Raw genomic sequence first — 72089 nt, 5'->3', positions numbered from 1 at the left:
CATGATTACACATGAATAGTCACATAATTAAAAAAGCAGAGACCTAGAGCTAAAGAAGCCCCCTACAGTCAAATAATTGACTCCCTCGTTTTATAGAAAATGATAGTCAGAGTGATTTTCCTAAAGTCACATGGGTATTAAGCATCACAGGCAGAATTTGAACTCATGTCCTCTAAATCCAAAGCCAGTGGTTTGTTTTTGTTTTGTTTTGTTCTTTTCCCTTTTGGGAAACTCCCTCCCCAGGCCTTGTCCGTTTCCCCATCTGCAAGGCTAAAGAAAATTATGGGAGGTTTGGTTCATGTAACTAGATGATTAACTGTGAGAATGATGACAGACAAGTTAAATTTAGATAAAGAAACAGATTCAGTGGCAACTTGACAGAATTCTTCACCAATTTCCTTATAATAGAGCCTGAAAGGATGTCAGAAAAAAGGGGAGGTTTCTAGATCCCCCCTTTCTAAGATCTACTTGACCTATGTATGAGTCTCTAGTGCCTATCCCTCAGGGTCCCTTGTCATTCCCTTTTGGGAATACACTGTCCCCAGTGAAACAGTAAGAATAGGAACTAATAGCTATCTCTGGAATCAGCACTAGGGATATATTATTTATAAGCACTATTTTGTACTGAAGTTTTGAGACATATAGTTGAATCTTTGTATTGTTGATAATGCTACATTAAAGACAGCATTAGATTGGGGGTCAGACACTGGATTCAAATCCTGTACTCTACCACTCACTTAACCTCCATTGATTGACCCCAAAATGAGAAATGCTTGGATCAAAAGACCTCTGAAGTCTTTTTGAGTTGTAAATCTATGATCTTAAAAAGAAATGCTTCTTTTTATAAGGCCTAATCAAAATTTAATATCCAACTCTCTGAAAAAAGCATAACACACTTTTACTTTTAATTTACATCATTAACATTTTCTCCCTCCCTTTCTTTTTTTTAATGTTATTTTTTATTATAGCTTTTTATATACAAAACATATGCATGGTTAATTTTTCAACATTGACCCTTGTAAATCTTCTGTTCCAACTTTTCCTCTCCTTTCCCCCACCCTTTCCCCTAGATGGCAGGTAGTCCCATACATGTTAAATAAGTTAAAGTATATGTTAAATACAATATATGCATACATATTTATACAGTTATCTTGTTGCACAGGAAAGATTGGCTTTAGAAAGAAGGTAAAAGTAACCTGAGAAGAAAAAAGACAAAAATGCAAACAGTAACAGTTACAAATGGAAATGTTATGTTGTGGTCCATACTCATTTCCCAGTGTTCTTTCTCTGGGTGTAGCTGGTTCTGTTCATTACAAATCAATTGGAACTGATTTGGATTCTCTCATTGTTGATGAGAGCCACACCCATCAGAATTGATCCTCATATAGTATTGTTGTTGAAGTGTAAAATGATCTCCTGATTCTGCTCATTTCACTTAGCATCAGTTCATATGTGTCTCTCCAAACCTCTCTGTATTCATCCTGCTGGTCATTTCTTATGGAACAATTATATTACACAACATTCATGTACCACAATTTATTCAGCCATTCTCCAATTGGTGGGCATTCAATTTCCAGTTTCTAGTCACTACGAAAATCTCCCTCCCTTTCTTAAGTCTAGATAATTGTACATATATAAACTATATTAGATTGTTTGCTGTCTTGGGAAGGGGGGAGATAATGGAGTGAAAGAGAAAAAAAATTTACAAGGGTCAATGTTGAAAAATTAACCATGCATATGTTTTATATATAAAAAGCTAGATCTGGATCTAGGAATCCAGTAGTAGAAAAATCAATTATAGGATCATAGATTTTGAGCTAGAAGGAGCTCTAAAGATACTCTACCATACCTTTTTTCATTTTAAAAATAAAGAAATAGGTCTAGAGAGATAAAGTGACTTTCACACTTAGAATGAAGTAAATCTATTAGTATTTGAACTGAAGTTCTGTTGTGCTAAAATCAGTACTTTTTCTGCTATGCTTTATCAATTATTATCACCAACTTTCAAATACATTTTCTACACACACACAACATTTATTTTGTACTACTAAGATGTGGTACTAGACATTTCCAAATTAAATGTTATATAAAGTAATAGTCATGTAGCACTATAATAATTGTCTTTTGTAAATTTTTAAATAAATGTCATTATTTTCATTCTGTGCTTTTGAAATTAGGATTTAGAAAAAACTAAATGGGTCATATTTGCTCAGGAATCTTTGACCTATAACCTGGAGAAAGAATAGTGCCATGAAATGAATGCTGTATTTGTACCTGGGTTTGAATCCTACTTTGGCCACTTATTTACCACCTTATTCAATCTCTCTGTGACTTAGTTTCCTTATTTATAGAATGAAGTGGCAGGTCATTAGAGTCCCCAAATCTATAGCACTCCCAAGTGTGCTCAAGCCAGATGAAAATTTAATTGGGAAATGTTAACAATAATAATACAAACGTAAATAAAAATAATATAGCACAGAAACATTAATTATGTCTTATATGTGTAGCAGGAGTCTATCTCTCTTTGAGCTTGATTCCACCAGTCTCCATATCCTCTCAAATTCCATCTAGGATCTATCTTTTTTCCTAAGTAGGTTAACTTAGTATTTTAATCAACAATTCTTACTAACTAGGAAGTAAATTCACTTGCTTGTAAAAGAAACAAAATTTTAAATTGCATGCTGTTAGTATTTTAATTTAACATTTTGAATCCTCTAAATTCTCATCTGTAAAATTAGTTAGAGAAAAAAAAGAAAAGCCACTCTAGTGTCTTTGCCAAGAAAATCCCAAATGGGATCATGAAGAGTCAGATGTGATTGAAAGTGATGGAATAACAACAATCCTTTAACATAATGCTAATATACCTTTTATGTTTGTTTCTTAAAGTTATTATTATAACAATCTCATTAATACTTTCTTTGGTTAATCAAAGGCTGTGACCAATGCAAAACAGAATCCTTTCATAGCCTAGTTCACAGTCTGTGAATTGCTTTGGCCAAAAGAATTCATCATTTCCAAGAGATGAACGGCTCCTGACCTATACAAGCCGGTCCTCAGGCTTTTTAGCTTGGTACCATGACCTACTAGACTTTAAGTACCTACTATAGTCTTTGATGACTCAAGGTCCTCATTATTCAAGTCATAATGAGGCATCATAGGAAGAACTAGGTAGATCATCAGAGCTAATTCTACTTGTTTATTACTTAATAGATAATTAAAAAATAATCAATCAAAATTGAATTAATGGCTATAAATCACTATTAATATAATTCAATTTATTAAATATTTATTTAGTGACTATCATGTTCCAAATACCGTGCTTAATACTGGGATTACAAAGTCTAAAAACCAATGGTTCCTTAGTTCCTGCTCTCAAGTAGCTTATATTTTAGGAGAGGGAAGTAAGATATATGTGACATGTACATTGATAAATAAATGCAAAATAAATAAAGGAAATACAAAGTAAGTTTTGGTAGGAGAAAACTGTTAAATGAGATACAGTAGGTATTTAACAAATGTCTATTTAATGATTGATCAGGAAAGACCCTTTAAAGGAAGTGACATCTGAGGCAAGTATTGCAGAGGGCTAGGAATTAGAAGAGACAAATATGAGGAAGGAAAACAGTCTATGCATGAGGAAGTCTCTAAAAAGAAGGAAACTATAGAAGATCACACATAAAAGGAATAAAAAGTAGACTGATCTGGCCATGATACAGATTGTATAAGACAAAGCACGATAAATAATTTTAGAAAGATGAGTTGGAGCCAGATCATTAAGGGTTTTAAATATCTAACAAAGGAATTTATATTCCATCCTGGAAACAGTAGGGAGCCATTGATGTTTCTATTGCAGTAGAGTGACATAGCTAGTTAGGAAACTATTATAATACTCCAAGTGAGTACTAGGGTGTCAGTTATATGGATGGAAATTTGGGAATGAAGGAGAAAGATGCTGTGGAGAGAGGACTGACAGGACTAGGTGAATGGTTGGATCTATGGATGTTTAAAAAGCTTGAAAGACAATTTCTGAGTAATTAATAATTTCATTAATAATGCTAGCATTTTATTAAGAAAAGAGATTTAGTGCCAAAGATAGTTGTGATGATGGACTCATGGCTTATATGGCTTTGGAAACGTGGGTTAAATTTGCAAATTGAAAATTGTGGGGACGTTCATCAATTGGGGAATGGCTGAACAAGTTGTGGTATGTGAATGTGCTAGAATACCATTGTTTTATAAAAATGATGAGCAGGTGGATTTTAGGAAAATGTGGAAATACTTATATGAACCTATGCTGAGTGAAATGAGCAGAACCAAAAGAACATTACACAGTAATAGCAACACTGTACAGTGATCAACTTTGATAGACTGAGCTATTCTTAGGAATAAAATGGTTCAAGACAATTCCAAAAGACTTATAATGGAAAATGCTGTCATATCCAGAAAAAGAACTATGGAGACTGAATGCTGATCAAAGCATACTATTTTTACTCCTGTTTTGTTTTTTCTTACTCCTGTTTTTTTTTTCTTTTATGATTCTTCTTTGTTTTTTTTTTTTAAATAATGGTTTTTTAAATTTTCAAATGCATGCAAAGATTGTTTTCTACATTCACTCTTGTAAAGCCTTGTGTTCCAAATTTTTCCTTCTCCCTTAGCTCCATCCCTCTCCCTTAGACAGCAAGTAATTCAATATAGGTTAAACACATGTAATTCTTCTAGACATGTTTTGATTCTTCTTCCACAAAATGACTAATGTGGAAATATATTTCCATGTATATAATCTATATCAGATTACTTGCTATCTTGGGGAGGGGGAGGGAAAGGAGGAAGGGAGAAAACTTTGGAACTCAAAGTCTTACAAAAGTGAATGTTGAAAACTATCTTTACATATAATTGGAAAAAATACTTTTAAGTGCAAAAAAAAAAAAAAAGAATATAAACTCCCTGAGGGCATTAATGAGTGATTTTTTTTTTTCTTTTTTTGCTGAGGCAATTGGGGTTAAGTGACTTGCCCAGGGTCACACAGCTAGGAAGTGTTAAGTGTCTGAGATAAAATTCGAACTCAGGTCCTTCTGACTTCAGGGCTAGTGCCCTATCCACTGAGCCACCTAGCTGCCTCAATAAGTGATTTTTTTTAATGAAGAAGTTAAACATGTAACTTACATGTTTATTCATATTCTCTCTCTGTCCCTGTGTCTTTCTGTTTCTCTCTCTTGAGCTGGACCTATAATTTTATCAGTATGGGAAACTCTCTATGGAGAAATAGTCAACAAAATTATAAATAAATATTTTAAACCCATTGGAAACCCAGAACATTAAGAAAATTATAGGATTTAGAGATGGAAGAGACTTTATGTATCACCCAATTCAAGCATCTAATTTGATAGATGAGGAAACTTGGACTTTGAGAGATTTGTCCTAAGTCATGTAAATTATAAATGGCAGATTCAGGACTGAAACTTTTTTTTAGACACAGAAAATTCTTTGGAGAATGGCATATATATTTTACATTTGTGCAGTGATATCTATCCACTGCCAGATATATTTCATAGGAGATACAGGCCCCTCATCTCCAAGTGTCTTTGCCATATGCTTATATTGTCACATAAATCCTTGGTCCACTGCGCCCACTCCAAGAATGCAAACTAGCAGGAAGCTCCAAATAATCAGTCCCTTTGAAACAACCTGAGAAGTACTAAATCTTTTTTTTTTTTTTTTTTTTTTTTAACTACTCCCAGATATGTTAATGAAGTTGCCAGGCAGCTTCCAATTCCCAAGTCTTCTCCTATTGCAGAAGTATCATCAGCTTTCTCATTCAAAGGATGTTTTCATTGCCAGTGGAAAGGACAAGTCAGTGGTGAATAACTCAGGCTCTGTGAATTTTAAAAGCCATAAAAGTAGCAGCTCAAGAGGGACACACAGGACACCCCTTCTACCAGCTCCCAGCATCTTTAAATAGGAGCTCTCCATATCTGGTAAGGTTAGTGGTTTGATTTAATTAATCAGTCAATCAAATCAACCCATCTCCATTTACAGTAAGTATTTAGATGCTATTTTGTTACTTAACCAGACATGATCACTTCTGTATCATATGAATTAATCGTAAATCTCCCAACTTGAAGTATGGTAAAAGCCTTTGCTCAATTGAGAGAGTTGAAAGCCACATTGCATTGTATTATGTTCAGCTAGGTTGAAGAAACTCTACTCTGCCCAGTGAGCCATCTACAAAATGGTGGTTAGTTCAGAGCACAGAGATTTGAATGTCTAGGCAGCTAATAGGATTCAGAGCCAGAGAAGGCCTTTGTGAACTTTAAAGCACTGGAGTATTTGGATGTGGGATGAGTATCCTCCATTCTCTCAGTTTCCACGTACCCTGAAAGTTGGAGACAGATTAGAAAAAGAAGGAAAAGCATATTTGAGGCAGTACACCTAAAAGGAACATTTTAAGGATTCCAGCACAAGGCTTTCTAGGAGTGCTGAGGTTTCTCTTTTGCCACATGTGTTCTGCAAGCTGGAACCTATTTTCCCCTGGACTCTATATTTACTAGTGAGATAATGTGCCCTTAATTCGGGTTGGTATTTTATACCAACTATATCATCATAATTAATAGCTATTCCTAAAAGCTAATTAAGTCTGGCTAAATAGTTTTTGATTAATTACTTATTTTAATAAATATTTATTTTCTTCCCTAACTTCCTCTCTGTATTAAATGGAAAAAAGCAAAACTCTGTAACAAATATGTATGGTCAAGAAAAACCAGTTCCTGAAAAAATCATGTAACATCTATATTTATGTGCATATGTGTACATACATACTGTATATTATTCTGCAGTCTTGAGTCATTTGCCTTTCTGACAGGGAGTGGGTAACATGTTTCACTATCAATCTTCTGGAATCCTTAATTAAAGTTTTTAAGTCTTCCAAATGAATTATCTCTACAGATATTGCATAAATTATGTAAATTATTCTTCTGGTTCAGTTCACTTCACTCTGCATCAGTTCATGTAAATGTTCCCAGTTTCTCTAAAAGTATCCCTTTTTCTTACAGCACAGTATTTAACTATATTCATGTGACAGATAAATGATTGGATGGATGGGATAGATGGATGATTGGAAGAATCGGTGGACAGACAGGGACAGATAGGCAGATAAATGAACAGATAGACAGGATAAGGAAAGACAGGGAGAGAGAGAGAGAGAAAGAAGAAAAGAGAAGAGAGAGAGAGACAGAGATTAGATAGATGAAATGGAAAGATCAAGAACAAGCATTTATTAAATCCTTGATATGGGCTAGATACTCCACTAAGTACTACAAAATACAAGTAAAGATTGAGAGAAATTATTTTACTGTTATGTTAATAGCCAATTATTCATTTGAGATCCAAGTTTTTCTCATTTAAAAGTAAAGTCAGGGTAGCTAGGTGGAGCAATGGATAGAGCACTAGTCCTGAAGTCAGGAGGACCTGAGTTCAAATCTGGCCTCAGACACTTAAGACTTCCTAGCTGTGTGACCCTGGGCAAGTCACTTAATCCCAATTGCCTCAGCAAAATAAACAAACAAACAACATTGTAAAAGTAAAGTCAGTTTCTATAAAAAGTCAGTCTCTGAAAGATGTGATTGATTGATGAGATTGTCACAGCCCTCAAGGCACATTCTCTTCAATTTTGGATAGGATCCTGTCAAATCAGGAGATCTTACTTCTGTTTAGAGTGTAAATAGAATTTAGTCCAGGTGAGTTCTTATGGGGAGAGCTTGGGGTGATCCACCTCTTGAACTAGAAAACTATCTGGAGTGGGATGTATATGGAATTCCTTGTCTAGATTACCGGAGGTGGCTGAATCTCTTGATCAAGACACATTCTCTGCAGAAGGAGCCAAAGACTTCTAGCCCATTGCCTCATTAAATGTCCACTAATCAGATTGAGTTTTCACTTCTCAGGGGTATTCCCTTTTGAAAAATACTTAAGGTTTTTAGATGTTCCATTTTTTTTTTTTTTTTTTTTTTTTTTTGGTCTTTGGTTCCTGAAACCACTGACCATTGATTGATTGATTACCAGATAGCCTAATTAATAAATTAATCATTCATTACCCAGAAACTCTCTCAGGGTTTTTCCTTTATCACAGCATGATAATCTTCATTCTCACTGACTTTACACTCTAACAATCCACAAAGAGAAGCTTTGCGGAAGAGAAAGCAGAAGGAGTGGGAAGAATTTTGATAGTAATCTGGTGTTTAAATGACCTAGAAATGGCATGGAAATCTTGTCCTGGTAAGATAAGGTAAAAGCTCCCTTTTAGAAATGATGGATCCAAGGCTATGGAAATTGGAGAAATGTGCATGTCTGTACTACTGTAGAAGCAGCACTGTTAAGAGAGATCTGGGTTGAATGAGGTCAGAGATTCTTCACCTTTTTTGAGTTATGGCCCCCTTTGACAGTCAGTCTGGTGAAATCCATGGGCCTCTTCTCAGAATAATGTTCATAAATGTATAAAATAAAATTTAGGATTGAAAAAATTGAAAGCAATTACATAGAAATATAGTTGTCAAAGGTATTAAAACAAAAACAAAAACACATTCCAGACCCTAGATTAAGAACCTCGAAACATATCTAAGTCCCTTTCATCTTTAAATCCTATGATGATGTAAATGGTTATAAAGAGTCTATTTATATTTCCACAGAAGAGAAGATTGGAGTTCAATTATGTCAACTGCAAGAAGAGAGACTCATGCTTCATAATAAGGCCTTTAGCACAATAATTGTGAGACATTAGAATGCTTTGTTATATCAAAGGAAGTCTTGGACAAACTTTGTTAGGTGATTGGAAATTTCTTTTTAGAATGCACAAATTTCAACTTGCTAATCTTTTGTTGTCACAGTAGTGAAGGAATGGCGCATGTCCTGCCAAAAGGGAAGGAAGACTTAAGTACAATGATCCTGCTGGAGTAGTAATCTTGGGCTTTTGGTTGTATTAAGAGAAGGAAGGCAGGCAACAATGTCACAGCCAAAAATGGAGAAAAAAGAACATCATATGGTTTCATTTCACAGGTGGATTTAGTTCAGCTGAAATGAATACACATAATATACATAATTATATAATTAATAAAAGATTAAAATAGTCTTCTGGATCTCAGCCAATCTGAAACTTTGGTATGATACTTTGTCCAATACTCTGGCATAATAACTGTTTTCTGTTTCTCTGTCTCTATAAATATATACACAAATGTATATGAGCATATATTTTTATATTTAGAAGTCTTGGACCTTTAATATCATAAAACTGAACCTCTTTATTTTGGGCTGAGAAAGCTAAGGGTCAGATAAGTTGTGTTTTGCTTAGGGTCACACTATTTAGTGTCTGAGGCAAAATTGAAATTCCAAGGCCAGTTCAGTTCTCTATCCATTATGCCATTTCCTTTCCTCTCCTTTCTTCTGTTCTAGTGTTCTCTCTTTCTCTCTCTCTCTCTCTCTTTCTCTCTCTCTCTCTCTCTGTCTCTCTCTCTCTCTCTCTGTCTCTCTGTCTCTGTCTCTGTCTCTGTCTGTCTCTCTGTCTCTCTCTCTTTCTCTCTCTCTCTCTCTCTTTCTCTCTCTCTCTCTCTCTGTCTCTCTCTCTCTCTCTCTCTCTCTCTCTGTCTCTCTCTGTCTCTCTCTGTCTCTGTCTGTCTCTCTCTCTCTCTCTCTCTCTCTCTCTCTCTCTCTCTCTCTCTCTCTCTCTTTCCTCCCTTTCTTTCTGTTTATCTTTCTCTCTGTCTCTGTCTCTCTCTCTCCCGGCACCCCCCTGTGTCTTGGGTCTCTGTTTCTCTCTCCCTTTCCTTCTCCTCTATATCTCACACTTATTATAGTTCAGTCTCTCTGGCTCTCAGTTCTCTCTTGTATAAATGAAAAGGCTGGACCAAATAAATGACCTTTGAGGCCCATTGTAGCTCTGACTATGATCCCAAGAGTCCAGTCAAAGAGATTATACATAGAACCAATGACTAAATTCCTAAATCTTTTCTTCTTCCAAGGTTCAGTTCAGGTGCCTCCTCTCTTCTTGAAAACTTTTTTTTTTTTTTTAAAGTTTTCCTGGCTCTTAATGTTTTCTTTCTCCTCAAATTATCTTGTATAGATTTTCTGTCTCTATGACAAAGACCTTCCATAGTGTAGGTATTATTTGGTTTTCTATCCTTAGTGACTTGTACTTGGTAAGTGCTTAATTTTTGTTGTTTGTCTTTCTCAAAGACAACCATGACATCAGGGAAGTGATATCATGATATGCTGGTAAATTGGATTTGAGTGAGGGAAAGCTATGGAAAGTCACCATCTTTACTCTCTGGCCATCTGGGGTCAGTGGCCAGATGTAGATCAGGATGACTGGAGATGGCCTTCAATGCAGTAGAAGACCTTGGCTTTTCCAAGATTAGATCTTTAACAGGTCCCACTTTGATTGAGGCAATTCAAAGATTAAGATTAGATAAGAAATGAGGTAGAGAATGGCCTTTTTCACTTAGTGAAAAAAAAAAATCAATCTGGAAGGGACAGACCTTCAAGGTTTCTAGCCAAAGTAGAAGCAATTGTTTAATCAATATTAATTGGATTTCTTGGTATTGGATATTGAGGTGGAAGAGGTGGAGGCAAAGATAAGCCTGTCTGCTTGGCCCATCTGCAAAGGGTCATGACTACTCTCTTTCTGGGATGCTTTAAATACTACACTACCAACAAGTAACTTGTCCTGAGTCTCCCTCAATTGTACTAGCTTTCAGGTCTGGGCTACAGTCAGTCGGCTCATTCATGTCCAACCCAGGCTTAGCACCAAGGTGTGACAATGAATTCCAGTCTACTCCCCAAGAACACATAGATCACCCATGTCAATACAGGAGAACCAGCTTGTTTCTCTCTGAGGGAGGGAGCAGTGTGTGAGAAGAGGACTGGATTTGTGATTTTATTAATATAGAGAACTTCAAGGCGAGGAAACTGCCTTCTACCAATTTTGGTATCTTTGGGGCAACTTAAAAGGTCTTAGAGGGTTTCCTTGAACAGTGAGAATATTTAATGACTTGCCAAGAGAGGCTGATCCAGTATATATCTGGGTGTCATTTAAATACAGGCTTTCCAGGCTTTGGGCACAGCTCTCTCCATTATGCCAGATTATCTCTCATTAGAGAAGAGATCTTTATTCAGATATGTATTTCTGCAAGAGATCTTTCCTTTCTACCCCTATCTCCTTTTCCCTTCCAGTAACACTATATCTATGATATTAATAGTTATTGCATATTTTCTCTTCCATTAGAATTTGATTTATCTAAGGGACTTTTCATATATATATATGTATATATATATGTATACATATATAAAAATTATTTTTTGCTTTTCTCTATATCCCCTATACTTAACATAATGCCTGACCCATGGCAAATGCTTAGTAAGTACTTATTCACTTAAAATTCATCTGAGAAGATCAATCCAACCTTACTATTCCTCAATAGCAGGTAAATAAAAATTAATCCTATTAACATATGATTAATATAATTAGAACTTGTTGATAAGTTAATCAATCAACCAGTAAGCATTGCCTATTGTGGGTCAATTGCTCAGTGTTTTTTTGTTGTTGTTGTTTGTTTTTGTTTTTAAGTTATTTAAACTTTTCTTGATCCTATTTAGGATTTTCAAATATAGGAGGGGTATGTCATTTCCTTTTCCAGCTCATTTTACAGATGAAGAAACTGAGGCATACAAGATGAAGTGACTTGCCCAGAGTCACACAGCTAATAAAATATCTGAGGCATATTTGAACTCCAGTCCTTCTGACTCCAAAGCTGGCACTACCTATTGTGCTAGTTAGCTAGTCCTCTCTTATGTATTAGACAAAGTAATAAACACTGGTGATATAAAGAAAAAAAAAAAAAAAATGAGACATTGCCAGTCTTCTAGGAGCTTACTTTCTGTGGTTATAGAGGATGGAAAAAAAGACTCTTTGTGTATCTGAGACTTTTTCTCTGGTCTTCTTCTTTCCCTCAATGAATCCAAATCCTTACTCTTTTTTTTTTTTTTTTAATTAAAATTTTTTTTTTAATAGTTTTTATTTACCAGATATATGCATGGGGAATTTTACAACATTGACAATTGCCAAACCTTTTGTTCTAATTTTTCCCCTCCTTACCCCACCCCTTCCCCAGATGGCAGGTTGACAAATACATGTCACATATGTTAACGTATAAATTAAATACAATATATGTATACATGTCCAAACAGTTGTTTTGCTGTACAAGAAGAATCGGACTTTGAAACAGTGCACAATTAGCCTGTGAAGGTAAATCAAAAATGTAGGCGGACAAAAATAGAGGGATTGGGAATTTTATGTAGTAGTTCATAGTCATCTCCTACCTAGAATTCTTTTGCTGGGTGTAGCTGGTTCAGTTCATTACTGCTCTATTGAACCCTTATTCTTTTTTTAAATTTATTTTTATTTATTTAATTAAATATTTCCCAATTATATGCATAACTATTTTAAAAATTTTGAGTTCTAAATTCTCTCCCTCACTCCTAGAGAAGGCAACTGATATACCATAAGTAATTTACCCTCCTCTTTCCAGAATCAAAGATATTATATGTTTAAAGAGGAATGGAGTGGTGAGGTATAAGATTGAATGAGGGAGTATAGTATAAGGAAGGTAAAATTTGTTTTTGGTGCTCTTTTATAGGATTTCCTGTCCTTACCTTTCTTAGTACTCCTCCTATTGTCATTTGAAATAATATTTTCTTGTTTTTTTTTAAATGAGGTTTTTTTGGAATAGACATATCTATACTTCCTAGCTCTCTGACCTCTGTGACCTTAACTTCTGTTTGCCTCATTTTCCCCAATAGCAACACAGAGATAATAACAGCACCTACCTTCCAGAGTTGCTATGAGGACTAAATGAGATAATAATTGTAAAATGCTTTGCACAGTATATAGCACATAGGTTATATATAAATGCTAGCTTTGTTATTATTATTTATTAAAGGTACATGTTGGGAGGAGAAATTATATTTTTTAAAATTACAACAAAGACATGGATGAATATGGCTACTCATTGGTATGAGAGTTTAGAGATTAGAGGTAGAAGATAAAAGGCCACTGAGGACTTCAACCCCTCCTTATTTATTTATTTGTTTTAAATAATAGCCTTTTATTTTCAAAATATATCCCAAGATAGTTTTCTTTTATTTATTTATTTTCATTATTTCATTTATTTATTTGCTTGTTTATGTATGTATTTATGTATGTATGTATTTATTGCTGAGGATTGGGATTAAGTGATTTGCCCAGGGTCACACAGTCTTTATTGTCTAAGATCAAATTAGAACTCAGGTCCTTCTGACTTCAAGGCTGGTGCTCTATCCACTGCCCCACCTAGCTGCCCCCAAGATAGTTTTTAACTCTTATCCTTGCAAAACTTTGCTTTCCAAATTTTCCTCCCTCCCTTCTCCCACCCTCTCCTCTAGACAGCAAGTATTCCAATTCATGTTAAACTTCTATATATATTTCCACAAGTATCATGCTATACAAGAAAAATCAGATCAAAAAGGAAAAAAAATGAAAAAGAAAACAAAATGCAAGCAAACAGTAACAAAAAGTGAAAATGCTATGTTGTGGTCCATAATCTCCAAAATCCTTTCTCTGGATGCAGATGGCTCTTTTCCTCACCTATCTATTGGAACTGGCCTGAATCACCTCACTGTTGAAAAGAGCCATGTCCATCAGAGTTGATCATCACATAATCTTGCTGTTGCCATGTCCAATGATCTCCTGGTTCAACTCACTTCACTTAGCATCAGTTCATGTAAGTCTCTCCATCCTGCTGATCTGAAATCTGAAATCCGCCTGCTTATCATTTCTTATAGAACAAAAATATTTCATTACAATCATATACTATTACTTATTCAGCCATTCCCTAACTGATGGACATCCATCACAAAAACCCTTCCTTCTTTAAAAGATGAAGAAACTGAAATGGTTGCTCTAGTTGTGCAGGTATGCTAAATAAATAAATAAATAAGAACCAGTAATAGATCTCTAATGGATTTGATAAATATTTTATGGAGGACTTATGGAAAGATATGGCTAAAAATGACACAGAGGAGAAGATATGGATGAATATTTATGGCATGGTGGATAGAATGTCGTACTTAGCAGTAGGAAGGCCTGGGTTTGGTTCTTGCTTCAGATACCTAAAATCCATATTATCCTGGGCAAATCACTTAAGTAAAGGGGTTGGCCTAAGTGCCTTTTCCTATATGATTCTATAATTTCACTCTGTGCTGGTGGAGGAGGAAGTGCTCAATTCAATTCCATTTAATTGAAATTTATTCAGAGCCTACTCTGCAGCAGCAAGGCTCTGTGTTGGGTGACTGGATTCTGGAAGAATGATGAGGTAATTAGAAGGGAGAGCTGAAAAGCTCCTTGGGAAAGCTGTGAATTTGGAGGTGGTCAAGAAAGACCTCCCACAGGAGGGAAAGAGGGAGTGTGGGAGCTTAGTCTTGAATAAAGATAAAAGTTCAAAGGAAGAAGGGAAGGCATTCTAGGCATGAAGTAAGACCTGTATGTGATCATAGAGCCAGGAGATGAAATGCTGAGTCCAGGCGAGAGGAGGAAGCCCATTTGGCTGGGATATAGTATGAAGGACAGTAATATGAACTCCCCAGGGAACTGGGGCAGAAGCCAAATTGAGAAGGGCCTGAAATGCCAGACTGAGGGATTTGGATGAACTTTAGAGCTGGTCCCATTTGGGTGGATTTATCTTTGATTAAAGTTGTTTGTTTACTCTTCTGGAGAAATTTCTTTTCAAGCATCTATGTTCTCCAATCTATGAGTGTGAAGGAAGTGAAGGAGTTGGGGGGAGTGAAGACAAGCAGGCAGATCCAAAGGGCAATGAAGGGAGACTGGGTGGGCAGGAAGGAGGGAGAAAGGAGCTTACCCATCCCCTGAGCCAGGTAGATGTGGCCATATGCCCATGCCATGGGCTGCACTTCCCCCAATTCAGAGCCCACTCTCTGTGCCCTCCTGCTTCCCCACTGGCCTCTGGCTGGCCACAGGGCCGGTGCTGTCCCTCCCAGGCCTGTCCTGCCCAGGGAGTGTCCTTTGTTCCTGAACTTTCCTTCTATCCTTACTCCTCAGTATCAAGATGTACCTCTCTGGTGTCTTATTCCCTTAGGACTCTGCTCTCTGATTTCTAAGGTGACAACAGTAGACAATGGAATCTGGCCAGTGTCAGTGAGAAGGAGATAGCCCCCTGGCTTTCCTTCCCTCTCAGGTGACAGATGCTTGTTTTTAACAGTGGCCTTTTGAAATGAAGCCACGCCCTATTACTAGGACCAGATTCTGAAGACCTGGGCTAGAATTCTGTCTCTGACACTTAAGACATTGGACAAATCAGACTTACTGGGCTTCTGTTTCCTCCTCATGAAATATGGTCTCTGAAGATCCTTGTAGTTCTGAGCTGGGATCACATAACCACATGGAATTACAAATCTCTTATTTAAATTCTCCCTTGTATACTTCTGATTTTAGCCAAGTTTATGCTGGAGACCTGGAAATTAGCTTTACTTGTTCAGGATTGAGAAAGTGATGGAGAAAAATGTTAATAATGAAGATTAAGTTTAGAAATGCATCGTTGTTCTCTGAGGTATCATCTCACATCTCTCAGATTGGCTAAAATGACAGGAAAAGATAATGATAAATTTTGGAAGGGGTGTGGGAAAACTGGGACCCTAATACATTGTTGGTGGAATTGTGAAATGATCCCACCATTCTGGAGAGCACTTTGGATCTACGCCCCAAAGACTATAAAACTATGCATACTTTCTGATCCAGCAGTTTCACTCCTGGGTCTATATCCTAAAGAGATCATAAAAAAAGGGAAAAGGATCCATATGTGCAAAAATGTTTGTCACAGCTCTTTTTGTAATGGCAAGGAATTGGAAAATGAATAAATGCCCATCATCTGGGGAATAGCTGAATAAATTATGATATATGAAGGTTAAAAGGATGTTATTGTTCTATAAGAAATGATGAGCAGGCTGATTTCAGAAAAGCCTGAAAAGATATATTATCTGATGCTGTGAAGTGAGCTGTTTTTTTTTTTTTAAGAGAACATTATACACAATAACAAGATTACGTGATGACTAATTATGATGAACTTGACTTCTCAACAAAGCAGTGATTCAATGAAATTCCAATAGACTTCAGATAGAAAATGCCATCCATATCCAAAGACACAATTATGGAGACTGAATATGGATTTAAGCATGATATTGTCACCTGTTTTGTTCATTTGCTTTTTCTATTGGAATGATTTTTCTTTTACAACATGACAAATATGAAACTAGGTTTCAGAGGATTGCACATATTTAACATATATCAGATTGCTTGCTGTCTTGGGGGATGAGGAGGTAAGGGAAAGAGGGAGAAAATTTTGGAAGACATAGTCTTTAAAAAATGAAAGTTGAAAACTACCTTTTCATGTATTTGGAAAAATAAAATACATTTGAAAAATTGTGGTGGTGTTCATACACATTTATTTTCACTTCTGATTATAGAAGTTGAGCAACTCTGATCAATCAATAAGCATTTTAGAGTATGTATCTTTTGCCAGGGGAGAAATGGAAGGCTGAGACACCAATTTGGAGGTTGCTGCAATACTCCAGAGGAAAGATTGATTAAGTAATCAAGGTAATAGTTGTTTGAAGAGATATAAGGGGCCAGATTCAAAAGATGTCAAAGTGTAAATACTAGTATAGCATTAACTTGGGGCATAGAAATTGTTTAAAAATTAAAATGCATATTTACAATGTTTTTATTAAGAACTAAACACCTAAATCCAGACTGACAGTGAGACTTCATTTTTGCATTTAGAAAGATGAATTGCCTTCATTTGGGAATGGTTTGGGGAACGTCCTGTTGTTGAATCAACTAGTTGAAGGTAGCTAGTTGTTTGGAGGGCTGAATGACATGGTAGTTAGCATTTTGGGCCTGGCATTAGAAAATCTTAGATTCAAGTCCTGCTTCAGACACTTACTAGATGGGCAAGTGACAACCACTTAGAATGTCAGTTTCCTGTTATCCATAGAAAAGGGATAAAGATAAAAACCATAATAATCTTAGGATTATTGTGAGGGTTATATGAGATATGTAAAGTACTTTACAAATCTTAAATCCATATAGAAATGTGAACTATTTCTATTAACAATCTCAGGCAAACCCTTTTTTCTCCTCTATAAAATGAGGGCATTGGACCAGTTGACTTCTGAATTCCTCTTCAGTTGTAATGATCCTGGAATCTTGGGGTAGATGCCCATTTCAGTGCAATCATTCCTTGGGCCCATAATGGTCCTACAAGGATATTCACAAATTATGTTCACAAAACAAGTCAGCTAAATCCATTTCCAGTGATTGAGCTAGGTTTAGACTTCACTGATATTTTAAAAACAGATGGTGACCAAATATGACTTTGGGAACTACATTGATACCCTTCCCTCCCCTTTGCAAATGGTCAGATTTTGGCAGAAGCAGAGTTGGTCACTTTTCCTTTCTAAGCGTCTTTTCAGACTGAGATTTTCAATTACTGGATGTGAAGATTGCCAAGCTCCACCTACGTTGAGGAGATATTTCCTTCATTTTCTTAGTGTGCACTGTGACCTTGACATGATGTGATTGTAGAGCTTATAAATAGAAAGTTGTGTTGTTGTTGTCGTACATACATGTGTTTTAATAAACCATTTGAATAGAACCACTGGCAAGAAGAAAAGCTGTTTTGATTTTATTATTAAAAATATATGTATATTGTCTTTTCTTTTATTTTTGCTGTGTTGACACTTGTGGAATCCAGGAATTTTCTTTTCTGGTCTCTATTCCTGGGACTAAAGATTCTTTTGAAGTGTGTTGATTTTGTAAACAAAGAGATCTGATATCACAAAAAAAGAAAGAAGAGGGAAAAAAACAACAACCATCCTTCCAGGATGTAAACATTTGAGCAGCAGAAATTCCAGGAACTAAAAGACTAACCAATGTGAAAACATTTTTTTCCTTGTATTTTTTTTTTTTTTTTTTTTTAGAATTTTCCCTTTCCTTGTGAAATTTCTCATTTGACACTCTCAAAAAACACTGGTTTACAAATATTTGCTATAAAATATCTTTATTCCAAAGGCAACTGCACAGTATCTCTTAAAATCATTATTTTATGGAATCAAAGAATTTAGGAGTAGAAGGGCTCTGAGAGGAGACATAATCCTTATTTTATAGAGGGAAAAACTGAGATTCAAAGAGGTGAAGTTATTTGTCCAAGATCAGAAAAATAGATGGACAGATAATAAATGGATAATAGATTAATGGATAGATAAGTAGATAGGGGAATGAAATATAGATTGTAGATGGATAGATATATAGATGGATGAATAATTAGAGGATATATATATATAGATGGATAGATAGATAATGATGGATGGATAGTAGACAAATGGATGTTACATGATAAATGGATAGGTAGATGGATAGATGGCTGGACAGAGAGATAGATGATAGATGAATAGATAGATAGATAGATAGATAACAATAATTCATAAAATTCTTACTATCTGCCAGGAACTGTGATAAGAACTGGGGGTATCCTTATAAGCAATGAAGTCGGTTCCTGTCCTGAAGGAACTTGCATTCTAATGAGGAAAGACAACAGATAAATGGAAGCTGGAAAGGGGAGAAGAGAGGCAGGTGGAGATGTGAGGGCATTGATTGTGAGAGATTGATAGTCTAGAAGTGAAGGGAAGCGTGGGTCTAATTAAGATTAGGTAAAAATGAGCCTATCAGAGCTAGAATACAAGGTATGGAGTCCAAGGATCCTGGGGCTGAAGTAGAGATGGTGGTGAGGTTAAAGATGGCATGGTATGGACATTACAGGGAGGTGACTAATGACATAGTAACTAATAATGACTGGTTAGTGGTAGAGCCAGGAGTAGGAATCCTTTTTAGAGGTTTTTCTTCTTTCCTACTTATTGCTCTTCTATGTGTCTGACCTTGGCTGGGGCACTTACCTCCTTTGTGTCTTAATTTCCTTATCTGTGAAAAGAGGGAGTTGCACTAGATGACCTCTAAAATCTCCAGCTCTAAATCCATGATTCTCTTTTCTTTCTTTATTGAGTTCTTATCTGATGTTTTTATTACTATTTGAGCTTGAACTCAAGAATTTTTGTTAATGATCTATTTTGCTTGTGAAGAAAGCACCACAGAACCAAGTGTTTTTGTAAGCACAAAGAAACTTTAAGAATCTTTTAATGCACTCATGATTAACTTTCTTAATGAGGAAAATGGAAATATGTTATTCTTAGTGTTCAGCTCCCAAGTCTGAATTAAGTAAAAACCTGTTTGACTGGAAGTCACAAAACTGTTTATGAGCACAAAAGTATGTTTTACGAACATTCATAGAAGGGACTTGATAGACAGATCAGCTAGACTACCCCAGTCATTTTATGGATGAGGGAACAGAGGCCCTAAGAAAAGCAGGCTGGTTCCATTGACGTTAGAGGGAGGCCTGTGGCTATAGAAGGACATGAATCATACCCTTGGTTATGGAGCTACAGATCTCAGCTTAGGGCTAAAGTGAAAAGTGCTAGATTGAGTCAGTATTTGGCTGAAATCTTACTTCTCCACTAACTGCCTATGTGACTTTGGGTAAGTTGCCTTTAACTCAATTTTTTTTTCTTCTCTCTTCCCCTCTTCTTCCCATCCCTCTACTGTCTCTTTTCCCTTCCTCCCTCTTTTTCTTTTCTTTTCTTTCCTCTCTTCTCCTCTTCCCTTTTTTCTTCCCTCTTCTCTCCTCACCTCTCCTTTCCTCTCTCCTATTCCTCCATTCTCTCCTCTTTGCTTTTCTTCCCTCTCCTCCTCTCCCTTCTTTTTCTCTCTTCAATTCCTTTTCTCTTCCTTCCCTTTCCTCCCCTCCCCATTTTAGTTTTCTCATGTGTACAATGAAGGGATTGGACAGCACAACTTTTGTGATCTTTTCCAGCACAAATTCAGGTGTTCTTCCTTCTAGATCTATATTTGTTTCCATGAACCATGTTGCTGACTTAGGAGTTAATATGCTTAACTTCCCAAAATCTTGTTGCTTTGCTTTTGTGCCTACTGGGGCTAATGAGCACTCACTGAAAAATGGCAAAATATCTGAAAAAAAACACTTAGAAAGGCTTATAATTGCATTCAGGTTGGTACTCCCAACCTTTCCATGGGGCTGTGGCCAAAAAACTCATCTCTGATGACCAACTTCTTGTTAATGCAATCTTCTGAATTTAGCTGGTCTGTCTCCTGAGTCAAATCAAATGTTCCTCCCTGAACCAATACTGTAAGCCTTGCCAGTCTGGTATGATCTGCTAGAACTTCAATTGTTTTGGTGGAATATGGGAGAATTTCTTTTCTTTTTCCCTTTGAAATCTTTGCATTTTCTTAAGCTTCTCCTTTTATGGATCAGTTTCCCCAATTCAACAATCCCTTAATTCTTCCAATATAAATTTAATCTGCTTACATGCTAGGTAGACCCTAAAAAACATAACCTTTCCATCTGTTTTGCTCTGCCTCTTTGTATCTTTCTTTGTTTCTTTCTGTCTGTCTCTGTCTCTCTTCTGTCTAACTGTCAGTCTCTGATGTTCAGTCATATTCATATAGAGTCCTAAAAGCAGTTTCATCAGCAACCTCCTAAAACCCCCTTTTCTTCTTTTCTAAAGCCCAGGGAATGTGAAGTCCCATTCTGCTCTGTCACTATAGTGGGGGAGGCCAGTTAGGGCAATGAAAGCCCATGCTAGCCTAGTAAGTTAACTGGTACCTGCTTTTTTTAAATGACCAGTCCTTAATGAAATTACTGTTGGAGCAGCTCCCCTCTCCCCTCAACAGCAGAGCATGTGGGCTGTGCATCAGGAAGCTGCTAGGAAACTTGGGTGGGGGGAAGCGCCACTTTATACTCCCAGTACACAGAAGGATTTTGAAACAGTTCAGAATTGCTGTATCTGGCATAGCCCACCCACTTACGCTCCAGGATGTAGGAGGTAGAGCCAGGTGGGTGTTTTGTTCCCAAGGAAGATGGAAGGGGGCTGGCTTTCACTTATTGTTAGTCCCCTATTATGGGTCTTGAAGCTCTCTCAACTATGGGAGAAATACTATGAAAAGATTGAAATATTCAACCTATAAAGCATCATTTGCTTCATTCCTTATGTAATGCTTTTTGTTTTTATTGATGCCTTATTGTTTTTACATCACTCTCTTTTCTGAAGATATCCTCTTAGCCAATAAACCATTCTCTGTAACAGAGAAAAAGAAAAAGAAAAAAACCAGTAGAAAAGACAATCAATCATCATGTTTACAGGAAATATGCAACTTTTTACACCTATGGGTCTCCCCCTCAATCTCTGCAAAAAGGGAAAGAGGAGAGCATGAAGTGTTTTTTAGATCAATCACAGGAATCTATGAACCATCTGCTATTTGAAGGATGCAGTGTTAAGCACTGCATATCATGGGCAATTTCTGCCCTCAGGAAGATTATATAAACTAATTGGAGAGGGAAGACAAATATAAAGAAAAGTTAATTATGAATATAAATAAATATATGACTGGTGGCAATAGGCAAGTCAGGCAATCTTTATTAAGCTATGAGCTTGGCAATGATCTCATTTGATCTTCAGAATAATTCTGGTAGGCAGCTGCTATTATTATCCTGATTTTACAGTTGAAGAAACTGAGGCAGATAGAGGTTGTTACCTGCTTACTGTCACACAGCTAATAAGTGACTGAGGTTGGATTTGAACTTCATGACCTCAGGATTAGTGCTTTATACACTGAGTCAACCAGCTGCACATAATAATATTTAATAAGTGTTTGTTGACTGACTATATCACTTATTTGGCATTAGCCATGTACTTATTGATAATTAAATTTCATTCATTAATTTTAGATCATTCTAAATGTTCCATTTTCCCAAGATAGGGGATGTAGGATAGGATTCTTTTCATTCTCAATTTATAGTTTAATAATTCAGGTGTGAAGTCCTGAATCAGGAAGCCTTACCTTCCTAAGTTCAAATATGGCCTCAGACAAATACGAGCTGTGTGACACTGGACAAGTCACTTAATACTGTTTGCCTCAGTTTTATCATCTGTAAAATGATCTGGAGAAGGAAATGGCAAACCACTTCAGTGTCTTTGCCAAGAAAACTCCAAAATAAGGTCACAGTCAAATAGGAATGAAAAAAAAAAAAAAAAGCCCGAACAATAACAAAGGTGATAACTAGGAGAGGAAAGGAAAAAGAAAGAACAGAATCAATGGGAGATAGTGATTGATCAGTTGCCAAAGGCTAAGGAGAAAAAAGAATCAAAGAAAACTACAAGAATCTATATCTAGTGACTGGAAAATAATTTAATAAATATTCCATCTCTCTATATTTATATATCTACATATATCTTTCTACATGTGGAACCATCAGCTACAGCAAATAGTGATAAGTTCTCTTACCTTGGCAGTATACTTTCTAGGGATGTCCACAGTGTTTGTTTTTTTTTTTTTTTTTTTTTTTTTTTTTTTTTGGCCTTTGAAGTTTTTTTTTATTTTTTTTTTATTTTTTTTTTTTAGTACTTAATCATTTTTTAATTTAATTTTTTATTTAATTTTATAATTATAACTTTTTTTTTTTTGACAGTACATATGCATGGGTAATTTTTTACAACATTATCTCTTGCACTTACTTCTATTCAGATTTTTTTCCCTTCCTCCCCCAACCCCCTCCCCCAGATGGCAAGCAGTCTTATATATGTTAAATATATTACAGTATATTCTAGATACAATATATGTGTGTAGAACCGAATTTCTTGTTGCACAGGAAGAATTGGATTCAGAAGGTAAAAATAACAGTTTACACTCATTTCCCAGTGTTCCTTTTCTGGATGTAGCTGGTTCTGTCCATCATTAATCAATTGGAATTGGATTAGCTCTTCTCTATGTTGAAGAAATCCACTTCCATCAGAATACATCCTCGTACAGTATCATTGTTGAAGTGTATAATGATCTTCTGGTTCTGCTCGTTTCACTCAGCATCAGTTGATGTAAGTCTCTCCAAGCCTCTCTGTATTTCTCCTGTTGGTCATTTCTTACAGAACAATAATATTCCATAATTTACCCAACCATTCTCCAATTGATGGGATGTCTGCAGTGTTAATGAGATTGACACACGCATTGCCAGAGCTAGTTCCATGTTTAGAAGGCTCTGAAGGAAAGTGTGGGAGAAGAGGGGTATTAGACTGACTACCAGACTGAAGGTGTACAGAGCCCTTGTGCTGATCTCATTGTAGTATGCCTGAGAAACCTGGACAGCATACAGGTGCCATGCCAGGAAACGGAAGAAGTGATTCCGTTGAATTGTCTTAGGAACATTCTGAAGCTCACCCGGCAGGATAACATCCCCCAAACTGAAGTCCTTTCTCAAACTAAACTTCCCAGCATTCCAACTCTACTGCAGAGGGCATAGCTCCATTGGGCTGGCCACATTGTTCGAATGCCAAATGGGCACTTGCCGAAAAGTCTATTTTGTGGAGAACTCACAAAGGGCAAGCGCTCACAAGGTGGTCAGAAAAAGCGGCACAAGGACATTCTCAAGGTGTCTCTTAAGAACTTGAGAATTGATTGTCTGACATGAGAGACTCTGGCACAGGACCGCCCAGCATGGTGTGCCCTCAGCAGAGAAGGTGCAGAATTGAACCAGTTCAGAAGAAATGTGAAATGTGCAAAGTTAGAGGGTCCACTCCAAATGTTCACAGGTTGGTCTGATCAGCCACAATTGGACACACTGTACCTTGACACTAACATAGTGATGTCATTGTTGGTCCTCTTCCAGAATGAAGAACAACTATCTATCTGCTGTCTACTTATCTATCTATCCATATATTTGTTGAAAAATTATCCATCACTCATCAGATGATAGATTCAAGATGTAGGATGAGACACGCATTTTGGAGCATGGCTAGTGAAGGAATTTGTTTTGCTCAATTATGTATATTCATTACAGGGATTTCCCCCCCCCACACACACACATAATAGGTGGGGATGGAAGGGATATAAAATACCTGCTTATTAATTAAAAAATTAAAATTTTAATGAAAAAAGGTTTGCTTTTATAGAAATGGAGAAGTTCTGACAATTTCATACAGGAGGTAGAATTTAAGCTAAGCCCGTTTTACTTTGGCAGAAAAAGGTTAAGATTCATTTTAGGCATACTGAGAGTGAAGTGATTCCAGGATACCTCTGTGTGAATATTTAACAGGCAGTTGGAAGAGAGGAGTGACAGAATTTTGGAGATGGAAAAAACCTTAGGGGTCCCTTCGTCCACCTCCCACTTAGTGAATAATCCATTCTCCAACATCCCTGACAGATGGTCATCCAGACTGAGCTTAAATAACTCTAGTGAAGGAGAGCTCATTCCCCACCCTTCCAAGGCTTACTATTTTGCTGTTAGACAGCTTTACTGGTTAGAAAAGGTTCCCCCTGCCCTGCCTATGTTGACCTGAACTCTGCCTGCTTATAGCTTTCACTGATTGGTTCTAATCAGGTTTCAAGAAGCACCATAAAACAAGTCTGCTTCCTTTCTAGTTGGCAGTCATTCAAAAATTTGAAGATTTCAATCTGCCTCCTTTTGATTGTCTTTAAGCTAAACACATCCTATTCTGTCAGCTGTCCTTCAAAGAATAATCTTTCTGGAACTTCATTCAGGCTGTTAGATAAGCTTTCTAGAATGTTTCAGGTTTCTGGTTAAAAATCCATATATATATATATATATATATATATATATATATATATATTTAATATGGGAGAGCTAAACCTGTTTCTCAAGCTATTTTGATCAGCCATCTTCATTTTATTTGCCAGTGACAGCAAAATCCAACTTGTAAATTCCTCTTTGTGCTTCCCCTACATCTTTTTTTTTTAATAGGCAACATGAGTTAAGAGACTTGCCCAGAGTCACACAGCTACTAAATGTTTGAGGTAGAGTTTAACTCAGGTCTTCTAACCACTGCACCATCTAGCTGCCTCTACCCCTACTGTTTAATGGATAATATATTAAGACAATTTGAGAAGTTATTAAAGTTCTTCTGCTTTGGACTGAATGCACCAGCAAATATTACCCGTATATCATATTTTTGTGCCCGGTTTGTGATGTTTCTGAGTTCCTCATCTGATTCTTCTTTTTGCCCAAGTGCTCTCTAATTTTTTTATTTTTATTTATTTTTTTTAGGCTGGGGTTAAGTGACTTGCCCAGGGTCACACAGCTAGGAAGTGTTAAGTGTCTGAGACCAGATTTGAACTCGGTTCCTCCTGAATTCAAGGCTGGTGCTGTATCCACTGTGCCACCTAACTGCCCCGCCCAAGTGATCTCTCGTATCCCATTCCAATGACGTTATCACTTCCAGTCTCCATTTCTTTTCTCTTTTTTTGGAAGCATGAACCATTTATTAAGTATTTACTATGCACTGAGCACAAGGGTTACAAATAGTTGAGTCTCCATTTATTTTCACCAAACTGCTATTTACTATACTTCTTAAACTTCCTCACAGGAAAATTTCAAACGTTTGAGGATTTATGAGCAGTGTTCATGTAGGTTATATGTATATAAATCTGGGTTTATCTAAATGTGGCTTGAGGGGAGAGACTTTGATAGAAATCTCTGAAATCACCCACCCTTCTTCAAGGGAAACTGTGATTCCTACTGTAAGGGGGGAAGGAGAAGAGGCCATGAGGCTAGCTGCTCTGCTCTCCTCAGAAAGTGGTACTGAGCCATATTCATACTTCTCTGCCACAATTTTACTAAACTAGGGAAAACGACTTTTTTCATAAATTCAAAGTACTTTTCTGGTCAATATCCTTTAAAGAGGAAGGGGTACTTTAAACTTCCATCTGAAGACTTGGTTCTTTTCATCAGATGCTAATTTCATAAAGACCATCACAAATAATAAATGCTGAGTGAACCCATTTATCCATCCTGATAGTAAACAGAAATAAGAGAAATTATACATATGAGAATATGCCAGATAATACCCATAGGCCCTCCCATGGGGAGTATAGATGGCTCAAACAAGAGAAAGAAGCCTCTGTCTCATCAAGTCTCCAAAGACTCTAGGAAGGCAAGCTAGAAATAGGAACATTTTGAAGCACTGGGGCTTTCTCTTATATATCTGCATTTATTGAGCACTTATTATATGCCAGGCACTGTATTACCTTTAGGGATACAAAAAAAAGGTAAAAGATAGTCCAGTTTCTCAAAGAGCTCCCAACCCAATGGGTAAGAGAATAAACAAACATATATACAAAGCAAGCTATACACAGGATACTTAGGAAATAATTAATAATTAAAAGTGAGGCTAGGATTAAAGTGATTAGGGAGGGCCACCAGTAGAAGATGAGGTTTTAGGTGGAATTTAAATTAAGCTAGAGAAGTCAGTAGTCAGAGGGGAGAAGAGAGAGCATTTCAGGCATGTGAAAGAGCCAGAAAAGGTCCCTGGAGCAGAGAGATGGAGTATATTGCTTGTGTAATAGCCAGTAGGCAGTGTAATTGGATTAAAACGACTGTGTCCAAAAGTAAGGTGTAAGAAGAATGGAGAGATAGGAGGGGGTTTGGGTTATGAAGGCTTTGAGCACACAATAAAGGATTTTATATTTGATCTTGGAGTTGACAGGAAGCCAATGTTTATTGAATAGCAAGGGGCTGTGGTGACATGGTTGGACCTGCACTTTGGGAAAATAACTTTGGTAGCTGAATGGAGGATAATTTGGATCACTCCCCCTCAACCTCCTAGCAACTATGGTAAAAGTCCAGTTATGAGGTGATGAGGGCCTGCATTGGGACGCGACAGTGTCAGAGGGCCAAATTTGAGAGATGCTGCAGCGGCGAAATAGACAGTCCTTGGTCATAACTTGGATTTTGGGGGGAGCCACTAAGGAATCCAGGTGGACTCTTAGGCTTTGGGCCTGAGGGACTTGAGGATGGTATTGGCCTCTACAATAATAGAGAAGGTAGGACCTAGGGAGGATTTAGTGGGAAAAATAAGTAAATCTGTTTTGGACATGTTTCCATGTCCAGGAGAGAACCAGGAGAAAGGGGGGGGGGGTCCTGAAAACCTTCAGAGAAGAGAGTGTCAAGGAGGAGAGAGGGACCAACAGTGGTGCTGCAGAGAGGTCTTTCAAAGTCTATTCTCTTTCTCTTCTGATTTCTTCCCAAACAGAGACTGGAACACTGTGTGTTCTCTCTGAAAATGGGAAAAAAACATGTCTTTTCTCCTAAGACACTAAGCATCTAGTCATCATTCTTACTACCAAGGAAAAAAGTCTTTTTTCTTCTCAAGATTATTTATTTTTTTCCAAATATATATAAAGATAGTTTTCAACATTCAGTTTTGTAAAATTTTGTGTTTAAAATTTTTCTCTCTTCTTCCCTTACCTCCCCCTTCCCCAAGACAGCAAGTAATCTGATATGAGTTAATGTTGTGATAAGGGAGTCACTTGCCAGTGGCTGCTGGAGGTCTAACTCAGAGCTGTAGAACGGATCTCTTCATGTGAGAGGATGATGATACAAGGAGACTGAGAAGCAGTTGCATTGTCTGACCTCTCTCCTCTTCCCTCTTGCCTCCAATTTATTTCCCAATCCACAAGGAACACCTGCACCAGCAAAGGCTGCCCCTCAGCTCCCTCAAGTGTCATGATCCACAGCTGCAGAGGCTCTCCGAGAATTGACCTGCCCCTTCATCCAGGCAGGGTCCTTAACAAGTCAAATACATTCAGTTCTTTTAAACATATTTCCATATATATCATGTTGTACCAAAAAAAAAAAAAAAAATCAGACCAAAAGGGAAAAAGCCATGAGAAAAAAAACAAACAACAAAAAAGATGAAAATATTATGTTTTGATCCATATTTGGTCTCCATAGTTCTCTCTCTGGATGCAGATGGCATTTTCCATCCCAAGTCTATGGGAATTATCTTTTTTAAAAATAGATTTTTATTTTCAAAATATAATCAAAGATAGTTTTCAACATTCACCCTTGTAAAATCCTGTGTTCCAAATTTTTCTCTCCTCCTTTCCCCTAACCTCCCACTTAGACAGCAAGTAATCCAATATATGTTAAACATATGCTATACATATTAGGGAATTGTCTTGAATCATCACATTACTGAGAAATGTCAAGTCCACTACAGTTGATCATCCCATAATCTAGTTGTTAATGTGTACAATGTTCTCTTGATTCTACTCACTTCACTCAGCATCAGTTCATATATGTCTTTCCAGGGTAGATAAGTCTTTTTTTAACTAAGGTTTTTTCAACCAAAAAATCTTTTTCTCTCTCTCCTTATCCTTCCCCCACTGCAAAAGAAAAAAAAAAAAAAAAAAAAAAAAAAAAACACACACAATAATACCCATGTAACAAATACGGATAGTCAAGTGAAACAGACTCTTGAAGTTGCCATGCCCCAAATCTGTTCCAATCTTCACTTTGCACACATTCATGACCTCTCCATCAGGAACTGGAGGGCATGTTTCATCATAAGATACCATCTAATCACCTGTGACCTTTCTTGTCTTCTTTCAACTTATTCCCCAACAGTATATGGTTTGATCAGATTATGTTGGCTTCCTGGTTGTTCTCCAACAATATACTCCATTTCTCATTTTCTGGCATTTTTTTTTGTGGCTATGTCTTATGGCAGGAAGGTTTTCTCTGTTTCACTTGAACTATAAACTTCCCTGTCTTCCTTTAAGTCTCATTTTAATTTGGAAACCTTTTCTAATGACTTTTAATCTTAGTGTTTTCCCCATGTTAATTAATTCAAATTTATCCTGTATATGGCTTTTAAAAAAAAATAAATTTGTTTCTATATTGTTTCCCCCATTAGATTGTAAGATCCTTGATCTTTTGCCTCTTTTTGTATCTCTAATATTTATCACAAAATCTGGGATATAATAAGCATTTAATAAATGTTTAGTGATTGATTAATTGAAGTGAATCTTATACAAACAAATAACCTAAGACTTGGACCCAGGGTTACATCTAATTTCTTTGGTATAAATACTTCCTCTACTAATGTAATTTGCTCTACCCTTCAGAGTTTAGGAGTTATAGCCAGCCAGAAACTAATCACCCTGAAACAAGGCTGATGGTGAAACTCTCTGAAGTTATCTAGGTTGGTTTGTCACTGGACCTAACCTAATCCTTTTCCAGCTCAATCAAATCATCTATGATATGTGTTCCACTAACATACTCTTTGAGAACCCTCAAAAGTAGATTTTTTTTGAAAAAAAAAATTAATTTTATTGATATTTAAAAATTTTTATCCTCCTAAATTTCCACCTATATCTTTCTGTCTCCCCATCTTATTTAACTAATTACTTTTTTAAAGAAAAAGAGAAAGAAGATATTTCAAAAATCAGGAGAGCTCATTAATTTATCAAAAAAATTTGACAATATATGCAACGTTCCACACTTGTGTACTTCCCACCTCTACAATGGAGTTGGAAAAGGAGTCTTAGTGTCCTTTTAGTCTTTTAGACTCTTCTCTTTGGAGCTATGTTTATTTTCCTCCTCCCCCTTTCCCTATTCCTGGAATCTATGCTTTTCTTTTCTTTTCTTTCCTCCACTCCTACTTAGCTATACTTATTTTTTATAATTTCACAACATTTGTTTTCCATTGTTTTGTGGTTGGAGTTCTTTCTATTTATATTGTTGCAGTCATTGTGCATATCTTACCCCTAGTTCTGGAGACTTCAGTTTGCATCAGCTCAAATAAGTAGTGCCATGTTCTTCCATATTCATTATATTTATCATTTCTTACAGCATGGAAATAAATCATTCCATTCCATTAACTTATCACAGTTTGTTTAGCTAATTCCCAATTGTAGATATTTATTTTGTTTCCAGTTCTTTGTATTATAAAAATGCTATTACAAATATTTTGGTGAGACAATTCCATTGAATATTTCATGGAAAATGTTATCTTTTTCCAGAGAGATGACTGATGAAATCTGAATGCAGATTGAAATATACTTCTTTTACTTTCTCTAATTTTCTTTTATTTTTGTCTGTGTTTTCTTTTGCAACATGGCTAATACAGAAATATGTTTTGCATGATGTCACATTAATAATCAATATATTGTTTATCTTTTCAAGGAGAAGAAAAGAACAATAGGGAAAAAAAAAGCATTTGGACCTTGATTTTTAAAAAAAGTTTAAAAATTGGTGTAAATGGACATTTCTCTTTTTTTTTTTGGGGGGGAATTTCTTTTTATCAACAAACACCTTTGGGTTATCTGGGTTGAAAGATATAGATATTTTAGTCATTTTATTTGCACAATACCAAATTGCTTTCCAAAGCAGTTGGTATTAATTCAAAAAAATTCAAAATTCTACTGATAATACCTGTGCCTATCTTCCCATCCATAGTACCTCTATTGTCTTAATATAAATTGCTGCTCCATCTTCCTTCTCTTCTTTTTCCTATTCTGTTTCTTTTTTACTATGGCATAAACTTCCAGAAACACATTCTAATCATGGATCTTAATCCTACCCAATTTCAATACCCTTCTGTTAGGATAAATATTATCTTAGAATCATTGTATCTTAGAAAGGAGGGGAATGAGAGACTTAAAGGGACAAATTATGTCTATTCCTTTTTCTGTGGATAGCGTTGATTAAATGTCTGAACACAAAAAGCAACCTGACCTCATTACTGTATTTAACACATATTTAGGTTACAATTTAGTACTGTTGGGATTTAAATTCAGTACACGAAGAAGATATGTTCAAGGTAGTTCCCATAACTTATTTCTGCCTAAACTGCAAGGAGAAAAAGTTTATTTTCCATTTACCAAATTACATCCATTCTGCACAATAAATGGAGATTGATTTTCTTGGCATTCTTGGCAAATGAAGTATTTAATGGGAATACTGTGCATTCATGCTATGTAGATAAGATATTAAATTATGGTACTTGAAGAAATCCAAGAAAATCAGGCTGTTTTTAACAGAAATATTACTCTTCCTAACACCTATAAGATGTGTTTTAGTGTCTTAAAACCTGATATTTTATAACTTCCATTACTAATCCAAATGCCTATTTCATGTATTGCTTTGTTTCTGATCCAGTTAAATGTTAACAAGTCCATTTTCCTAAATCTAAGCTTTTCCTCTGTCAACTAAAGTTCTCAAAAAAAAATTCCTCAGGGATGCTGAATGATTGAGGGAGTTATTAGTTGTCTTGGGGGGCGAAGAAAAATTTGGAACACAGGGTTTTACAACACAAGGTTGAAAACTATTTTTACATGTATTTGGAAAAATAAAATACTGTCAAAATCTACAAAATTGTATAACATGGGATATGAGTTGTCTGTATACTACCAAAACGACAACATTTTTTTGGGGGAAATTATTTGGTAGCCCGTGAATTTTTTTTTCCTATAGAGAACAAATATATATAATTTTCCCTCCAATGGGATGGGAAATTTTCCTCTACTAAATTAAGATTGGTTTTACATGTACTCTTAATCATACTGATAATTGCCATTTTAAATGGACAATTATAATTGTATGTAGTATTCTTTCAATATAAAAACAGGCCTAATTTCCTCCATCTTGCTTCTACTTTTCCCCTGCCTTGCCTTATTCCACAGAATTCTGTATGCCCTAGAGGGGTATTTCTAGACTGTATCAATGTATTTCAACCTAAGAGTGTTCCTCAATCAAATTAATTTGGAGAATGCCACACAAATCCATTATTGAGCAGCAACATTTACATATACATTTACATATAAAATCATTTTTACAAGTGCTTGAAAACTGCCTGGCAAGTGGGTGTTTCCCATGTTTACCTTATTGATTGGTCTGTGTAAATACTTTTTTGGGGACAAAGATTAATTTTAGTCTTGTTTTTTAGTTTAATTTAGTTTAATTTTAGTCCTGTTTTCCCCAGTCTGACTTGTACAGATTCAAAATTGGGCATTCTGTTTGGCATAATTAGAAAGACCACAGGGTTTGGAATAGGAACCCTGGATTTGAATCTCTATCAATTGCCAGCCAGGAGACTTTGAACTAGTCACTTAAATCACTCAGTTTCAATTTCTAAGGAATTGAATCACATCAATTATGAGTCTCAGTTTCCTAATCCATAAAGTAGGGATAAGACTACCTGTAAAATATAGCAAGAGTAGGTGAACTGGAAATTTACTCCATACTTCAAAATATCTATAGTGTCACTCATAGGGGTATTTCTTCCAATAATGCAGATTGAATGCCATTCATGCCATGAAGAACCCTTCTCCATGCCCCTCCTCCCCATGAAACAAAGTCCATATAGGTATATTGTTATTGAATCATCAACATAACCAGCATTGATTAAGGGAGGACTAACACTTCTGAAGTGAAGGCTTGCCAGATAGATGCTTTGCTCTTCCATCTTTGAGGTCCATTTTCACCCAGCTCTCAGCTGTGACTCCAAGAAGCTGTAGTGGGGGCCATACACTGGTAAATTTGTCTTGGTATATGGGCTAAACCATGTTGGTAGATGGACTAATCTAAGTTGAGAGTAAATGAGTTAGAGGGGCATCTACCGCAAGAATGGGAAGACTTCCCCGGCAGAATGGGTGAATGAAAACAACTTGCCCCAATGGCCATGAAAGCAGCTGATCTTGGACATTTTTTTCAATAGTATTTTATTTTTCCAAACACATGTAAAAATAGTTTTCAACCCTGTGTTGTAAAACCCTGTGTTCCAAATTTTTTTCACCCCCCTCAAGACAATAAGCAATCCAATAGAGGTGAAACATGTGCAAACTTTTTTTTTTCCCCCTGAGGCAATTGGGGTTAAGTGACTTGCCCAGGGTCACACAGCTAGGAGGTGTTTGAGACCAGATTTGAACTCAGGTCCTCCTGACTTCAGGGCTGGTACTCTATCTACTGGGCCACTTAGTTGCCCCTAATGTGCAGACTTTTTAAGCATACTTCTGTACCTATCATGCCATGCAAGAAAAATTGGATCAAAAGGGGAAAAATACAAGAAAAATTAAACAAAAAAGGTGAAAATATTATGCCTTGATCCACATTCAGTCTCCATAGTTCTCTTTCTAAATATGATTGGCATTTTCCATCTCAAGTTTATTGAAATTGCCTTGAATCACCACATTATTGAAAAGAACTAAATTCATCACAGTTTGATCTTGTTCATTTAAATCAATAATATGTAAATTTCCTAATGCTTCATATCTTTTTAACTTGAGGGGGGGGGGAAGATGTTAGGGAGTAGAGAGAAAGTAATGTTAAAAGCTTCTGGTTCCTTACTGTAACTACTATTGCACAAGACAACTCTCCCATGGTATATCATATGCTCTAAATGAATACTTTTTCATTTATTCATTTTGTTTATGGATATCTTAATATTTGTTTCTTGAATTTATCGAACCTTTAGATTAAGATTGAGAGAAGTTTCTTGGATGGACGAGAATCCTCAATCTTCCACAAAGTACTAAGTTCTCAAATTTTAGGAGCTTAATATTCCTTTACACTCTTAAAAATTATTAAATACCTCAAAGAGCTTTTACTTATATGAGTTTTAGCCATTATTTCTCATGTTTAAAATTAAAATGTCTTAGTACTATCATGAAAATTATTTTGCATCTTGGACCCTGTGGGTCTTTGGACTGTACTTTGAGAATATGAATCTAGTCCAGTGGTGTCAATGGCCATTATGGACAATGGCTACTAATCTTACATAAGTGCCCCTGCAGACTGTATATTGGTTTAATTTTAAAATGCAATGTTATCTATGGTTTACTATATTTTATTTATTTTGCTACCTATTTCCAAAATACATTTTAATCTCCCTTCAGGAGTGTTATGGGATGCACATGGTCAAGTGTTTACCAATCCTTTCCTTTCACTTTTGAAAAGAATGAAGCTCCGAAAGGGACCCAAAGGCCTTCAGACTATGTAAAGAAATGCGGAGTTATGTGGGATTTTCCCACGTTTGTTCCCACAAAGATAGTGATAGAAGCAGATTTGAATGTGCATCTCCTGACTCCCTGGCTAGTGTCCTGAAAATCCAGATACCCTGGCTGGGGGTCAGAGGTTATTCAAGACTAAAAAAATCCAAAATGTTAGATTTTTGCCAAGTGGGAAGGGACAGGAACATGGGAGAACTTTTAGGATCAAGCTAAAGAACACAGAAAAAGAAGATCGAAATAGTTTTCCAGGAAATGGGATCATTAAAAACAATATGCAGAATTTGTTTAGCTTCTTTTTTTCTCAGAGATTATTTGCCTAAATTCCTGATAATGGTTTCTGCTTTCCTTTCAGCTTACTGGTATAAAAAAAAAAAAAAAAAAAATGAGCACACAAAAAAATGCAGCCAACATTGGAAGGAGCTTGGGCTGGGTGCTTTGAGTTCTGACTATTATTGCTGGGGTTCAAGAAATCTTCCTCTCTCTAATAAGGGGAAGGAAGGGAATAAGCATTTATATAGAATCCACTATGAGCCAGGTATCATGTCAAACATGTTGGAAATATCATCTCCTTTGATCCTTACAACTACGAGGTAGATGCTACTATTATTCCCAGTTTATATTTGAAAAAACAGAGGCAAACCAGGGTTTAAAATCTTATCCAGATCACATAGCTAGTAAATATCTGGAACCTCATTTAAAATCAAGTCTTCCTGACTTCAGGCCTAGATTATCCACCAGCTGCCTCTGAGATGTAAATAAGTCCTGAGATAGTACATATTTATACATAGATACATCCTTAATCCCGGTTAAGAACTGCAAGGGACAATGTTGTTAAAAATTACCTATGCATATGAACTGTCAAAAAATGTTATAATTATAAAATTAATTTAAAAAAAAAAAAAAAAAAAGAACTGCAGACCTGGACTCAAAGAGACTTTGCTTAACCTTTCCCCCCTAAAAAAAAAAAAAAAAAAAAAAAAAAGTTTTCTTTTTTCTCCTGAATTACATGTAAAAGCAATATTAAGTATTTGTTTTTAACTATTTTTGAGTTTCAAATTCCTTCCCACCTTTCTTTTCCCCCTCCTTGAGAAGGCAATCACTTTGACATGAATTATACATATGCAATCATGCAAAATATATTTTCATATTAGTCATGTTGCAAAAGAAAACACAAACCAACAGCAACAATAAGAACCCAACAAGAAAATAGAGAAAGTTTTTTTTTTTTTTCTTAATAAAAGCTTTGTTCTGCATTCAACTTTCACCAGTTCTTTGCCTGGCATTTTTGGGCATTTTTCATTGTAAATCTTTCAGAATTATCATGTTTCATTGGATTGCTTCTTGGTTCCTATCTCTTCCTGAGGTTCTCCCTCAGTATCAGAATCTTGTTCTTCTAAGGAATCTTAAAGGTTAAAAAACAGATATAGAGAGACATAGAGAGACAGAGGCAGAGAGGAAGAGATAGAGACAGACAAAGAGAATCAGAGATAGAGAGACAGAGACACAGAGAGAGAAAGAAACAGAAACAGAGGTTGATATAGAGAAAGAGACAGAGATAGGAATAGAGACAGGGACAGAGAGACACAGAGAAAAGAGAGACAGAAACAGAGAGAGAATGACATACTCTGCCTAAGAAAACTCTAAACTTAATTTGACCCAAAAAAACCAAAACAAACAAATAAACAAAAAAAAGGCAAAGGATTATCACCCAGCCATTAGATAGATAATCAAATCAACTTCTCTTTCATCTCTAAAAAATCTCTACTTTTCCCCAAGGGCCTCTCCAGTCTTCCAGAAATAGCATTGCCCTGAACCCGATGAAGAATCTGGATTGTTTATGAGCCAAGTATTCCTTCTCTTGGTGGGTCCTGCTTTCCATCTGAACCCAAACCATTACAGCATCCAGCCGAGGGACAGGTCCTGATTGTTTCCTTAAAACTTGGTTTCCTTTTATATGGATTTTTCTTCTCTTTTACATCTCTCTCTCTTATCATTGCTCCTCCATCTTTCAAGCCCCTCTCTTTCTAACTTTCATTCCTAATCAATATATCTTTTTTTGACAACTGTTCTTAGTCTTCATGAAAGTGCAGAAGGGGATGTTACCTATTTCCTTGGAGGGTCTGTGTAAATAGTGAAGTTTCCCTTCAGGTAGCCAAGTCCAGGTGTGTGTGTATTGGTCCTCTCCCACAGAGTTTGTCTCCAAAGGCAGAGTTTCAGGGCTGGGAAGCTGGGTTAGTATCAAATCAAAGGCCTCATTGGGAAGTCAGAGAAAGGAGCATTCTTTATTCAGGGAATTCATAGCTTTACTTCCATTATGGGACCTGACATACAAGGTACAATGAAATACAGAGTTATCTGTAGGATGTGAAGAAAGCAGCTCAGAAATATACTTGAGAGACCCAATTGTCACATTTTCAACAGGAGCTACGAAAATGGAGCTTAATTTATTGTTTTGTTGATTGTTGAGAGCTGAGAAAAATGATAGAGAAAATTTTAAGAGTGCAGACTATACTTTAAAATGTTGTTGGAATGTCGTTCCCCTCTTTTCTCGAGAGCTGGTTGTTAAACATTAACCAGCACACCCTTGCCTGTAAACTATATAAGGAAGTATGACATAGTAGAAAAAAAACACCATAGACTAGGATTCACTAGCCTGGTTTCTAGAAATAGCTTTGACATTAACTAGCCAGGTCATTTCATTCAAATCACTCACCCCTGGCATTTGGAAATTCATTATCCATCTGACAAGGGAGACAAATAATCTCCAAATTTAAAGGCTTGTTTATGAGATCAAAGGTCCCTTCCAACATCCAAAAAAAAAAAAAAAAAAAAAATCTAGAAATGTATGCATGTGAAAAAAGTTTGGAAGAGAATGGAATCTTCAAATGAAACTTTGCTGGCAGACAGCACAGGGCAAAAGTCTCTCTAGCCAAGGGATCCGATGACCCTAGCGCCTTGCTGAGGTGAGCTGTAAAACCCGGATAATATTTGCAGTATCTCAGGGATGGTGGGATATCCCATGAAATCATAAAAGCTAAAGTGTCATATGCAAAGTGTTATGTAAATGCTGCTCTTATATTACAGTGTAAGTGAGATCCTGCTTCCTCTCAAAGGACCATACAACCCCAAAAGTTAAGTGTCCAAATGTGGAGACAGGAAGGCCTTTGGACCAATACTTAAAAATAAAATAAAAAGTAAGTTCATTTGATTTTCCCTAGGGCTTGGCTGGATAAAAAACTATTAGTGTCAGGGCTCATATTTGCTCCGGGCAAAAAGGAAGCTGGTTGCAATCCTCCCAGTGTGCCCTCCTGTGACTCCTCTCCCTGTGGCTCTGTAGAGGTCAGTGGAAGTAATTTGTTTGCTGGGATTGAAGGCAGTAGGAGGAGTGCTGAATGTGGAGTTGGTGGAGATGAGTTCAAATCGAGAGACAGAGAGACAGAAAAAGGGAGATACAGAGATGGAGAGAGACAGAAAGAAACAGAGACAAAGAGAGAGAGAAACATACAGAGGGACACACAGAAAGACAGACACGGAGAGACATAGAGAGACAGAGGCAGAGGGGAAGAGATGGAGACAGAGAGCCACACATAGAATCAGAGACAGAGACAGAAAGGGAGAAAAAAAAGAGATTAAAAAAAAAAACAAAACAAAACAGAAACAAAGAGACTGATAAAGAGAGCCAGACAGACAGAAAAAGGGAAAGACAGAGACAGAAATGGAGACAGAGAGAGGAAGAGAGAGAGAGAGAGAAAGAGAGAGAGAGAGAGAGAGAGAGAGAGAGAGAGAGAGAGAGAGAGAGAGAGAGAGAGAGAGAGAGAGAGAGAGAGAGAGAGAGAGAGAGAGAGAGAGAGAGAGAGAGAGAGAGAGAGAGAGAGAGAGAGAGAGAGAGAGAGAGAGAGAGAGAGAGAGAGAGAGAGAGAGAGAGAGAGAGAGAGAGAGAGAGAGAGAGAGAGAGAGAGGAAGAGAGGAGAGAGAGAGTCACATATAGAATCAGAGACAGAGATAAAGAAACAGAAACAAAAAGACTGATACAGAGAGACAGAAAGAGACAGAGATAGAGACAGGGACAGAGAGACTGAGAGAGACAAAGACATACATAGAGACCGAAACAGAGACAGACACAGACACAGATACACACACAGAGACAGAGAGGTGCAGAGACAGAGATACAGAGAGAGAGAAAGAAAAAGAAGAAGAGACAGAGAGAGACAGACAGAGAGGGAGAAAAAGAGAAACCAAAACAAAGAGACTGAAGTAGAGACAGACACAGAGACAGAAAGAAACAGAGAGACAGAGAGAGATAGAAATAGAAACAGAGAGATAGAAAGAGACGGAGGGGGACAGAGACATACAGAAACAGAGACAGAGAAAGACAGACAGAGGAAGGGAGGGAAAGAAAGAAGGAGAGAGGGAGAGACAGAGACAGAGAAAGACAGACAGAGGAAGGGAGAGAAAGAAAGGAGAGAGGGAGAGACAGGGATAGAAAGAGACAGAGATAAAGAAAAAGAAAGAGACAAAATGAGAAATGCCAGGAATCCATTTAATGAAGGAAAAGTAAGTTATCTATGGGAACACTTTTCTGTGGTACTAGAGTTGCTTCTTCCTCCCTTCCAGCTAAAGCAAAATCCATAGATCTCAATGGTCCCAGGTGACTCCCTTCTCCTTCCATGTAGAATGAGCTGCAGCTGCCTCTTCAAGATCTAGCTCATGGGAACAGGCTGAGGAACCAGAGGAAGAAGCAGCACCTTGGGAGAGGATAGATAAGGAAAGCTGCAAAGAGCATGGAGACTTTCATTTAGCTAGATTTTTTTCCTCATAGTTATCAGCTGTGGATTCCACTGGGACTTTGGAAAGAAAGCGTTAATTGGTCATCAGAGGCGGGTGACTTAGCTTGGAGGAAGAGGTGGGAAGATGTTTATTGATGCTTTAACCCCAGTTTGGGAGCTTCTGGGGAAGGAGAAAGGATGATGTAGAACAGACAGTGCAGAGGAAGTTGGCCACGAGATATAGAATAAGAATAACAAAGTATCTTTGCTGAGGTGGGGGATTATGGGTGTGAAATATTATATACATCAGACATTGGTTAGCTTTGTTGAACTATTGGATGTTTTATCTTGCTTATTCTGTTATGAGGAAAAATTTTCTGGGAGTAGAAGGGGAAGTTACCTATTGAAAAATGTAGATGATATAAAAATGAAGGATAGCAATATAAAATAACAGCAGCCCAAGCAAGTCTTTTCCTGTACATGTGAAGATGAATTCTTTCATGACCTACATGGAGTGTCCAGTATTTACCTATCTGCCATGGCCAGGAGATTGCTGTCCGTGCTTTATCTACTCCAGCCACAGTGGACAGAATTGTAGACATGACTTATGAGGCAGAGAGAAACCAGCTCTCTCCTCATCCTCTGACTTGAGGCTGCTACCCAGATGCTACCCACAAGCATGAGGAGGCTGGTCGCCGTGGCAACCTGCATCTAACCCCATTCTGTTTCCTCTCTGTATTCTGCAATGTCTTCAGTAGTAAAGGTACATCCTTCACTAAAAGTCAAACCAGTTGGATTCTGGTCCCAATCTTCCTCAAATTCCTTTACCTTCATTTTTTGGGGGGTGCGGACGGGGAGGGTTTGCCTGAATCTGTGATTTCTCTAGTCTGAGGAAAATTCCAGTATTGACTCTCTCTTCATAATTATAGATAAGTTATCATTATCAATACTTTAGAGCCTTTAGAACTTTTAGTCTGGAGTACTGAGACACTAAGGGATTTACCCAGGGTCTATTTCCCAGAGGGTGCAGCTGGGTGGCTCAATGAATAGAGTGCCAGCCCTGGAGTCGGAAAGACTCATCTCCATGAGTTTAAATATGCCCTCAGACACTTACTAGCTGTGTGACTCTAGACAAGTCACACTTAACAGGGTTAAGTGTTTACCTCAGTTTCCTCATCTGTAAAATGAGCTGGAGAAGAAAATGGCAAACCACATCAAGAAAACTCCAAATTAGGTCATATGAAGAGTCAGACAGAACTGAAAATATCTTTTTTTTTTTTTTTCCTGAGGCAATTGGGGTTGTGACTTGCCTAAGGTCACATGGTCTTCCTATGTTGGGAGAGGGTATATTGGGATTCCAGGACTCTCTGTACAGCTCACCAAATGATGGGATACAGAGTATAGGATCCCCAAAGTACATGGAGGTCTTGGGCCAATTTTATGGATTGTTTCAAAAGCATTTGTAGGTTTAAGCCATTTCCAAATCAAGAGGCTGTTGACAGCAGGGTATCCCTAACAAGGATTCAGCACCCAAAAAAGTTCTATGGGAGGATGTTGAGGTACAGAAGATTATTTTATGGAGGAAATATAACCTCAGGGATTGACATCATAACTTGGCCTTTTGATTGGATGGTAATTGTAGGATTTGTCAAAAGCAGGGGATTGGACCTACTAGGACTACTTCAACAGAGGCCTACTTAGGATAATGATAGGCCTAATCAAAATAAAAAGGTCCCTTTATATTCCTATCAGTGCTCCTCCCTGCTTGCCTCAAGGAATAGCTTGATTTCCAGATTGTTTTCAATGATTCTGTCTCAAGGCCCACCCAGCTACAAACTATTATCTCATTATTGGTACCTAACACCATGCCTGGCACACAATGATTGAATCATTCCAGGCATGTGACCCCATTTGGGGTTTTCTTGGCAAAGATCCTGGAGTATTTGCCATTTCCTTCTCCTGCTTATTTTCCAGATGAGGAAACTGAGGCAAATAAGGTGAAGTGAATTTCCAGAGCCACACAGCTGAAGATAGATTTGAACTCGAAAAGATGAGTTCCTGACTTCGGACTCTATCCATCTTGCCACTGAGCTGCCCTTGGTACTCAGTAGGTGCTTAATAAATGCTTGCTGATTGATTTCAATTGTTACTTAAAGCCACCCATTCTTTGCTTTTGTGAATGTTACAAAATACTAACTATGTCAACTAAAAGCATAAGAATGAAAATAAAAGTATTGCTACGTGTACCTCTCTCCAGCCACCAATATACCTAGTATTAGGTACCTGTAAGTCCTAGAGATTCAGTGCTGAGTCTAGTGAGAATGCAGGTTTTCTTTCCTTAGCTTCTGTCCCTTTTTTCTCCTCCCATCTTCACTTCCAGAATAGAAATTTGAAAAAAAGGAGACACTGAGGTGAGAGAGACACCATGTTGTTGCCATTTCCCAGACGGGCAGAGATGCCTTTCCTATGGAGGGGAGGAGAGGGCAGGGGATTCAGGCCCAACTTATTTTGCTAGTTACTTCTTAGACACTTGTTAAGATAATGATTACCCTCAAATATGAAAACTCAAGAAAGCCCAAGTTTTTGAAAGGGCTCAGATTAAACCAGCGAGGCAGATGTAACTGCAGCTGGTTGAAAAAAGAAGGGAAAAAAAATATACCTTAGACGATAATGAGATTTAAACTATAATCACTTCATTTAATTCAAGTCAGTAAATATTTATTAAGCCTATTTGCAAAACACTGCTAGGCTCTTAAAATGGTCCCAGCCCCAAATACCTCCTTTAGGAAGCTGTACCAAATGCACTTCTGATTCCTATTCAGCCAATTAACAGGATTACCTAGACAGATGATGTGGGGAGTCGGGAACTGGGTCTGGAATCAGCCAAGACCCAAATTTAAATATACCCTCAAATACGTAATAGTGACCCCACTGGATAAGTCAGTTAACTCCTATTAGTCTAAGTTTTTTCAATTGTTAAATGGGTTAATAACAGTGGCTACTTCCCAGGAATGTTGTGATGATCAAATAAGATGATATTTGTGAAGAGAAAGACAGGCACACCCTCTACAGACTCCCCAGGTATCACACAGTCAGGAAATGTCTGAAGCAGAAATTCCAGCTTTGTGCTGTCTCATCTCTAATTCTACCCAACTCCAAGTCCAATACTCTATCCATGATGCCATGCCGTGTATAGATCTAGTCACAGTTTTCCTGTTCCTGTGTCATTTCATAAGTACATCCTAGTTGAATTTTTATGGGGCATTGGTCCAACCCACCAACTTCACATCCAAATTCAGGATCATAATCTTGTCTCAGAGATGGCTAAGTTGGGTTTATTTTTTACATGAGGATATGTTGGTCTCAGTGAGGAGGGTCTAAGACCTTTCCCTTTAAACTGCTCTTGGTGATTTTTCCCATTGAATTTATCAGTCTATTTGCATCTAAAATGGAAATTTTAAGACAGCCAGTAGCTAAAGCACAGAACTTAGAATCAGGAAAACTGTCTTCAAAAGTTCTAATCTGGCCTCAGATACTTATTAGCTGTGTGACTCTGGGCAAGTCATTTCACCTTGTGTGCCTCAGTTTCTTCATCTGTAAAATGAGCTGGAGAAGGAAATGGCAAAATCCTATTTGCCAAGAAAACCCTAAATGAGATCATGAAGAGTCAGATGATACTGAAAACAACAATAAAGCTATCCATTCACCTGGCCTGAGAAGCATAGTATCTAGCATGAATTGGATAAATATGGAAGTATTTTCAACTGTTACTACAAAGGGTATATCAATATATAAAAATGGAGGATCAGTCGGTGGGTATGGTGTGCTATAGGGGGTATAGATTGGATTAGATGGCCATAGGATTCCTTCTGACTCCCCCAGGGTTTTAGTCTTCATCCAGGTAACTTTATAAACCAAAATACCGCCCCCCCAAAAAAAACAACAAAAAAACCAAGATCTCTCCTAATTTCCTGGAGGGCAGAGTGTTTTCACTTCTGCATCTGTATTCTTATCACTGGGCACTTTGTGAATGCTTAATAAATGCTTTTTACTTGTTCACTCATATGGCAATAACAATAAATGATTAAATAAGTCACTGCAATCCAAGCTTTCCAAGCTTTCCAACCCTTTCCTGGTTCAGGATATATTTTTTTCCATTTCTTTTCATATTCCCCTGACAAAAGAAAAAAGCCCTTTGGTTCTATTTTCCCCCAATGTAATTATGCTGATTAGTGTTCCATATGGAATGGGAGCCATTGTTTTGGAGCACCCTGGTACTCAGTAACCCATTGAGCTGTAAGTGTTTATGTTTTTCATTTCCTGGACATTCTCTGACATTAGTAGATAAAGATCAAGCCTCAGTGTTTGTTGAAAGTTACAGTTGGTGATAAGCTTAAAGGTTGAGATGCAGTAAATACCTAGCCATGGCAAAAAAAATGACCTTTGAAAGCCTTGCAAGGTCAGAGTAAACAATGGAGGATGATAATGAGAATGACAATGATGATTCATGAATTCATTTAGTTTATATTTTTACTTCCAAAGCTAATTTTTAAAAGCCAAAATCTTAGTCTTTAATCCAACCCAATCCAGGAGATATTTATTAAAGCCCCTATACTTTTAGATTCAGTCTCTTGTAGAGAAAATGAATTGGGCACAGTGTGTAAAATTCCAGGCTTGGATTGAAGAAGATCTGAGTCTAATTCTGCCTCAGAAATTTTTTGTTTGTCATTTATTCTCAAAGAGGACCATGCCCTCAGAAAGGTGATGTCATGGATTGGATTTAAATGAAGGAAGGCTATACAAATTAATCAGCTTTACTATCTCCTCTGGAGCCTTCTGGGCCCAGTGGAAAGATATAGATCAAGATGACTGGAGATGGCTCCGGATGTCTTGGCCTTTTAAAGATAGGGTCTTTCCCAGAAATGGACTTATTTTTATGAGGCCCGGCAGGTCAATTACCCTGTGTTAAGCTTAGTTTTCTCTCATGAAAAATAGGAGTAATGATCAAAAAGAGATAATATATGTAAAATAGTACAGCCCTTCAGGAGCCAAATAAATATCAGCTCCCTCATATGGATGTCATGGTGGCATTTCCCTGATGTCACAAATATCTTTGAGAGAGAAGGACAAACAAGAAATGTCATTTATTATGTACAAGAGAGACAAACAGTTCCTGGTGTCAAGGAGCTTACATTCTACTGGTGGAAACCAAAATGTAAACAAATAAGTATAGGACAGACTAATTTACAGAGGCAGTTATTTATAAACAAAAGTGTTTTTGCCTTTATGTTTGAATTTTACCATCTTATCTTCTATAACTGTGCTCTAGACTTAGTAAATATATCCACATCTGATCAAGACAAAGAAATCCCCCTTAAATCATTATTCTCAAAAACCCAACCAACAATAGATAGTTATTCTTTATTGTGGACATTAGACTATATAATCTTTGCCCTTGAAACAGATAAGATTATGGCTTAAGTGAATTATTGACTTTTAAAAAAATTAATGTGATGAACATAAGCATATGGTAGTTGAGGTTTAGACAATTGCTCTGGATTCCACTTGCTTTAAGGGTCTTTGAACAAAATTCAGCTTCCTTGGGGGTAGGGAATAGGAGCTTGGCTATAAATACAAAGCTCTGATTTTCCCTTACACTGCCAGCTTTCTGAAACAGTTCATTCCTCTCCAACAAGCATTTAGTAAGCACCTACTACCCGTCAGGCACTGGGCTGGATGCTGGGCCTCCTAAGAGCTTAATGTGGATGGGGGAAAGAGGTAGGATGAGCAGATATGAATCTTAAGTATTCTATGAAGAGAAGAATAGAAAAGTAGGCAGCATGGCTTACGCAACATAGGAATAGGAGAAATCTCATTTTTTCCTTGAAGAGTACACTACCAGATGTGAGAGAGTTGGGAAAGACACACCTTTAGTGTTATAGTGTGAAGGCCCTTGGGAATCAATAGCCAGTGGTCCTGCATAGATGACATTTCCCTTTCCTAGGATCATGGAATGGTAGAGCTGAAGATCTCAGAGATCATCCAGTCTAACTTCTTCAATTTACAGATCAGGAAACTGAGGCTCAGTGACAGGGAAGTGTCACTTATTAAATAATAAGTATCAAAGTTGGGGTTCAATTCCTGGTTCTCTACAGTGCTTTTTCATTGCATTCCAGCCTCGCCTCTGGTCAAACTTCCATTCCTCGTCCTGTATAAGAGGAAGTTCAATCTCAGAGAAAGGAAGTGGCTTATTTTGAGATTAGTTAGGAAGAGAGCCAAAATTAGGATGTGGGTCACCTGACTCTAGTGCTTTTAGACAGCCCTGGTGATGCTTTTAAGTAAAGAAAACTTAACCCCAAACATTGTAATGGGATGGAAATGTAGCTGGACGGGGAGTCAAGAGTGATGTCTGAAGCTTGTCTCTGCCATTAATGTGCTTGGCCACTATGAATACTTCATCTCTCTTGATCTTGTCATCTATTAAATGAGGGGGATTATTAGGCAATCATCAGATCCCTCTAAGTCCCTAAATTCTATAATTAAAAACAAAACAAAACAAAACATATTTCTATATGTTATGTTGTAAAAGAAAAATCAGACCAAATGGGGAAAAAAGCCATGAGAAAGAAAAGGCAAACTAATAAAACAAGTTGAAAATAGTATGCTTTGATCCACATTCAGTCCCCACAGTTCTCCAGATGCAGATGGCATTTTCCATTCCAAGTCTTTTGAAACTGTCTTGAATCACCACTAAGAAGAGCAAAGTCTATCACAAATAATTATGTAGATGGTATTTTCCATCCCAAGTCTAGTGGAATTGTTTTGAATCACTGTATTGCTAAGAAGAACAAGTCCATCACATTGATCATCCCATAATCTTCTGTTATTATGAACAGTGTTCTCCTGGTTCTGTTCACTTCACTCAGCATCAGTTCATATAAATCTTTCCAGGCTTTTCTGAAATCTGTCTGTTCCTCATTTCTTATAAAATAATATTTCGTTACCTTCATATACTATTGCATATTTAGTCATTCCTCAACTGATGGGCATCCACTCAGTTTCTAACTCCTTGCCACTACAAAAAGAGCTGCTGTAAACACAAAATTCTATAATCTTTGGACATGTTTTCTTTAGGGTGCAGAGGCTCTCCCTCATGACCACTAATAGGAAGTAGGGCAATTGATTTGGGTGTCCACCTCTTCCTTTTTTACAATGGCTTGGGACCAGACTACCAAAACAGAACCAATGACCCAGGGCTTTTGTATTAAGGTTTCTAAACAGACCTCCACTATGGTAAAGCTGACTGGGCTGTTAGGAGATAGAATTAGAGAGCCAGGTGAGACCTTTTTGCATGTAGCTTCAGTGGTCCCAGAGATGTTTTTCTTATGTGTTTATATTTTTCCATGTTGGATTTATCCTCCTGGGGAGAGTTTGGTGTAGTGAACTATTTTGTAAGCAGTTGGAGGTCAGAAGACATAGTCCATACTAATGTAAAGAATCATAAGAACCCTGTTACCAAGTAAGTGATGGCCTTGTCCTTGACAACATCCTGTGAGCCCTTTCCTATTTTCCTAGGTGTGCTTGGGCCATAGGTTAATGGAGCCTGGGAAAGAGGCTTTATAAGACTCTAACCCCTTATATCATTTAGGAAATGATGGCAGAGTTCATAGTTCTGTTATTATTCATCTGCTGAGACCCTGAGATGCTACTGTTATATCAATAAGAACTTGTATTTATATAGTTCTTAAAATTTGTAAAATGCTTTCCTCTTATCCAGCCTCTGTGAATACTGATACTATAGCTATAGTAGTAGCAGAGTAGCACGTGGTAAGGTTGGGGTGATAAGTTGGGCCCATAATGGAATTTTAAGGAAAACATTTTTTAACTTTTTTTTTTTTTTTTTTTTTTTTTTTGCTGAGGCTATTGGGGTTAAGTGACTTGCCCAGGGTCACACAGCTAAGAAGTGTTAAGTGTCTGAGGCCAGATTTGAACTCAGGTCCTCCTGACTTCTGGCACCACCTAGCTGCTCCATTTTTTAACTTAAAAAAAATACATGCTATATCCATTGAGGTTGGTTTTTATGACACAGGCAATGGGGAATTATTGGAGATTTTTGAACTTGTCCTGATAAATGATGTTTTGGGAAGATTAATTTAATAAAAGTGTGCAGAATGAAGTGGAAGATAAGGCTACGTAGGAAGCAACAGATTAGGCATGAACACCTGAACGGCAATATTGGCAACAGGGATTCGAGCATGAAAAAATGCATTAAAGGAAGGATCAACAAGATTGATTAGGAATGAGAAACCAGGGAGAAGGAAGAGTTGAAGATGATTGAGATTTTGAGTCTAGGTGAGTGGAAGATTACATCATGGGGGAAAAGTAGGGAATCTAGAGGGAAAATCTGTTTGGTGGCAAGATGTTAAAGTTTATTTCTTGAAATGTTAAGTCCTAGGTGATGGCAAAACTGTAGGAAATCAGGTAAAACTAGATGTAAAACGGAAAGTGTAAGACCGAATTTAAGCGAACGAGTCAAGTTTGGAGATGTGGATTATGAGTGCAGTTTCTGGGCCCATGCTATTCTTCACACAAAATCTCCTAAATCCATCTCAGGTCTGTGACATCTTACAGATCACTACCCATTCAAAACTCCAATTCACAAATTCCTATTAACATGTCATTTGGTTAAAAATGAAAGACATTTGATCAAATAGCAAGACAAATGAGACAGCAAGAAAAGATTCTTCTGAGCACAGATGGGGTATACACTCCCACAGGTTATGATAACCAGTAAAGATGGGTCCATATGCAGAGAACATGTGGGACTGGAATTCATGCACAGAGGGCAAGTGGTAAGGGAGCAGTTGTGGTTGGGGCAACTCATATCTCTGATTTCAATCAATCAATAAACACTAATGATATACCTGTGTTGTGCCATGTCCTTTTATTATATTATATTGCTTTTGCTGCAGATAATTTCTTTAATATCTGTTGCATTGTTTTTATTAGGTATTTTTGCTCACTTTCTCTGGTGATTATGGGGCTCCAGCTCTTCCTGGCCATTTCTTGTTTTCTACTCCCATAAGGTACAGTGATTAGAAAGCCTCTCACTGACAAGAGAAGGTTGGAGTTCTTTTAATGCACGGCTGAGACAATGATCCATCATACCTAGCCAAGAGAGGCTGTTCTTTTCACTAACCTTTGTCTGATATTGATTTGAGTTTCACTGTCTCAAACAAGTATATATCTAGAAAACTAAATTATCTCAGAAAATTAAATTACTCCCACATCCTTGATTATCCAAGAGCCTTTTTGATTGGCCTGCAAATTAAATCAGGAGAAGAACAAAAATTCTGGTGAATTAACTAGACTATATTCTTTACTTTATTATATATATATATAAACACCAGCAACTGAATTGCTGACTTTTGTGTCCCATTCTAACTGTATTTCTGGCTGTTATTTTATTGTTGTTCAGGTGTTTCAGTCATCTGTCTCTCTGTGGCCACATTTGGGATTTTCTTAGTAAAGATACTGAAGTACTTCGCCATTTCCTTCTATAGCTCATTTTACAGATGAGGAAACAGAAACAAACAGGGTCAAGTGACTTGTCCAGGATAACAGTTTGTAAGTATCTAAATCTGGATTTGAACTCAGATTCCCTGACTCAAGGTCTGGTATCCTATCCACTGTACCCCCTAGCTGTCCTATAAATCTCAAAGAAGAGGCCGAGAGTAGACAAGACATCAAGGGAGAAATTGTAAAGAGGAAAAAGCAGAGGGCTGATCGCTCACATGAGGGGACTTTATATTAATATAATCAGTCATTAATATGTCAGCTATGTGAACTAATCGTTTATATACATGAATAAAGAGAGTAGAGGGAGGATTTGAATAGCAAAAATATGTACTTCTCTATTTTGGTTTTGCATACATTCTTCTTGGAAGAGATGGATTTGGAATAAGATGGAATTATGAGAATATAGCTAATCTTCATAGAAATTTATTTTTTTAAAGGAAATAGCTCCTTCAAATGGCTGGTCCTACATTTGTTGGCTAAGTGAGGAACCAAATGCTTTTTTCTCTCTTTACTTGGTATAGAAATATGAAAAACAAAAAACTAACCTTCTAGGTAGAAAATGGAGAGCCATTGGAATCAAATAAAACAGAAGAAGGATTTGATCTTCCAATCTTGATGCTTTTGAGTTTAGGGAGAGCAGAAAAAGAAAATACATACCCCTTCTGTCCTAGAAGCCTCTGTGAGATCCCTTATTGGACAAAATGAGAATCTGGAATTTGGATTGATTAGGGCTTACCAAAACAGCAGCTGCAATGGCCAGATGCTCATCGAAGCATGGGCAAGAAAGAAGAATTTTATTTGATTCAATGTAACTTAATAAACCTTTGTTTTGATTCCTATTATATACAAGACCCTGAGAAAAGGATGAAATGTCCTATCAGGAAAATGCAGTCAGATTTAGCCTGTATCTAGGAGGGAGATATTATAGCCAAAAAGCTTTTATATCTTCTACTAAGCAATTAATACCTCTCTTTTTCTCATCGAAATACAGACTCATTCCCCACTTCCCATAGCATTTTCTCTTAAGCTGTAGGGAGAATTTAACCCCACCCTTGACATATGCGTTAATGACTGCTAATGTAATAATCTTCCTTTTAATAAATGAGAATCCACATGAAAATGGCCAGCTAGGAGCCACCAGGAGTCCCAAGTGTCTTATCGTAGTCTTTAATGGGAATATTAAGGGCACTGAGAAGAAAAATGGGATGCTAGTGGGATGAAGAGGCCTATTTTTTCTTTAATATAATAGAAGTTCACTGCTGGGAAGGATAATTCATTGATCTAGTTCACTAATTGTAAGGAGCTGGTGATTTCTCAAGCTAAGTAATGCATTTCCTTTCAGAAGTAAAGGAAATGATTAGATATACCACAATTGTAGGCATGTAGGGACGGGGTGTGGAGTGTCTCCATATCTAGGAGTGTTGCACAAACCGGTTCAGTGCTTGCAATCCATAGGTAGTCTTGCTCCTTAGGAACTCTGACCCTTAGAATTCTTAGTTGAAGGTTCAATGCTATCTTGTTTAACTACAAATGAGATCAAATGAGACAATATTTGTAAAGTGCTTAGTGCAGGGCCTTGCACATAGTAGGCATTTAGTAACTGTTTGTTCCTTTCCTTTCCCCTTAACTCTGTGTTCAAAATATTTGGCTACGAGTTGGACTGTTTCTAACTTTAAATGGTTTCTGAAGATTCTGCAAAAAGCAGGAAGTTTAAAAAATGTATATCCTGGAAGCTTAATATGAGCAGCTCTTCCCCTACAGCTTCAAGCTAAGGAAGTCCAATAACAGTGGGAGGGAGTGGGTGGTTTCAGGTCTCTTAGAGAGAATAGAATGGAAGGAAGGAAGACACTCTCTTTAAAGAAATCCTGGGCAGAAGGTTCATTTATCATTTTCCCTCAGAGGAAAAGATGCTTTGGTAAAAGGAAGACAATAAAGACACAGATCCTTCTTGCTACTAGCCTGAAATTCTCTGATAGTCAGCAGAAGGAGCTGAGAAGGAACCATTCAATACTCCATTTTGGATTTAGATTGATGCTTCAGTGCTTTTTCAATGCATTTTATGCTGCAGTCTAGATACCACCCCATGACATCATTGAAATTCATCAAAAAATAAAATAAAAAAGGACTACAACAAAAACAACAGCAATAATTACTCTGCGCTAGGGATACATAGGACAAGAAGGACAGTCTCTGCTTTCAAGGAGCTTATTATCTAATGGTAGAATTATTATCTAATGGGAGTGGGGGGGGTGGAGTTAAAAGCAAGCAGCACTGCCCATGAAAAGTAGGGAGTGAGTCAGAAAGCCCAAGTTCTGCCCCTTCTAAAGGAAAGCTTGGGAAGAGTACAATGAGCTGAGAAAGAAGGCCTGAAAGGTTTAGCAGAAGGGTACTATTAAGCTTCCATTCTGGGCTATCAAGAAAATATTTCAGAATGAGTCCCTTAGCTCCTGTAGAGAGACAAAGGGCGAAGGAATGAGATATGGCCTGGAACAGAAGTGGAGCTAAGAGACATTGGAAGTACCCATAGATAGCAAACTCAAGATTTCTTGGGGGCCTTGAAGCAATGTGTTGAGAGTAAATTGGGCTGTAAAATAGGGCAAAGCAGACTGAACTTGGTCCCTGGATCCAGCTTTGTGACTTTCAGGATATCACTTCTTTAGAACTCAACTTCCCCATCTGTAAAATGGGAGTGTTATTCTAGAGGATATTTAAGCAGAATATTGTCTGCTTTAAAAGTCAGGAGAAGGGAGAGTAGAATAACTCAGTCATCCTACTGTCCCTTTGACCCAAATCTCTTCCTATAAGGATCTAAATAAGTTTTCCTTTAGCCAATCTTAAGCTAATGTGATTTCAGGATCAAGGGAAAAGGACCTTTCTTCCCAGCCCCTCCAATCCCTTCCCTCTGGTACTATTTGACTGCTGATTAGAGCTGGAAGACCAAGACTAACTCTCTCAACTTATAGATAAAGAAATCAAAGTGAGCAAAATGATTTGCCCAAAGCCATAGAGGCAGGAAGTAGCAGAGCAGAACACTTACCCCATGACTCCAAGTTCATGAACCTTTCCAAAATTCCCTGATGCTCTTAAATGTTAAAGTCTTGACCACCAGCTAAGTTGTAAAGACTTACCTGAAGTCACAGAAGCAGGAAGAGGCAGAGCTAGGACTCCAGAGCCTATGCCCCTTCCTATCACACCCTGCAATCTGCCTTACCCAAACCTTTTATTATTCTTGTCATTATCATTATGACTTTTTTTTTTTTTTTAACAGAGTAGCTTTATGTCCCCTCCTTCCGCTGATGTTGAAGACCCAGCCTTTAATTAATATCATTAGAAAAGGCTTGAAATGCTTGGACTGTTGCAGTTAGCATTCTGAGATGAGTGAGATTTCAGGCCAAAAGTTACTCTGGTAGCCAATCCTTCCCAGTTGGGGAGGGGGAAGAGTTAGAGAATAGGAAGATCTGGGGTTCTGAAAATGGGGAACAAGGTCCCCATTGGGATATACAAAAGCTAAGAAAAGCATAGCTAGAAAAAAGAAACTTCTCATGCTTTACTGTATTGCCTCAGGCTCGGGCAGATAGAAGCTGTGGGCGAAAGTACTATGTGTCCTTCCTGGCAGTGGAGGTGCCTACCTTGGCAGGACCCACTGTACCCAATCAGTTCTGCTCTGTGTCTTCGCCAGCCCAGCACCCTACTCCTGTTCTCCTGCCCTTTGATCTCTGAACAAGACTTACCTGGGAGAGTCATACTATGTTAATTTCCATTAGGTGACTTCTTGTAGAATTACACTCTCCTCCCCAAGTTTTCTGGGTAATCACAGACACCTTGGCTCTCTCCCAGCTCCTGACTATCACCACTGATATTTGCCCGTTTGTTATTTCCCACCTTGCTTAAGAAGTTTCAAGGGAAGGGAAGCTAAATAGTACAGTGGATAAAACACCAGCCCTGAAATCAGGAGGACTTGAGTGGAGGAAAAGTAGAAAGAACAAAAGGAGGAGGAGGAGGAGGAGAAGGAGAAGGAGGAGGAAGAAGAGGAGGAGGAGGAAAATGAGGAGACATCCTCTCTCTGATTACTGCTTTTCCTTCTCCCTAAACCCAAACACTTTGGATCAAAGTTCTAGAACTCAGAGGCTATCTAGTCTGTTTAACATCAGGAAATGGAGGTCCTGTGACAAATGACTTATCCAAGGTCATAGAGATAATAAGCATGAGAGGTGAGATTTAAACTCTGTCCTCTGACTTTAAAGTGTTTTTTTTTTTTTTTTTTCCTTAAAGTACCCACACTACTTCCTTTATTGGGAGAAGCTAGGTGCTGGGAGGTAGCTAGGTGGCACAGTGGCTAGAATAACAAACCTGGAGTCTAGAAGATTTATCTTCCCGAATTCAAATTTGACCTCAGACACATGCTACCTGTGTGACCTTGGACAACTCATTTCACCCTATTTGCCTCAATTTCCTCATTTGTAAAATGAACTGGAGAAGGAAGGGCGAACCCTTCCAGTATTTCTTTCAAGAAAACCCCAAATGGGGTGCATCCAGATGGTGCAGTGGATAATAGGGCACTGGCCCTGGAGTCAGGAAGACCTGCACTCAAATCTGGCCTCAGACACTTAACATTTACTATATATGTGATCCTGGGCAAGTCACTTCAATAATTACCTCACAAAAAACAAACAAGCCAAAAAACAAATCCAAATTGGGTCATGAAGGCTGGCCTCCACTGAAAAATGATTGGATACCATCAATGTGCAGGCTCTTTGAAGGCTGGGACAGTTTTGCTTTTTGTCTTTGTACGGTCAGATCCTAGTCCAAACTGGGTGCCTTTGGACTGAATTCAGTTAACTTCTCCCTAGATCTTGGCCTTTGTGACACGGTTTTGTGCAATCAGTGTACTGATTGTGCACTAGTGACATCGTGAAATTAAAAGGGACTTTTTTGTGTGTTGTTTCACTGAAAAAAAGTGCAGTTGTGTGTGTGTGTGTGTGGGGAGAGAAGAATGACTTGCTGAGCAAAATGCTATGTTAATGCCCCTTTATTGTGTTGTTGCTTGAACAGCAGGCACAGTGAAATTTGTTCCTCTTCGCAGAATTTGTTCTACAGCTAGAAGTCCCATTCTTCCCCCAAAAGGGCTCTTGCTGATTTCACAGCATTAGTGGGATCATATTTTAGTGGCCAGCTCCTTCCTCCCCTCCCTTCAGGGCAGCTGCAAACACAAGGAGGAGGACATTTACCAACTTAGATCCAGGGAGTCTTAGACGGAAAGTGTGTGTTTTTTTAAAAACTAGGAGAATATTGTCCTCCTTGTGAAATGTTAGTCTTTCCCCTCCCTCCTCTCTTCTTATCAGATCTCTAATATCATGTGTGTGAAAGCACAGTTTGCTTTCCAAAGGTTTATTCTCACACATTTTCCAACAATGGAAATTTCCTCGCTGGCAACTTCTCTGTGGTTGTAATCATCGCTGGCATTTGCATAACATGGCACTAGAATGTTTTCAAAATGCTTTACAGATATTCTCTCATCTGGTTGGCCCAGCAACCCTGTGGAGGAAAACAGGTGCTTTGATTATTTTATAAAACAGGGGAAAGGGGAAACTGAGCAGCAAAGTGGTAATCCCACTTATTGAAGAGAGATTTGAACTCAAATTCTCCTGATTCTAAGCAAAGTTCATGCTCCCCTCCACCACTCTGCTTCCTTCCCTCAGAGTTGATGGGGATGCCCCCATTTATTCTGGGTAAATCCATCTACTGCAAATTGTCAATGTCTGTAATGCAGAAACTCCCTGAAGTGAAAGATGTGTTTTCTGCTTTCCACAGATCCCTGACTTTATCCTCCCCCTAAGGCCATGCTTCCTTGTTTCTGAGTTATGACTACCAGGACATTGCATATGATCAGAATAACTATTATTTATACTGAGTGAAGCCTGGAGGTGTTGGATTTCCGGCTGTAAGGACTGCTTTTGGTTTTCTTCTTCATGGCCACATGGTATTTCCCACCTTATCAGGTGGTGTTCCTCCAAGTATTTACATGTGTATATTATTTCTGGGAGTTGTATAATTTTTTTTTTTTTCTGAGGCAATTGGGGTTAAGTAAGTTGCCCAGAGTCACACAGTTGGGAAGTATTAAGTGTCTGAGACCAGATTTGAATCCAGGTCCTCCTAACTTCAGGGCTGGTACTCTATCCACTGCACCATCCAGCTGCCCCAAATTGTATAATCTTTATAGGAATAGGGACTAGATATATTTTCCATTACTGTAGGGAATTCCACATGAGGAACCTTACAACAAGCCTGGAAGATAACTTCTATAGCTATGATTGTTTTCATTTTACAGATGAGAAAACTGAAGTTCATTTAGAATGAACTTCAGTGCAAAAGGGCCTGAAGTATACTTAAGTCATCTGTTCAACTTTGTAAATTTATATATGAGGAAGTGACATAGGATTCAAACTAAGCTCTTTCTGTCCCTAAATTCCAGGGCCCTATCCACTTCCTCATCCTTTCTTCTACCTATTTTAATTAAACCCTTTTCCTTCTCCATTTTTGCTACCATGATGAGCTTTTTACATAAATTCTTATGAATTATGGCTTATTATTTTTTTTCCCCCTGAGGCTGGGGTTAAGTGACTTGCCCAGGGTCACACAGCTAGGAAGTGTTAAGTGTCTGAGACCAGATTTGAACTCTCCTCCTCCTGAATTCAAGGCTGGTGCTCTATCCACTGCGCCCCCTAGCTGCCCTCATAAATTATGGCTTATTTCCATTCCCAGTCTGGCCATTTTTAAAAGTAGCAAATGGAAGTCATATACCTAAAAAGTGGGCTTCTTTTTTATTTTTTATTAAAGCTTTTTATTTTCAAAATATATGCATGTATAATTTTTTAACACTGACCCTTGCAAAACTTTCTGTTCCAAATTTTTTCCTTCTTCCCTCATCCCTTCTCCTAGATGGCAAGTAATCCAATACATGTTAAATATGGTAAAATATATGTTAAATCCAATATATGTATACATATTTATACAATTATCTTGCTGCATAAGAAAAATCAGATCAAAAAGGAAAAAAAAATAAGAAAACAAAATGCAAGCAAACAATAACAAAAAGAGTGAAAATGCTATGTTGTGTTCCACACTCAATTCCCCCAGTCCTCCCTCTGGGTGTAGATGGCTCTCTTCATCACAAGATCATTGGAATGGGCCCGAATCACCTTATTGTTGAAAAGAGCCACATCCATCAGAGTTGATCATTGTATAATCTTGTTGTTGAAATATATAATGATCTCCTGGTCCTGCTCATTTCACTCAGCATCAGTTCCTTTAAGTCTCTCCAGGCCTTTCTGAAATCATCCCGCTGGTCATTTCTTATAGAACAATAATATTCCATAATATTCATATACCACAACTTATTCAGCCATTCTCCAACTGATGGGCATCTAATCCATTTCAGTTTCTTGCCACTACAAAAAGAGCTGCCACAAACATTTTTGCACATGTGGGTCCCTTTCCCCTCTTTAGTATTTCTTTGGGATATAAGCCCAGTAGAAACATTGCTGGATCAAAGGGTATGTACAGTTTGGTAACATGTTCCAAATTGCTCTCCAGAATGGCTGGATTCTTTCACAACTCCACCAATAATGTATCAGTGTCCCAGATTTCCCACATCCCCTCCAATCCCCTAGTCATTATCTTTTCCTGTCATCTTAACCAATCTGAGAGGTATGTAGTGGTATCTCTGAGTTGTCTTAATTTTCATTTCTCTGATCAATAGTGATTTAAAGCACAAAAGTGGGCTTCTTAGCTAAAGCATGCCCAAAGTATTCATGAAACACACACAGACTTCAAGAGTTTTTGTACATCATTCACTCTATGGCTTGGGCTTCTGAGAAGAAATCACAATTTTTTACAAAGCAACTTAAGGAAATTCAGAATCAATGATTTAAGAATTTATTGAGTACAGACTAGAAGTCCAGCACCAGACCTCAGATGTCTTGGTTGGTGAGTAAAAGCAAACTCATGATATCTATCTGGTTTCATGATAAGACCATATCTTGTCACCTGTCCTGAACAATAAAGAAATCAATACTACCATTTTTTCTGGAAATCAAACACTTTAATATGTGAATAACTTTGATGGTGTATTATTTATTTAGCCTTTTAACATAAGTGATGTTACTTAAGAGCCAAAGACAACTTTATTTTAGACAAGTTATATAAATAGAAACACATCTATGGGGGCTTGAGATCTAGAGTGGTGAATCTGAGAAGTGCAGGCCCTCACAAAAGAGTTTCCCCAAAGATCCCGAAAAAATCTGAATTCAACCTCATTGTGGTAGCCTTTCTTTGGGAACCCAGACCTATCATTGAAGGCAGATTAGAGTGACTGAACCAGAAAAAGGAATGTATTCATGAAAATGTATATCCTCTAAGATGTTTAAACATCGTAGATCAAACATTCTTCTTTGGCCCTCTGTTATATGTGTTTTCTCTTTCATTAGAAAATAAACATATTGAGGGCAAGTACTATCTTGCTTTTAAAAGTATTTTTATCTCCAGTGCTTATCACAGTACTTGTGTTTAAAAGACCTTAAATTCTTTTTTCACTCACTTACTATTATAAGCACTCATTGTTAAAGATAAGGAATTATAAGGTATGGTTCTTCCCTTCAAGTTTTATAAAGTTGTGAATACATGTAGTCTTCATCTTCATGTGAACACTAGAAAAACAGATATAGAAGGGTGTGATTTACTTGAGGTCTCCTAGTGAGCTAAATGCTTCTGATTTTTATAATTAGAACTTTACAGCTTTGCTTTTAATTAGCTGGCTATTCATCATTGGAAAGCCACTTAATTTGTCTGTGTATTATTTCCCCATCCATCTGTAATGGGTGTATCCGGCATCTATGCCCTTTGTATAGCACCTATACCTCTCATATCAGAGACACATATGTATGTATCCATGCATATGAATGCATTCTCTTGTTTGACTTAGATTTCAACTTGCCCTCATGTGATAGATCTAGATTCCCAGAGAAAGACCACCACAATGGGGTTGAATCCACATTCTCTTAGGATCCTTGAAGAAATTCTGTTGTGAGGATATATATTTCTCAGACTCAGCCCTTTAAGTCTTGAGCCCCCATGTATGTGTTTCTATTTATATAATTTGTCTCTAACAATAATGTCACCTTTAGAGCTTAAGTATCACCAATTATTTTAAAAGGCAAAAGAAATAATAAAACGATTATAGGTACTCATATATAAATAAAACAAATGTATGAAAAATGAGTACATTATAATTCACATATAGACCTATCAAGGGACTCAGTATCTTTGGAGGAGAATGGGAACACACAGGATACTATGGATGAGGAAAATCCACGTGTTTAAGGTCATTTACAACTCTGGAATTGTAAACTTTGGTGTCCTCAAGAACTGTCAAAAAACTTGCTGAATGTGACTTCTCTGTTAAATAAAGGCTTTTACTGCTAAATTGAGTTGATCCAGCTGGACTTAAGTGACATTTCACTAGACATGATGTCTCAGCCAAACTAGTTAATCCACTGGGTAACTTCTCTGATTCTCTGTTTCCAAACTGTCCCTTTGATCAGCTAGATTTACTTCTCAACAGCAGCTGTAATGTCCATCACTTTCAGTTTCGAGTTTAACTAATGCAATCCCAAAACTTATCTTTTCACTTTTCTTTTCTCATTTTTCTAGGTTCCGGTTCCAGACCATCTCTAAGATTATTTTATGAGAAGTTTATGAGAAGTAATAAAATCTTTATCTTCTAGCTATAATCAGATAAAGTGGATTTGTCTCAAAATCATCGGATAGTTTTAATGTTTGTATCAGTTTATTATAGTTTATCACATTCAGAACCCAGCAATAACTCACTGTTTATCTCAGACCTGAATCTGAAAGTAACTACTTAAGAAACTGTTTCTTAGAGTTACTGTTTCTCTAAGGATTCTGAATATATTTAACTTAGCAATAAGCCTTAAAGGGACAGTACATTGCATGTAAAATGAAAGTCTTGGATGAAATAAGGTCAAAAGTCTCTCTTGACTTTAAATTCTGTCATCTTAATGCTGGCATTTTACAGATGAAGTAACATGATCAAGGAGGTTAAATATCTTGGGTCACACACATAGCTGGTACTTCATTGCCCAATATCCTTTCTAGTATATCCTGCTTCTCACTTCTTCCTTACAATCCATGGGATAATAGTTTGCAACTATGAAACAATGGAAGAAGATTATAAAACAATATGCCTTGAGTATTAAGTGGTAAGACACAATGTAAGAGATCAGAAAATAAGATCAATGAGAAATAAGAGTAATGGAGGAAGATTTCATGGAAAAGTTAGAACATGGAAGAAGAGTAGAATTTGAGATAGGCAAAGATAAGAATTTATCGTTCAGTGTCTCCCAGGAGTTAACCTGGATTTTCAAAGGTTTAGACGGTTCTGAAAGTACAGAGATGTTATTCATAGAGCCAATCTGAGGGTCAGTTCATCTAAATTGTACCAGGTAATCTTGCCTTCCTCTCTCTAGAAAAGGAATAGGATTGGTTCATCAATAAATCAGAAAATATTAATAAAGTGCCCTATTATGGGCAGGACACTGTGCTAGTGATAGAGAAACAAATATGAAAAAGAAAGTTTCTGCCCTCATGAAGCTTATAATCTAATGAAGAAAGACAACATACAAAAGGAAGTTAAAAGTGGAATTGAAAGCAATGTTGGCCACACTTCTTTGGATGGACTCCATTATGCCTCTAATTGTTATTAGAACACTCATTATTCTGAGAGATTGTGGTTGTTCAATGATATCTGATTCCTTGTGACTATTTGAGATGGGTCTTTGTTTTTTTTTTTTTTTTTTTTTTTTGAGTTTTGGAGGCAAAAACTGGAATGGTTTGCTCTTTCCTTCTCCAGTTCATGTTAAAAATGAGGATCTGAGGCAGAGTTAAGTGAAATGTTCAGGGTCTCACAGCTAATAACAGCCATGGTGCCCATATCTCCTCAGTATCCTCTGTGCCTCTTATTGGATAGCTAAGAGGTAGCGCAAAGGACTCTCCAAAGCCTCCATTTAAAAGGGGCTCTGGGGCAGCCATCTCTTGATTTTCCACCCAACAGCACTCTTTCTTGACTGTACACCATCGTACCCCCTACCTCATCATACCCTCTACTCTTTCCCATCTCCGTTAGTAGCTTCATTAGCTTCTCTTATTTAATCATAAGTTCCTTTTTTCTCATATTTTTATCTCAGCACTTAGTACATGTGCCCTGCACATAGCAGGTACTTAATATGTATTGATTTACGGAATGACTGACCAGAATTACATTTTCTTTAGAGAGAGAAAGCTGGAAGCAAAATCAAGTCAGATGAGCAGCTCCATTTAGGCTCTGATAACCCTCCTCTTTACTTACCTGGTCAAATCTAGTAAATGCTCTATAGGGGTATGAAAGCATTTCCAGTTATGAATCAAAACCAACAAAGACTCCTCTCTCCCTCTCCTCCCACCACAAAGACAACTGGAGGAGAGAAAATCTTGAAACCCCAACCATAGACATTGTTACATCACTGTGCCTCTTAGCTTCCATTGGTCTCTTCTTGGCCCTTAGTCCATTGATCTCGATCACGGTATCCACTGACTGGCAAGTTTTACTATTGAGTTCTCCCAAATCTGAAAATGTAGAACAATATCCATAAACACCAACCACCTTCCTGTTCTCTAACAGTCTTAAATACTCCCGTCTCTTCCATGTAGGCATTGTTCTCACTGTTGATTTTGAAGAATCTCCTCCAAAAAAGTGTCTCCCATTCATGTGTTAAGATCATACAAGATTCTTCGACAGGCGTGACATCAGATACCTTTACTCCCTGATCTTCTGATTAGCAATATCAATAGAAGCCCAAACCATTACTATGCTTGCCATAAGGGTTTGCCCCTGTTGTGGAAGGCATCCGATGTAGAGTCCAAATGGAGGAGGAATTCTCTACAGAAGATGAGGGTCTCCAGATTCTTAGGTACCCAGTTGGAAATGCTAGTGCAATCAGGAGCTCATCTTTCCACGTGTTCCTTTCATTCCCACACTACATACACTTACAGGAAGAACGTGATCTTGCAGGCTTCCTGTCCTGCTATACCCTGCTCTCACCCTGATTTGGGCTGTGAAGAGCTCGGGGAGCAGCAAGCAGCAGGACAAGGGAATGTCGTATCCTAACCACCCCCTCTCAAGACATGTTGATTTATTTTCAGCAACTGCAGAAGTCTGAGAAGCAGCATTGGATCCAATTCATTCCTGCCATTAAGTTATACAATCATTTCTGTGCAAAACTTGGTTTTAATTAGGAAATTAAGACTATATTGCTTGGGGAAACCATATGTCGAGCTACATGTGTGAAAAATCAGATATTCACGAATGTATCTTACAGTTGTAAGAACCATAATAAGAAACTGTCTTCTCTGACCCAAGAGCTTAGAAAAATTCCAAGTCATCTCTCTGTAGTTCCACCCCCATACAGCCCCAACCTTTTGGTCCAGATCCAAAACAGTTAGTTTTTCCTCCCCATCTCAGATCTAAAGAGTTAAGGCTGTGATTGCTTTATCTATGCAAAACAGGATAATTCATATCCAAATAGCAAATTCACTTAAAAAAAAAAAAAAAAAAGACATTCTGGATTGTGATAAATGAGAGCCTATAGAAAGGAGGAAGTAAGGGAAAGTAAGGAGCAAAGGTCAAATGCTAGACCATGGTCATCTGGGAAACAGACTAGAAGAAGGCTGTTTGGCTACTGTACTCTATCCAGACTGGTTAGCAGCATTTAGGCTACCCAAGAGGGTGGGGATCAAAGTGAGGATGGAGGTAGGGAGGTCCCTAACACTTCCAAAGGCTTCTGCTAATTTTAAACAATTGTTGGGCCATTATGTGTGAGATATGTAGATAGATAGACAGAGACAGATAGATACAAGTATACACACACACACACACACACACAGCCATTTCACTCACTGTTCCCCACATAAACATATGTAAATATTATATATAATGTATATATATATTAATGTATGTATCTATATGTGCATATATATATGTATGTATATGTATGTTTGTGTGTGTGCAGACAGAGTTTTATTACCCCTATTTATTGATGTGACTGTAGAGTTATAGGGATGTTGACTCTGGGAATTCTAAGCCACCATCCTTATCAGAATCCATTGCAGATTCATAATTTTATGGCTCATCCTAAAAGTAAGGATTTATACAATCAAGAAATATTTATCAAATGCCTACCAGGCACTGTATTAGGTAATGGAGATACAAATATAGAAATGGAACAACTCTGTTTTTAGGAGCTTCTAATTTATGGAAGTCAGGACAATTTGTACACATGTAAATGTAACTTGCTTTTAGCCAGACCCAAAGTGTACAGAGAAATTTAAGGAATCTGTTGACGACCTCCCTCCAATTAATCAACATTCTTCTCCAAGTCTATATTCCCTGTGGGCCAGACACATGGGGGTCACTTAAAAACCAAACATGTTCTGCTTTCCTTGGGCATAGCCAAAGGTGGATGGCATCATTGCATATAAAATAAATAGAAGGCATTTATTTTGGAGAGACGGCACCAGCATTGGAGAAATCAGGACAAGTTTCCTGTAAATATGTGCTTGAGGTGGATTTTGAAGGAAGCTCAGGATTCTAAGGATGGAGTACATTCCAGGCATGGGAGGCATCCAGTGTGAGGGCATAGAGAAGAAAAGCACAAGGGCATTTTGGCATGACTGAGAGTGTGGTGGGGAGAGGAGGAATGATGGAAGGTGTCAGCACCAGGATGTGAAGGGCTTTAAAAGTCAGTAGAATATTTAACATGTATTGGTCAACCTGCCATCTGGGGAAAGGGGTTGGGGGAAGGAGGGGAAAAGTTGGAACAAAAGATTTTGCAATTGTCAATGCTGAAAAATTATCCATGCATATATCTTGTAAATAAAAAGCTATTTAAAAAGCCAGTAGAGAGGCAGTTAGCTGACACAGTGGATCGAACACTGGCCCTGGAGTCAGAAGGACCTGAGTTCAAAGATGGCTTCAGACACTCCGTCACTTACCCTGTTTGCCTCCAAATTAAAAAAAAAATCAATTAGTGCCTACTATATGTTAGGCACTGGGCTAAACACTGGGAATACAAAGAAAGGCAAAAACAAGACCCTACTTTTCAATCTAATGAAATCTAGCACAAGAGTTTGTGTTTGACCCTAGAAAGAAGAGAGGGTTAATGGAGTTGACTGAATTGGGTGACACATGTTGTTGTTGCTCAGTTGTTTTTCAGTCATGTCTGATTCTTTGTGTTCCCATTTTGGGGGTTTTTTGAAAAAGATACTGACATTTTTTTTTTTTTTTAATTTCCTTTTCTAACTCAGGAAAACAGGGTTGAATGACCTGCCCAAGTTCACATAGCTAGGAAGTGTCTGAGATAGGATTTGAATTCATGAAGATGAGTCCTTCTGACTCTAGCTCCAGTGCTCTGTGCACCATGACACCCTGAGTTGTGCATAGCCAATAAGGTAATTGTTTGGGAGGTTCCAATGATGGAGGACTGGGAAAGACTTCATGTGGGAGGAGGCACCCAGTTTTAAGGAAGCTAGCTAAGTAAACACCGGACATACACAAGATAAATACAGAGGGATTTGTGTTGGGGGCTGGGAGCAGGATGCTTCAAGGTTTACAAATTACTTCCTTTTACAACATTCTTGTGAGGTAATGTCCCTCTTGTCAACCACATTTTACAAGAGAGGAAAATGAGACTCAATTAGTTATTGTGCCATATGCTACTGTGTGACTTTCAGGGTGGTCACGCTACTTTTGGTCTCAGTTGCTTGGGAGGAGAACCTTCCATTTCATAAATCCTGTGAGAGAAGAGGTAAAATGGTCACACACTGAAGGGGACTTTACAGATTTTCTGTTCCAACCTCTCATTCATGGATGGAGACTCTGACACCCAGAATGCCAGAGACTTATTATCAATGTCATACACAGGCTCACGGCAGAGCTGGCTCTGGTCCCCTGTACTATTTATTTTACCCATCCTTTGTTCTTTTTCATGTCAACTATTTATTATTTCTCTCCTCACAAAAATCAATACTCTATAATTAATAGGGAAGCATGAAAATAGGGAGGAAACATTCCAAACATGCAATGATTTTTAAATTTAATTTTCTTTCAATTAATAAAAAAATTATTTTATCTTTCTCCCATTTCTCCCCACTCAGTTGAAAAGGAAAGAAAGAAAGAAAGAAAGAAAAAAAGAAAGAAAGAAAGAAAGAAAGAAAGAAAAAAAGAAAGAAAGAAAAAAAGAAAGAAAGAAAAAAAGAAAGAAAGAAAGAAAGAAAAAAAAAGAAAGAAAGAAAGGAAAACAAAATCTTTGTATGCACAGTCAAGCAAAACAAGTGATCACACCGGCTAGGTCCAAAACATATATGCCTCTTTCTTCACTTGGAAATGGGCCACATGTTTCCTCTGGACCTTTGGAATCACGGTTGGAAATTGGACCATTCAGAATTCTTGTGTCCTTAAAAGTTGCTTGTCTTTACAATCTGTTGCTCACATGTAAATTGTTCTTCTGCTTCTACTCCCTTCATTATGCATCAGTTTATAGAAGTCTTCTCAGATTTCTCTGAAATAGGGTCTGTCATCATTTCTAATGGAACAATAGTATTCCAACTCCTTCATGTACCATAATTGGTTCAGTCATACTTGAATTGATAGCAACTCCTTAGTTTCAGTTCTTTGCTGCAACAGAAAGAGACCAGTAGACAATGGTTTCATTTAGGCTTTGAGGAAAATTCTAGAAAATGATGGTGGAAACATAAAAGATAAACCAAAGGAATTCTGTGCCCCAAGTCATCTGGAAAAAATTAAAGATCAAAAGTTGAGGCTTGAGATCTGACTGATTAGTGTAGATGAAGAATTAGCCACTTAAGCAATTCTCTATGCACGTATGATAAGTTGCCAGCTATAGCCCTTATATAATATCCAGCAGGAGACAAGAGACTGAGTTGCACATGACCACTTAATAGAAAATGGCAGAAAGTGATAAAATAAGGACAAAGGTCTTGCATTAATAGGGTCTCCCAAATAGTTTTAAGGTGCATAAATCTATAAGTAACTAGGGATGGCAGAAAGGAGGAACATGATGACTTCCATTTGGAGTCCTGGGACTGAGCTGAAGGGACAGAGGCCTGCAAGGAGAGGAGAAAATGCATCCCTAAAAAATTACAAGGAAAGAGATGGCTCTCCTTAGTTTTTTCAGACTCCTGCTATAAATAAAGATGTTGAATTTTTTTCATAAATATCCAGTGTTAATTTAAGTTAATTTAAGTTCTTATATTAATGATATTTTAAATACTCAAAATAATAGAAAAATCTCTATTTTATTTATGTAAAAAAATTATTCAAATAATTCCTGATTGAAAGCTTGTGGTGGGGGAGAATTGGAATCCAAGGATCTTTGTTTACTTTAATTAGAGTTCAAAGGATTCTTATGGAACACATGTTCATGGTTGGTTCATTAGCTTAGTTAAAGATGGCGTGGAGCAAAAGAAAAGGTAACTGTCTCTAGAAGGCCCTAAGCAGAGGTGACTTTTCCAAATGTTCCCTCTGACAGGATGCCACAGAGGCCGGGATGCAGTGGGCGTGCTAGAGTCTGCTCCACAAGGATGTGGGCTGAGCTCTCACCTGGGCAGAAGAATCCGTGCCCCAGGTAGTGGGGGATCCAGGGAGGAGGACAAGGTCAACATTCAATAAGTCTCTAGACAAATGTGTGTGTGTGTATATATGTATATATGTGAATGTTTATATATTAAATGTAAAATCTGTATGTATATATCTAGTATATGTATGCTATATCTATATATATCTTGGAGCATATGTTTTATTCAAGGAGGACTAGCTGTAATGTCTGGGCTAGCTTTCTGGAGGTCCTTTGGACGGGCCTTGGTCTCAGCAGGATAGACACCATTAGAATGGTCAGGAATAGAGTCTAGAGTCTATTATCTCCTTCATAGTCTGTGTCTGTCACAGTCTGACCCAGTCTTTTTTTTTTTTTTTAATTTTTTAAATTTTATTTTATAATTATAACTTTTTTTTTTTGACAGTATATATGCATGGGTAATTTTTTACATTATCCCTTGCACTTACTTCTATTCAGATTTTTTCTCCTCCTCCCCCAACCCCCTCCCCCAGATGGCAGGCAGTCTTATACATGTTGAATATATTACAGTATATTCTAGATACAATATATGTGTGTAGAATCGAATTTCTTGTTGCACAGGAAGAATTGGATTCAGAAAGTAAAAATAACAGTTTACACTCATTTCCCATTATTCCTTTTCTGGATGTAGCTGATTCTGTCCATCATTAATCAATTGGAATTGGATTAGCTCTTCTCTGTGTTGAAGATATCCACTTCCATCAGCATACATCCTCATACAGTATTGTTGTTGAAGTGTATAATGATCTTCTGGTTCTGCTTGTTTCACTTAGCATCAGTTGATGTAAGTCTCTCCAAGCCTCTCTGTATTTCTCCTGTTGGTCATTTCTTACAGAACAATAATATTCCATAACATTCATATACCATAATTTACCCAACCATTCTCCAATTGATGGACATCCATTCATCTTCCAGCTTCTAGCCACTATGAAAAGGGCTGCCACAAACATTTTGGCACATACAGGTCCCTTTCCCTTCTTTAGTATTTCCTTGGGATATAAGCCCAGTAGTAGTATGGCTGGATCAAAGGGTATGCACATTTTGATAACTTTTTGGGCATAATTCCAGATTACTCTCCAGAATGGCTGGATTCTTTCACAACTCCACCGACAATGCATCAGTGTCCCAGTTTTCCCACAGCCCCTCCAACGTTCATCGTTATTAGTTCCTGTCATCTTAGCCAATCTGACAGGTGTGTAATGATATCTCAGAGTTGTCTTAATTTGCATTTCTCTGACCAATAGTGGTTTGGAACACTCTTTCATATGAGTGGAAATAGTTTTAATTTCATCATCTGAAAATTGTCTGTTCATATCCTTTGACCATTTATCAATTGGAGAATGGCTTGATTTCTTATAAATTAAAGTCAATTCTCTGTATATTTTGGAGATGAGGCCTTTATCAGAACCTTTAACTGTAAAAATGTTTTCCCAATTTGTTACTTCCCTTCTAATCTTGTTGGCATTAGTTTTGTTTGTGCAGAAACTTTTTAATTTGGCGTCATCAAAATGTTCTATTTTGTGATCAATACTGGTCTCTAGTTCTCCCTTGGACAACAACTCCTTCCTCCTCCACAAGTCCGAGAGGTTAAACCATCCCATGTTCCTCCATTTTATTTATGATTTCTTTCTTTATGCCTAAATCTCGGACCCATTTTGTTCTTATCTTAGTATGTGGTGTTCAATGTGGGTCCATGCCTAGTTTCTGCCATACTAATTTCCAGTTTTCTCAGCAGTTTTTGTCATGTGACTTCTACCAAACATTTAAAGAACAATCAGCCCAATGTTATATAAACTATTTGGAAAAATAGGGGATGAAGGAAGGTTGAAAACAGAAAGAAAACAATAGACCAATCTCCTTAATGAATATTGATGCTAAAATCTTAAATAAGATATTAGCAAAAAGACTTCAGAAAATCATCCGCAGGATAATACACTATGATCAAGTAGGATTCACACGAGGAATACAGGGCTGGTTTAATATTAGGATAACTATTAGTATAATTAACCATATTAATAATCAAATTAATAAAAACCATATGACTTTGTCAGGAGATGCAGAAAAAACATTTGATAAAATACAACATCCATTCCTACTAAAAAACACTTGAGAGTATAGGAATAAATGGACTATTCCTTAGAATAATCAGGAGCAAATATTTCTTTATCCCCCAAAGACAACATCCATTCCTATTAAAAACACTTGAGGGTATAGGAATAAATGGACTATTCTTTAAAATAGTCAGGAGCATATATTTAAAACTATCAGTAAGCATCATATGTAATGGGGATAACCTGGAACCTTTCCCAGTAAGATCAGAAGTGAAACAAGGTTGCCCACTATCACCATTACTATTCAATAATGTATTAGAAATGCTAGCCTTGGCAATAAAAGTCGTGAAAGAGATTAAGGGAATAATTTGCTATTGGCTAAGAAATAGATTAGTGGATCATTGGAACACCTTAGGTTCACAGGACAAAATAGTGTACAATTATAGCAATCTAGAGTTTGACAAACCCAAAGATACCAACTTTTGGGATAAGAATTCATTATTTGAAAAAAGCTGTTGGGAAAAATGGAAATTAGTATGGCAGAAATTAGGTATGGACTCACACTTAACACCATATACCAAGGTAAGATCAAAATGAGTCCATGATTTATGCATAAAGAATGAGATCATAAATAGATTAGAGGAATATAGGATAGTTTACCTCTCAGACTTGTGGAAAAGGAAGGAATTTAGGACCAAAGGAGAACTAGAGATCATTATTGATCACAAAATAGAAGATTTTGATTACATGAAATTAAAAAACTTTTGTACAAAAAAACCAAAAAAACAAAACAAAACAAAAAAACTAATGCAAACAAGATTAGAAGGGAAGTAACAAATTGGGAAAATATGTTTACAGATGAAGATTTTGATAAAGGTCTCATTTCCAAAATATATAGAGAACGGACTCTAATTTATAAGAAATTAAACCATTCTCCAATTGATAAATGGTCAAAGGATAGGAACAGAAAATTTTCAGATGATGAAAGTGAAACGATTTCCATTCATATGAAAGAGTGTTCCAAATCACTCTTGATCAAAGAAATACAAATTAAGACTACTCTGAGATACCACTACACTTCTGTCATTTTGGCTAAGATGACAGGAAAAGATCATAATGAATGTTGGAGGGAATGCAGGAAAACTGGGACACTGAGGCCTTGTTGGTGGAGTTGTGAAAGAATCCAGCCATTCTGGAAAGCAATTTGGAACTATGCCCAAAAAGTTATGGAAGTGTGTATATACCCTTTGATTCAGCAGTCCTACTACTGGGCTTATATCCCAAAGAAATACTAAAGAATGGAAAGGGACCTGTATGTGCCAAAATGTTTGTGGCAGCCCTATTTGTAGTGGGTAGAAACTGGAAATTGAATGGATGCCCATCAATTGGAGAATAGTTGGGTGAATTATGCTATATGAATGTTATAGAATAGTATTGCTCTGTAGGAAATGACCAGCAGGGTGAATATAGAGAGGCTTGGAAAGACTTACAATGAACTGATGCATGCTGAGTGAAATGAGCAGAACCAGGAGATCACTGTACACTACAACAACACTAGTGTATGGAGAAATATTCTGATTGAAGTGGATATCTTCAACAAAGAGAAGATCTGATTCAGTTCCAGTTGAGCAATGATGGACAGAAACAGCTACACCCAGAGAAGGAACACTGGGAGTTGAGTGTAAACTGTTTGCACTATTGTCTTTCCACCCAGGTTACTTGTTCCTTCAGAATACAATTCTTACTGTGCAAGAAGAAGTTTGGTTTTCCACACATATATTGTATCTAGGATATGCTGTTAACACATTTAACATGTGTGGGATTGCCTGTCATCTAGGGGAGGGAGTAGAGGGAGAGAGGGGGAAATTTGGAAAAAATGAATACAAGAAATATTGTTGTAAAAAAAATTACAAAATTAAAAAAAAAACATAACCCAAAGTTTGCTAATAGTGAAACTTTCAAATGGCCAAGTTTCAATATTTTAGAATCTTCCAGCAATTCATTTGAAATTTTAAATAAATAAGCTTAAGTTTATTCACATCTTCTGGTCTAAGCAGAGGTCTAGTGCTGTTGGTCGAATTCACCTATTAGTCTTTTGATGTGAGCCAACTTGTTATGAAGATAATCACATCTGGATTTTTCTTCGTGGTAATTGGGACTAGCCTGGTTGAGCTTCTGATATTCTTTTAAGACCTCTTCATGAAGAGTCTGATACTCTTTGGAGCCTGGAGAAAGACGCTGACGTTTTGCATCAAGTTTCCTAAACCTTGTGGCCACCGTCTCCATTCTGGCATGCAAAGTTCTATACTCATCATACTCTGTATTGAAGTCATCTGTATAATTCTGGCGTTGCTCATGTGAGCCAATAGCAATATATTTTATTAAGTAATCTGGCAGTTCAATAGTTGATGAAGGGTCAGTGGAGGTAGGGCCAACCTCTTTAACTCCATCATTTGAATCCAGACTAGAGCTATTTAGCTTGGCAATTTCCTCTTTCCCCTTAAGGTCTTTCCCCTTTTCCTCAATGGGCTGTTTTTGAATTGGGTCCTTTTCCTTATGTTTTTTAGATTTTTCTTTAGATTTTTTATGTGCCATTGAATGCTTGTCTTCCATGGGCTTTGCACCCTTCGACAGGATTGAATCAGGGGGTGGGATTTCCAAAGAAGTCCTAGAGGTATCTTTGTCCTGCTGGCGCTCAAAGATGCTACCATTTGGACTACAGCTGTCCATAGGTAGATCTTGAGTCCCCCTGCCTTCTGGAGTGCTAGGGGAATTGGAGCTAGACTTTGCAGTCTGAGGAGGATTTGAAACTGGAAGGTGGGTTGAAGGAAGAGGTGGTGGAGTTGGGCTGGCAGCAGTTGGAGGAGGAGGAGGAGGAGGAGGAGGAGGAGAGGGAGGAGGTGATGGGGGTGGGGGTGGAGCCCCAGCAGTTTTTTGAGGGGTAGAATTCAAATGACCGTTGCATGTTGGATGAGCTCTATTTGTCAGGTGAGATATCCGAGGTTTTTTATTCCTTAAAGGATCTATGAAATCTGAATCCAAGAGGCGTTTCTGAGAAGCAGAAGGCGCAGCCTCTTTCCTAGAACGTTGAGGAGCTTCTGAAGCGCTGGTGCTGGAGTCATTCTGGGGAGATGGAGTCAATTTTCTCGATAGCACTAACTCCAGGGACTCTCTCTCTGTCTCATTGTATCCCGGCCAATCTTTTTGGAGCTCTTGAAATACAGAATCCTTTAAGGAATAAGAGAGGTCCTTGGGATTCAGCTTGGCCACCTGTTGAAGGATGGCTCCGAGGGAGTCCTTGTCTTTTGGAGAAACGCCATCTCTCTGTAATCGAGCCAAGAGTTCTGGTTTCTTGTAAGTCTTCAGGGCCAGGAGGTGAATCACCCTGGCCCTGTAGGGCCGCCCAGAAACACTGTCCTTCAGCTGGGTCTTCCGGAGGGTAGGTGCAGGCTCAATAGGAGCTGCCCTTTTTCTCTCGGGGGCTGCCTGTGGCCCAGCTGGAGGCGCTTTCCCAATTTCTTCTCTTCTTCCTGCAATGGGTCCGCCGGCTTTGCTAACGTTTGTCCCTGGGTTCCGGGATTCCTCTCCTGCCTGCCTCCTGCCTTCTCTTGGCACTTGAGAGGAGTCCTTTGTTGCCCTGACTGTAACTTGATCTTGAATAACTCCCAGGCAGTGGAGCTGTGAGGCCCCAGAAGGGGAGACAGTTTGGCGGACGCACTCAAAGCTTTCCTGAGGGTGATCTTTGCCAGGGGTGGACAGGGAGAAGCCAAAGTTCTGCACTTCCTTTGGACGATCCTTTTTGGGAATTCTGAGCAGCCCCTCGAATCCCTGGAACTGAATGGAAGGTCTGGAAGGAGTTCCATGCTTGTGGCTCTGGTAGGTCTCCAGCGCCCGGATCGCCGTGTCCGTGAGCTTCACGTGCACCACGGTGAGATTGTCCTGGCCCAGGCTCCCGCCAGATAAGCCGTAGCGCCGCTGCTCGCGCAGACCCCCCGCCGCCGGCCCCCCCGTCGCCATGTTAAGCTCCTCAGGAGGCTGCTGCTGCCGCTGCCGCTTCTGCTAGTGCTGCTGCTGCTGCCGCTGCTTCTGAGGCCGCTGCTGCTGCTGCTGCTGCTGCTGCTGCTGCCTCTGCTGCTGCTGCTGCCTCCAGCACAGCTCCCCGCGTTGGGCGCTAAATTGGAGTGTCCTGTCTGCTCTCAATTATAAGCCTTCTCTGGGAGGAGGATTTTTCTCTGCTTTTCCTTCCGTTCTTGCGAATCTTCTCTTGTCCAAGCGTCCCCAGTCAGCTCCACCGCAGAATCTGCAATTCCCTTCTTCCGGAATCCTGGCTCCTTAAATACTCCCGGAGAATGGGCTTACAGACCAATCAGCAAGCTCTTGCGAAGGTGTCAACTCCTTTAGAGGTGGCAACTAAAGGTGTCAACTCTGAGCTAGAGAACTGTTAAGTACTGACTTAGCCCCCAGGAAGGAACCTAACGGGAAATAGAGGGAGGAGATAGCGCTCATTGTATGAATCACTCTGATGTGAAGGAAGGAAAAATGAAATGAGCAGAACCTGAAGAAATTACCCATAGTAAGCATTATTGCCAGAATGGTCAACAATGAAAGAAATAGATAATCTTTTTTTAAAATCATTTTTATCATTGATCCCTAATCAATCCAATGATCAAAGAGGACTATGAAGATCCCCTCAGGAAAATGTTATCCACCTCTGAGTGAAGATTAAAGTATGTTTAGTTTTACTTTATTATTATACTTGCCTTTTCTTTTGGGGGGAGGCCACACGGTTAATAGGTATTCCATGACCTTACATATATAATCGATAACACAACAGGTGGGGGAGGGTTTAGAAAGAGGAAGAGAATTACGACTCCATTTTTTTAAAGGAATGTTACAAAATGTACAAAAACAA

The 72089-nt window shown here is 37.8% G+C and overlaps 2 long non-coding RNA genes and 1 pseudogene across 2 annotated transcripts; 1 reads left to right on the top strand and 2 right to left on the bottom strand.

Moving 5' to 3' along the window:
* Positions 1–19447: 19447 nt before the first annotated feature.
* LOC141544485 (uncharacterized) lies at positions 19448–58151 on the top strand. The gene is made up of 4 exons (XR_012482613.1): positions 19448–19681; positions 37103–37212; positions 48263–48411; positions 58072–58151. It is a non-coding gene; the product is annotated as an uncharacterized LOC141544485 (long non-coding RNA).
* Positions 27383–41151, bottom strand: LOC141544486 (uncharacterized). The gene is made up of 2 exons (XR_012482614.1): positions 41068–41151; positions 27383–28393 (listed from the first exon to the last, which is right to left on the bottom strand). It is a non-coding gene; the product is annotated as an uncharacterized LOC141544486 (long non-coding RNA).
* Positions 58152–69238: 11087 nt separating the features above from the next.
* LOC141543802 (RNA polymerase II elongation factor ELL2 pseudogene) lies at positions 69239–71194 on the bottom strand (annotated as a pseudogene).
* Positions 71195–72089: the final 895 nt, after the last annotated feature.

Source organism: Sminthopsis crassicaudata, chromosome 5, assembly GCF_048593235.1.
Source record: "Sminthopsis crassicaudata isolate SCR6 chromosome 5, ASM4859323v1, whole genome shotgun sequence".
Lineage (NCBI taxonomy): Eukaryota > Metazoa > Chordata > Mammalia > Dasyuromorphia > Dasyuridae > Sminthopsis > Sminthopsis crassicaudata.
This window is presented reverse-complemented; position numbering and strand designations above follow the sequence as displayed.